Source organism: Heptranchias perlo, chromosome 13 (genome assembly GCF_035084215.1).
Source record: "Heptranchias perlo isolate sHepPer1 chromosome 13, sHepPer1.hap1, whole genome shotgun sequence".
Lineage (NCBI taxonomy): Eukaryota > Metazoa > Chordata > Chondrichthyes > Hexanchiformes > Hexanchidae > Heptranchias > Heptranchias perlo.
In genome coordinates this window covers 1,173,030-1,245,118 of record NC_090337.1, presented here as the reverse complement: position 1 = coordinate 1,245,118, position 72,089 = coordinate 1,173,030, and the positions used below count along the sequence as shown (strand labels likewise).

Below are 72,089 nucleotides of genomic sequence, written 5' to 3'. Positions count from 1 at the left end.
CAAGAGAGTCACTGAGAGCAGATACAGAGTGAGTCACTGCAGGGCAGATACCGAAAGAGAGAGTCACTGCAGGACTGATACTGAGAGAGTCACTGCAGGGCAAATAGGGAGAGAGTTACTGTAGGGCAGATACAGAGAGAGAGAGTCATTGCAGAGTAGATACAGAGAGAGAGTGTCACTGCAGGGCAGATACAGAGAGAGTTACTGCAGGGCAGATACAGAGAGAGAGAGTCACTGCAGAGCAGATACAGTGAGAGTCACTGAGAGCAGATAGAGTGAGTCACTGCAGGGCAGATAAAGAGAGAGAGAGTCACTGCAGGGCAGATACAGAGAGAGAGTCACTGAGAGCAGATACAGAGTGAGTCACTGCAGGGCAGATACAGAAAGAGAGAGTCGCTGCAGGACTGATACTGAGAGAGTCACTGCAGGGCAGATATGGAGAGAGTCACTGCAGGACAGATATGGAGAGAGTCACTGCAGGGCAGATATGGAGAGAGTCACTGCAGGGCAGATATGGAGAGAGTCACTGCAGGACAGATATGGAGAGAGTCACTGCAGGGCAGATATGGAGAGAGTCACTGCAGGGCAGATATGGAGAGAGTCACTGCAGGGCAGATATGGAGAGAGTCACTGCAGGGCAGATATGGAGAGAGTCTGCCATTCTTCCATCATCATTGAGTCAATATCCTGAGCTCTCTATCCAGCACCATAATGGGAGCAGCATCAGTACACAGACTGCAGAGGTTCAGGAGAAGGCCTTCCAGCACCATTGAGTGATGAGCAATCAATGCAGCCTTGCCAGCGACGCCCACATTCCGAGAACAAATAAAACAAAGTACAGTTAGAACTCAGAAAGCACATTTTCTGGTGCTGGCATTCAATGCTAGTCGGTGTGACAGGTAGTAATTGCTGAATCGTTACTTGTTATATAAAGGCTGTCTGTAATGCAGGGGAGTGGCAGAGTGGAACATTGGACAAGTGACATTAAAACCCGTCACTGACAGGGACTGACACTAATTTAGAGGAATGCTGCTCTGAACAGGAGCTAATGGGATTTATCCTAAATATATTTTTGCTCGAATTCTCAGGTATTCTGGCACTGCTCAAAACAAGTTCCTTATTGGATTGTCATCTCTTAGTCTTTGACCGAGAGCATTAATCTTCAAAATGATCATGTGATTTTGATCTTTATTAACGACCTGGACTTGGGGATAGAGGGTATAATTCAAAGTTTGCAGATGACACGAAACTTGGAAATGTAGTAAACAATGTGGAGGATAGTAACAGACTTCAGGAGGGCAGAGACAGACTGGTGAAATACAAAACCCTGGTTAGACCGCACCTGGAGTACTGTGAGCAGTTCTGGGCACCGCACCTTAGGAAGGATGTCAAGTCGTTAGAGAGGGTGCAGAGGAGATTTACTAGAATGGTACCAGGGATGAGGGTCTTCAGTTATGTGGAGAGACTGGAGAAGCTGGGATTGTTCTCCTTAGAGCAGAGAAGGTTAAGGGGAGATTTGATAGAGGTGTTCAAAATCATGAACAGTTTTGATAGAGTAAATAAGGAGAAACTGTTTCCAGTGGCAGAAGGGTCAGTAACCAGAGGACACAGATTTAAGGTGATCGGCAAAAGAGCGAGAGGTGACTTGAGGAAACATTTTTTTACGCAGCGAGTTGTTCTGATCTGGAATGTGCTGCCTGAAAGGGCGGTGGAAGCAGATTCAATAATAACTTTCAAAAGGGAATTGGATAAATACTTGAAGGGGAAAAATTACAGGGCTCTGGGGAAAGGGCAGGGGAATGGGGCTAATTGGATAGCTCCTTCAAAGAGCTGGCACAGGCACGATGGGCCAAATGGCCTCCTTATGTGCTGTAACATACCATGATTCTATGAATCATTTACTCAGAATCTCTGTTATTGACACTTTGCCTGCTAAAAAAACTTAAAATGTCTTCAGAAAGGCACCTGCAAAAGATACAAGAACCTCCACTATCACACAGCAACTTATTACATGCACTCCTCCTGAGAGTCCCGCACAACAGTAAGATCTTTGGAGAATATCGTGTGATTGACAGTGTGACTCCCAGTCCCTCATTGTAACTCCACGTCCCGCTCATGTACACTATACAGTGCGCGGGACTGTACATTGTGCGGGATTGTACAGTGAGTGGGACTGTACATGGAATGGGACTGTACATTGTGCGGGACTGTACAGTGAGCGGGACTGTACATGGAATGGGACTGTACATTGTGCGGGACTGTACAGTGAGCGGGACTGTACATGGAATGGGACTGTACATTGTGCGGGACTGTACATTGATTGCAACTGTACAGTGAGTGGGACTGTACATTGATTGGGACTGTACTATGAGCGAGACTGTACATTGTGCAGGACTGTATATTGTGCGGGACCGTACATTGATTGGGACTGTACATTGTGCGGAACCGTACATGGAGCGGGACTGTACATTGAACGGGACTGTACATTGTGTAGGACTGTACATTGACTGTATATTGAACGGGACTGTACATTGAACAGGACTGTACATTGTGTAGGACTGTACATTGACTGTATATTGAACGGGACTGTACATTGAACGGGACTGTACATTGTGTAGGACTGTACATTGACTGTATATTGACTGTATATTGAATGGGACTGTACATTGTGCAGGACTGTACATTGACTGTACATTGTGCAGGACTGTACATTGACTGTACATTGACTGTATATTGTGCAGGACGTACATTGACTGTATATTGACTTTACATTGTGCGGGACTGTACATTGACTGTACATTGACTGTATATTGTGCAAGACCGTACGTTGACTCTATATTAACTGTACATTGTGCAGGCCTGTACATTGACTGTACATTAATTGTACATTGACTGTATATTGAACGGGACTGTACATTGTGCAGGACTGTACATTGACTGTACATTGACTGTATATTGTGCAGGACCATACATTGACTGTACATTGACTGTATATTGTGCAAGACCGTACATTGACTGTACATTGACTGTATATTGTGCAGGACCGTACATTGACTGTACATTGACTGTACATTGACTGTATATTGTGCAAGACCATACATTGACTGTACATTGACTGTATATTGTGCAAGACCGTACATTGACTGTACATTGACTGTATATTGTGCAGGACCGTACATTGACTGTATATTGACTGTACATTGTGCGGGACTGTACGGTGAGGGGGGCCTTAACTTAACCCCTGGCCAATCAGGTTTTTTTTTGATGTTTCATCATTGAAGGATAGGAGTGGAGCAAGCATCAGGTTGCTTTCCCCTCTAATTCCTGGTCTGAGCTGCTCCAGATGACAGAGCTGAGCAAACTCTGCAGCATATCGCTGCAGGGCAGGGGGCGAGAACATTGGAAAGACAGGTTGTCTCTGGCTGATATCCAGAGCCCCCTGGTTTCAGGGAACATTCAGTAGTCTGGGAGAGGCCGAGATGTGAGGTGAGCAATAAACTAAAAGGGAAAAATTTCATTAAAACATTTTAGAAATAGATAACCATAAACCACAATGCTTTGCGAATAAAGGCTTCGATAACTTGGGAACAGACGGCAGGTTTTACAGAGACTGACAGCAGGCTGCGATTTGACTAATGCTCCAATGGACCCATGATTCATCACCACAGATATTTAATTGTTTGAAAGAAAACACGAAACAGATTGATGCACTGTTAACAAAATCATTAAAAAACGACACTGTCATGAATTAATAATCTGTAATAACATCTAACCCAGCAACCTCCACAACCCTTACAGCAGCTTAATTAAAAAAGCATAACATCACTGAGGGAAAATTCATAACTGGAACCCAATCGATTAAAAGTGCATTCCATCGAATGCAGAAACAAACAGAAACACCTTAAATAAAATCACAGCACAGAGAGTTCCCCGTATCAGTGCTATCACACCAGTAACTTTCATGTTCTGTCACAGTTTCACCCCAAAGTTCTTCACTCTCTGGTACTGGGCTCGAGAGACAATCACTTTGTGCCAATCGGAAGGTGGCAGACTCATTGCTGACAGGTTTACTAACCTTATTGGTTGGGACACAGCATATAGCAGAAATGCTTCAGTGTCTGTGAAACATTCCAGTTTTTGCTAGAATCTGTTCATTCAGTGATTCAGGGGAGTCTCCTGGATTATATAAAAATAAGGGAAATCAGGAATATCACTTCAAATTAAATCAGGAAAATAGGAGCAGAGAGGATAAATGGAAATTACTGCAATGTGAGAGATGGGAAAATGTCTTAATTCAGATGATGGTGCAATCTGAGAGAGTGTGGGAATTTACTCTTCCTCTGGACCCATCTTTTGTTTCTATACCTGTCCTATTCCCACCCTCCGTGCCTCGCACCATCATTCCTTTTGTCATTTAATCATTCCTGCCCTCCACCCTATCACAGTCCTTCCCTTTTGTCCTATTCCTGCCCCTCTTTCCCTGGCTCTGTATTTGTTTAAAAGCTTTTCATCTCCAACATCTTCCAGTTCTGATGAAAGGTCATTGACCTGAAACATTAACTCTGTTTCTCTCTCCACAGATGCTGCCTGACCTACTGAGTGTTTCCAGCATTTTCTGTTTTTAAGAGTCAACCATGTTGGTGTGGGGTCTGGAGTCACATATAGGCCCAGACCGGGTAAGGACGGCAGGCTTCCTTCCCTAAAGGACATTAGTGAACCAGTTGGGTTTTTATGACATTCTGATAGCTTCATGGTCACTTTTACTGAGACCAGCTTTTTATTTCCTGGTTTTTGTGTAAACTGAATTCAAATTCTCAAACTACCATGATGAGATTTGAACTCATCTGAATGACGAGTCTAGGCCCACTAGAATTACTAATCCAGCAACATAACCACTACACTACAGTTCACCAGTAATGGCTTGGTTGACTGGCAGAAAATAAAAGAATCAGAGCAGCTGTTTGGAAATTGTGCATTGACATGGTTGCTGAGGTATCTGACATCAGGCACCAGCTGAACGTTGAGTGAGTATCACCCTGTCCTGTTCTCAAATCGCAGCACGATGCAGCTCAGCACTCCTCCTGCACCTGGCCAAATCCTGGCACTTAGCTTAACTTCATTGCCCTCCCAATGCTGATACATCCGGCCCATTAAAAACTGGACAGCTTTTGCAAACGGTGCACCTGCCACCTGCTTTAGACATGGGTGGACAGCCAATGGTGCAAATATCTCCGGATGCTGCCTGAAAGAAGGCTGTTGCGACGTGACTGACTGATGCTGGAAATCATAGGATCATAGAAAGTTACAGCACAGAAGGAGGCCATTTGGCCCATCGTGTCCACGCCAGCTGAAGAAGTGCTATCCAGCTTAATCCCACTTTCCAGCACTTGGTCCGTAGCCCTGTAGGTTACAGCACTTCAGGTGCACATCCAAGTACTTTTTAAATGAGTTGAGGGTTTCTGCCTCTCCCACCCTCTCAGGCAGTGAGTTCCAGACCCCCACCACCCTCTGGGTGAAAACATTTCCCCTCAGCTCCCCTCTAATCCTTCTACCAATCACTTTAAATCTATGCCCCCTGGTCACTGACCCCTCTGCTAAGGGAAATAGGTCCTTCCTATCCACTCTATCTCGGCCCCTCATAATTTTATATACCTCAATTAAATCTCCCCTCAGCCTCCTTTGTTCCAAAGAAAACAACCCCAGCCTATACAATCTTTTCTCATATCTAAAATTCTCCAGCCCTGGCAACATTCTCGTAAATCTCCTCTGCACCCTCTCTAGTGCAATCACATCTTTCCTGTAATGTGGTGACCAGAACTGTACTCAGTACTCAAGCTGTGGCCTAACCAATGTTTTATACAGTTCCAGCATAACCTCCCTGCTCTTATTTTCTATGCCTCGGCTAATAAAGGAAAGTATCCCATATGCCTGTTTAACTACCTTCAGGGATCTGTGGACATGCACTCCAAGGTCCCTCACTTCCTCTGCACCTCTCAGTATCCTCCCATTTATTGTGTATTCCCTTGCCTTGTTTGCTCTCACCAAATGCATTACCTCACACTTCTCCGGATTGAATTCCATTTGCCACATTTCTGCCCACCTGACCAGTCCATTGATATCTTCCTGCAGTCTACAGCTCTCCTCCTCACTATCAACCACACGGACAATTTTTGTATCATCTGCAAACTTCTTGATCAAGCCCAAGTCATTAATATATACCACAAAAAGCAAGGGACCTTGTACTGAGCCCTGTGGAACCCCACTGAAAACAGCCTTCCAGTCACAAAAACACCCTTCAACCATTACCCTTTGCTTCCTGCCACTGAGCCAATTTTGGATCCAATTTGCTACTTTACCTTGGATTCCATGGGCTTTTACTTTTTTGACCAGTCTGCCATGTGGGACCTTGTCAAAAGCCTTGCTAAAATCCATGTTCACTACATCAAACGCACTACCCTCATCGACCCTCCTAGTTACCTGCTCAAAAAATTCAATCAGGTTAGTCAGACACAACGTTCTCTTAACAAATCCGTGCTGACTGTCCTTGATTAATCCGTGCCTTTCTAAATGACGATTTATGCTGTCCCTCAGAATTGATTCCAATAATTTGCCCACCACCGAGGTTAGACTAACTGGCCTGTAATTACTCGGTCTATCTCTTTCTCCCTTTTTAAACAATGGTACAACGTTAGCAGTCCTCCAATCCTCCGGCACCATGCCTGTATCCAGTGAGGATTGGAAAATTATGGTCAGAGCCTCCCTATTTCTCCCTTGCTTCTCTTAACAGCCTGGGATACATTTCATCTAGGCCTGGTGATTTATCTACTTTCAAAGATGCTAATCCCCTTAATATTCCTCTCTCACTATGTTTATCCCATCCAATATTTCACACTCCTCCTCCTTAACTACAATCTCTGCATCATCCCTCTCCTTTGTGAAGGCAGATGCAAAATATTCATTAAGAACCAGACCCACATCTTCCACCTCCACACATAGGTTATCTTTTTGGTCTCTAATAGGCCCTACTCTTTCCTTAGTTATCCTCTTGCTCTTTATGTATTTATAAAACATTTTTAGGTCTTCCTTAATTTTATTTGCCAGTATTTTTTCATGCCCTCTCTTTGTTTTCCTAATTGCCTTTTTTAATTTCACCCCCCGCACTTCCTATACCACGCTATGGGTGAAGGGGTCTCCAGGGCTGGGCAGGTCCCACAACTCCTCTGTCACCTTAGCAAGGTGCCTTCTAGTGCATTTTCTGTTGGACAGGTAGGGAGATGCCAGCTGGCGTCTGTATGTACAGGGCTGTGGGTACCTGCAAGTGGGTGCAAACTGCCTCTGAAAAGCCTGCTTACCCTGAATGTCTGCTTCTCACCCCGAGTATCTGCTCCTCACCCCGAATATCTGCTCCTCACCCTGAATATCTGCTCCTCACCCTGAGTATCTGCTCCTCACCCCGAGTATCTGCTCCTCACCCCGAGTATGTGCTTCTCATCTTGAATATCTGCTCCTCACCCTGAATATCTGCTCCTCACCCCGAGTGTCTGCTCCTCACCCCGAGTATCTGCTCCTCACCCTGAATATCTGCTCCTCACCCCGAGTATCTGCTCCTCACCCCGAGTATCTGCTCCTCACCCTGAATATCTGCTCCTCACCCCGAGTATCTGCTCCTCACCCTGAATATCTGCTCCTCACCCCGAATATCTGCTCCTCACCCTGAGTATGTGCTTCTCATCTTGACTATCTGCTCCTCACCCTGAATATCTGCTCCTCACCCCGAGTATCTGCTCCTCACCCTGAATATCTGCTCCTCACCCCGAATATCTGCTCCTCACCCCGAGTATGTGCTTCTCATCTTGAATATCTGCTCCTCACCCTGAATATCTGCTCCTCACCCTGAGTATCTGCTCCTCACCCCGAGTATGTGCTTCTCATCTTGAATATCTGCTCCTCACCCTGAACGTCTGCTCCTCACCCCGAGTACCTGCTTCTCACCCCGAGTATCTGCTCCTCACCCCGAGTATTTGCTCCTCATCCTGCAATCCTTTGTTTCCAACCAAAGGTGAAGGAGACTGCTGATGGAAACACCAATGTGCCCGTGTCAGCCGTAACTCCGTGGGCAGCACTCTCCCCTCTGAGTTACAGGTTGTGGGTTCAAGTCCCACTCCAGAGACTCAAACCAATAATCCAGGCCGACACTCCCAGTGCAGTACTGAGGGAGTGCTGCCCTGTCAGAGGTGCCGTTTTTCAGATGAGATGTTGAACTGAGGCCCTGTCTGCCCTCTCAGGTGGATGTAAAAGATCCCATGGCACTATTTCGAAGAAGAGCAGGGGAGTTCTCCCTGGTGTTCTGGCCGATATTTATCCCTTAATCTGGTCATTTATCTCATTGCTGTTTGTGGGATCTTGCTGTGTGTAAATTGGCTGCCGTGTTTCCTACATTACAACAGTGACTACACTTCAAAAGTACTTTATCAGCTATAAATTGTTTTGGGACATCCTGAGGTCAAGAAAGGCACGATATAAATCCATAAGAACATAAGAACATAAGAAATAGGAGCAGGAGTAGGCCAATCAGCCCCTCGAGCCTGCTCCGCCATTCAATAAGATCATGGCTGATCTGATCCCAACCTCAAATCTAAATTCATGTCCAATTTCCTGCCCGCTCCCCGTAACCCCTAATTCCCTTTACTTCTAGGAAACTGTCTATTTCTGTTTTAAATTTATTTAATGATGTAGCTTCCACAGCTTCCTGGGGCAGCAAATTCCACAGACCTACTACCCTCTGAGTGAAGAAGTTTCTCCTCATCTCAGTTTTGAAAGAGCAGCCCCTTATTCTAAGATTATGCCCCCTGGTTCTAGTTTCACCCATCCTTGGGAACATCCTTACCGCATCCACCCGATCAAGCCCCTTCACAATCTTATATGTTTCAATAAGATCGAAATCCAAGTCTTTCTTTCTTTCCTGTGCTTCATGGTTGAAGATCCAAATACATAACCTCCCACGGTGACAGCAGCAATTAGTGAGCAACAGATAAAGAAAGCCACAAAAGGCAAACTAAACAAGATTCTTCAGCAATGCTGGCCCCAAATAATGTCTCTGAATAAGATGGACGTCAATAGTACTTCTGCCTGTTTAATGTCACCTAGCAACCAACTAAAACTGTATCATACAGGCGTTGAACATTAGAAGCCAATTTCAGGTGTTAGGGGAGGGAATCGGATGTTGAACATCGCTGCCTAAACCCTCTTTATCTGAGTGGTGCGGGTTTGTGGGAGGCCACATAGCGAGTGGAGGAGGAATGGAACAGTGATTTCATTGGGCGAGGATTTGACCCTGGGCTTTCCTCCCCTCACTTTCCTTCTCTGTCTGTTCTGAATCCACCACAAGAAACAGGTGGGAAACTCAGGGCCTTGTCACTTGTGCTCTGTCCGGACGATTTTCCAAATGGGGCAGAACTTGGGCTGCTGAGAATGTGGGGAAATGAAGGGAATGGGTCCCATGATTTTCAGTCTAATGCACCAGTAAAAATGAGTCAAGTGAATACTGGCTACCTTTCTGGAGACAGAAGAGATTGAAGGTTATGTTGGGTAGGAGGGATTATTGGGCCGAATGGCCTTGTCCCCATTTCTGAAACCGTTGGAATTTTCCTTTAAAACCTGCACTGGGGGTTATTTGAAACTGATCATTGCTGTCATAACAGACAGAGGGATTTCTACAATGTGTTCCCCTGTCAATTTCACCACACAACCTCACCGCACAAAGCTGGAGCATTAGAACCAATCTAGAGCCTGGTTATCGATCAGCAAGACCTCCACCACCTGGAAGGACAAGAGCAGCAGGCACATGGGAACAACACCACCTGCACGTTCCCCTCCAAGTCACACACCATCCCGACTTGAAAATATATCGCCGTTCCTTCATCGTCGCTGGGTCACAATCCTGGAACTCCCTTCCTAACAGCACTGTGGGAGAACCGTCACCACACGGACTGCAGCGGTTCAAGAAGGAGGCTCACCACCACCTTCTCGAGGGTAATTAGTGATGGGCAATAAATGCCGGCCTCGCCAGCGACACCCACAACACAAGAACGAATTTTTTGAAAGTAGATGTGACGGAGTGCCTTTGTGATTGATAGTTACTGATCGATAACTGACTCTCAGACACTGTTTTGACCAATCCCTCTCTCACAACAGACTAATGACTTAAAGATGCAATATGAGGAAAACTTCTCACAAACATCTAAAATTCATGAGCTTCAAAGCGATCCCATCAAGCAGTTGCTGGGTCTCCATATTACAAGCAGGTACCCTCCTGCTGCAGCAGATTAGTAATAGCACACTGCAATTGACCAGTGTTTAATCCTCTGTTCACACTAAACGTGCTCCTCATTACTGCCAGGAATATATTCATTATGTGCCAATTATTATTGGTTCTGTAAATCACTGACAGCTCATTGAATTTAATCCAGTGTTAATAGAACATAACCCACTCTTTATTTTTTTAATTCATTCTCGCGATGTGGGCGTTGCTGGTGAGGCCGGCATTTATTGCCCATCCCTAATTGCCCTTGAGAAGGTGGTGGTGAGCCGCCTTCTTGAACCGCTGCAGTCCGTGTGGTGATTCAAAGAGATGGCCAACCACTGCCTTCTTCGCCCACATTTCGGGAACAAATCTCAATCTCCTCCTCCCCCATCCCTGTACCTTTCAGTCCCCTCTCTCCAGAAATATGTCAGGTAAACTCTGAACTAACTTATTCCCCAACTCTAGTACATTGTGAGAGAAAAAATATTATATCTTCACCAGAATGACCAATTGGCAGGAATCAATTTTGTTCTAATCTGAAACCCCAATCAGTTCACTCAAAGTTTTCTCTTGGAAACAAACTTTTCTTCCTGAACTTTTCATCTGAATTGAAATTCCTGAAAGCTGGAATCACCATTGTTTCCCCTCAAAAATAATAAGACCCTCATTATGTTTAGGTGACCAGAACAAAGAGGGTTTGTGCCGAGGGTACTGTGAACAGCAAGTCACTGGACCATCTTGAGGGAAAGGAGGAGTCGAGGAGAAGGGAGAGAAGGCAAGAGGAGAAGAGGGGGGAAGAGGGGAAGAGGAAAAAAAGGGGGAGGAAGTGAAGGGGAAGGGGAAAAGAGGAGGGGAAGAGGAAGGTGAGGGGGAAGGGGAGGGGAAAAGGGGTGGATTGCAAACATGTAGAGGGGGTTAAGGGAAGATCAGACTGAACTCCATGAGACTGATTACAGGCGACTGTTATCGAAGGTCTAAAAACAATCGTTTTAGTAAAATTTTGTGCCCCTTCTATGAAATCTATTTGAAACCGATGACACGGTGGAACTGGTGAAGATCATTATTCTGGGAAAATGCTGCAGAATCAAGGAAATGGACCGTCTGCTCTGCCGGATCCCAGGCACCAAGTGGGAGCGCAGATCGCAAAATTCCGCATTCCGAACGCTGGCGATGTTTCTGTCCCTCCGCTGATGGGAGATTGCGACCTGACTCTGTCCCGGTGAGTGTGAGGAGCAGACACAGGACTCGCTGTGAATGAACACACTGAAGGAGGCAACAAGAGTCCTTGTTCCGTCCTAAATACCGACACAAAGAGCAACAGGGCGGTTACAGCAGGTGAGAAACGGGCCAGGAGACAATTACAGCAGCAGGAAAATCACTGATTCCCCCCGCACCAATTTACCCCCAATATTATAAACTCTATCCTGACAGATTGCTTTGATATAACGGCGCAGATCGATGTTACAATTAATCAACAGGCAGAACAACCTCCTGTTTCATTGAAAAGGTGAGAGAGATTATAAATTTTCTCTCTTAATAACATAAGCTGCAGCCGACTTAAAACTAATTAAAGGACGCCCGACGTCCACATCACAGGAAAGTAATCAGGATCAGACTGTACCGGCGAGAATTCAATGCGAATAAATGTAGGTATTACTGTATTTTTGTTTGTGTAATTAACGCCTACAGGGAGTTCAGTGACAGCAATACTTCCACAAATCATTGCCAAAATACAGGAGAGTCTTTAAGAACAAGAAAAGGCCATTCAGCCCAACAAGTCCATTCTATCTTCATGGACAAAAAAAACCTATCTGCATTCTCACCCTATCCCTCAACCCCACCTACCCACCATATCCCTCAACCCCACCTACCCACCTTCTCACCCTATCCCTCAATCCCACCTACCCACCTTCTCCCCATATCCCTCAACCCCACCTACCCACCTTCTCCCCATAATCCCTCAACCCCACCTACCCACCCTCTCACCATATCCCTCAATCCCACCAACCCACCTTCTCACCATATCCCTCAATCCCACCTACCCACCCTCTCACCCTATCCCTCAATCCCACCTACCCACCCTCTCACCCTATCCCTCAATCCCACCAACCCCCCTCTCACCCTATCCCTCAACCCCAACTACCCACCTTCTCACCATATCCCTCAAACCCCTCTGTATCCAATGCTGTAACTGATCTATAGCCAATGCTGGTAATGATTTGTATACGACACCCATTCTGTGTAAATTGGGTATATAGAGAGTGGGAACATTCTGAGTATCATAGCATCATAGAATCTTACAGCACAGAAGGAGGCCATTTGGCCCATCATGCCTGTTTGAAAGGCTATCCAATTAGTCCCATTCCCATGCTCTTTCCTCGTAGCCCTGGAAATTTTTTCCCTTTAAGTATTTATCCAATTCCTTTTTGAAAGTTATTATTGAATCTGCTTCCACATCCCTTTCAGGCAGCGCATTCCAGATCACAAGAACTCGCTGCATAAAAAAATGTAACCTTCTCTGCTTTATGGAGAACAATCCCAGCTTATCCAGTCTCTCCACATAACTGAAGTCCCTCATCCCTGGAACCATTCTAGTGAATCTCCTCTGCACCCTCTCTAAGGCCCCGACATCCTTCCTAAAGTGCGGTGCCCAGAATTGGACACAATACTCCAGCTGGGGCCAACCCAGTGTTTTATGAAGGTTTGGCATAACTTCCTTGCTTTTGTACTCTATGCCTCTATTAATAAAGCCCAGGATTCCATATGCTTTTTTAACCACCTTCTCAACTTGTCCTGCTACCTTCAAAGATTTGTGTACGTACACCCCCAGGTCTCTCTGTTCCTCTGTTTAAAATTGTACCATTTAGTTTATTTTGCCTCTCCTCATTCTTCCTACCAAAATGCATCACTTCACACTTCTCTGCGTTAAATTTTATCTGCCATGTGTCTGCTCATTTCACCAGTCTGTCTCTGTCCTCCTGAAGTCTGTTACTATCCTCCACATTGTTTACTACATTTCCGAGTTTTGTGTCATCTGCAAACTTTGAAATTATGCCCTGTATACCCAAGTCCAGGTCATTAATATATATCAAAAAGAGCAGTGGTCCTAATACTGACCCCTGGGGAACACCACTGTAAACTTCCCTCCAGTCTGAAAAACAACCGTTCACCACTACTCTCTACTTTCTGTCCCTTAGCCAATTTTATATCCACACTGCCACTGTCCCTTTAATCCCATGGGCTTTAATTTTGCTAACAAGTCTATGATGTGGTACTTTATCAAATGCCTTTTGAAAGTCCATATACACATCAACCGCACTACCCTCATCAACCCTCTCCGTTACTTCATTAAAGAACTCAATCAAGTTCGTCAAACGCGATTTGCCTTCAACAAATCCGTGCTGACTTTTATTTATTGGCCCAGACTTTTCCAAGTGCCAATTAATTTTGTTCCAGATTATTGTCTCTAAAAATTTCCCCACCACTGACATTAGGCTGACTGGCCTGTAATTGCTGGGTTTATCCCTCTCAACCTTTCTTGAACAGGGGTGTAACATTTGCAATTCTCCAGTCCTCCGGAACCATCCCCATATCTAAGGAGGATTGGAAGATTGTGGCCAGAGCCTCTGCAATTTCCACCCTTCCCTCCCTCAGTGACCGAGGGTGCCTCCCATCTGGACCGGGTGACTTTTCTACTTTGAGTACCGCCAACCTTTTAAGTACCTCCTCTTTATCCAATATCGCTGCTCCCTCCTCCTTTACTGCTACAATGGCAGCATCCTCTTCTCTAGTGAAGACCGGTGTGAAATATTCATTTAGTGCCTCAACCACACCCTCTGCCTCAACAAGAAGATCTCCTTTTTTGTCCCTAATCAGCCCCACACTAACCTTAATGGCCCTTTTACTATTTCTATGTTTATAAAAGACTTTTGGGTTCCCTTTTATGTTACCCGCGAATCTATTCTCATACTCTCTCTTTGCCCCTCATAGTCCCTTCTTTAGATCTCCTCTGTACTTGAAGGCTTCCCATTGTTCAGTTACTGTTTTGCCGACAAATTTTTGATTCCAATCCAGCAGGGAAGTGTAAATAGGGTTTACAGAGAGTTGGGTACGTCCTGAGCAAATGGGGTACATGGGGTACATGGGGAGAGGATTACAATCTGTGTATATGGAGTATATAGAGAGTGGGTACATTCTGTGTAAATGGAGTATATAGAGAGTGGGTACTGTTGGCCAGAGGCTGCAAAAGGTAACCTGAGACATCAGCTACTGATACACAGGCAGGAACGACATTTGAACTAAAGTAACCTGAGTTCAGTCCTGGCCTGAGCTGCCTGGAACCGGTTTGAATTAACTAAGTTTTGTGAAAGACGAAGGAAATGTGATAAGACACAAGTCCTTATTTAGAAAAGGAGTAATGAGGTAATGCTACCTAAGTCCTTGGGACAGAGCCAATAAGGAGAAGACCCAGGCAAAAGCGAGCAGGCCGAAAGATTCAGAATAAGAATGAAGGATCTGGGGCGTGGAGCCAGAGCGAAGACTCCTGAGACCAACCATCGCAGAAGTGGAAGACCCTACGTCAGGGACGTAGAGACGACGTCGAGAGAAAGAGAGAACGGAACGCCTGGCCAGCGGCAGCTCTCCTTTTCGGGTATTAGCCTTTATATTCTGTGATCACTCAGGGAGTGTCAGAGAAACCTAATGGGTGTGCGTTTAGATCTTAGTTTGGGTATAAGACTGTATAACCTGGTGTAAACTGCATGTCTATATCTAACCAGACGTATAAGCTATATGTATATGATCGAATGGTGTGAATAAAGTGAATTGAGAGTTAAGAGAGAATGGACTCTTCTCCTCTGTGAACTAAGCCAATAACCATAACCGGTAACCCCAGTACATTCTGTGTAAATGGGGTATATAGAGAGTGGGTACATTCTGTGTAAATGAGGTGCATAGAGAGTGGGTACATTCTGGGTAAATAAGGTGTGTAGAGAGTGGGTACATTCTGTGTAAATAGGGTATTTAGAGAGTGGGAACATTCTGAGAAATTGCGGTATATAGAGAGTGGGTACATCCTGTGCAAATGGGGTATATAGAGAGTGGTACATTCTGTGTAAATAGGGTGTATAGAGAATGGGTATATTCTGTGTAAATAGGGTAAAAAGAGAGTGGATACATTATGTGCAAATAGGGTATATAGAGAGTGGGTACATTCTGAGCAATTGCGGTACATAGAGAGTAGGTACATTTTGTGTAAATTGGGAATGTAGAGAGTGGGTACAATTTTTGTAAATGGGGTATATAGAGAGTGGGTACATTCTGTGCAAAAGGGGTACATAGAGAGTGGGTACATTCTGTGTAAATGGGGTATATAGAGAGTAGGTACATTCTTTGTAAATGGGGTATATAGGGAATGGGTACATTCTTTGTAAATGGGGTATATAGGGAATGGGTACATTCTGTGTCGATGGAGTATCTAGAGAGTGGGTACATTCTGTGTAAATGGAGTATATAGAGTGAGTACATTCTGGGTAAATAAGGTGTGTAGAGAGTGGGTACATTCTGTGTAAATAGGGATTTAGAGAGTGGGTACATTCTGAGCAATTGCGGTATATAGAGAGTGGGTACATCCTGTGCAAATAGGGTATATAGAGAGTGGGTACATTTAGTGTAAATTGGGAATATAGAGAGCGGGTACATTCTCTGCAAATGGGGTATATGGAGAGTGGGTACATTCTGTGTATATGGGGAATATAGAGAGTGGGTACATTCTGTGAAATTGGGGTATATAGAGAGTGCTGTGTAATTGGGTTTTATAGGGAGTGGGTACATTCAGTATAAATGGGGTATATAGAGAGTGGGTACATTCTGTCCAAATGGGGTATATAGAGAGTGGGTACATTCTGTGTATATGGGGAATATAGAGAGTGGGTTCATTCTGTGTAAATCGGGTATAAAGAGAGTTGGTACATTCTGTGCAAATGGGGAATCTAGAAAGTGGGTACATTCTATGTAAATGGGTATACAGAGAGTGGGTACATTCTGTGTAATTGTGGTATATAGATACTGGGTACATTCAGTGTAAAAGGGGTAAATAGAGAGTGGGTACATTCTGTGTAAATAGGGTATATAGAGAGTGGGTACATTGTGTGTATATAAGGGGTATAAAGAGATGGGGTACATTCTGTGTATATGGGGAATATAGAGAGTGGTTTTTTTTCTGTGTAAATCGGGTATAAAGAGAGTTGGTACATTCTGTGTAATTGTGGTATATAGAGAGTGGGTACGTTGTGTGTATATGGGGTATATAGAGACTGGGTACATTCTGTGCAATTGGGGTATATAGACAGTGGGTACATTGTGTGTATATGGGGTATGTTAAGAGTGGGTACATTTAGTGTAAATTGGGAATATAGAGAGTGGGTACATTCTGTGTAAATGGGGTATATAGAGAGTGGGTATATTATGTGCAAATAGGGTATATAGAGAGTGGGTACATTTAGTGTAAATTGGGAATATAGAGAGTGGGTACATTCTGTGTAATTGGGGTATTTTGAGAGTGGTTACACTGTGTGTATATGGGGTATATAGAGAGTGGGTACATTCTGTGTAATTGGGGTATATAGAGAGTGGGTACATTGTGTGTAAATGGGGTAAATAGAGAGTGGGTACATTTAGTGTAAATTGGGAATATAGAGAGTGGGTACATTCTCTGCAAATGGGGTATATGGAGAGTGGGTACATTCTGTGTACTTGGGGTATATAGAGAGTGCGTACATGCTGTGTAATTGGGTTTTATAGGGAGTGGGTAAATTCAGTATAAATGGGGTATATAGAGAGTGCGTACATTGTGTGTATGTAAGGGGTATAAAGAGTGTGGGTACATTCTGTGTAAATGGGGTATATAGAGAGTGAGTACATTCTGTGTATATGGGGAATATAGAGAGTGGTCTCATTCTGTGTAAATCGGGTATAAAGAGAGTTGGTACATTCTGTGTAATTGTGGTATATAGAGAGTGGGTACATTGTGTGTATATGGGGTACATAGAGAGTGGGTTCATTCTGTGTAAATCGGGTATAAAGAGAGTTGGTACATTCTTTATAATTGTGGTATATAGACAGTGGGTACATTCTATGTAAATGGGGTACATAGAGAGTGGGTATGTTCTGTGTAATTGGGTATATAGAGAATGTACACAATCTGTTTACATGGGGTATATAGAGAGTGGGTACATTCTGTGTAATTGGGGTATGTGGAGACTGGGTGTATTGTGTGTAAATGGGTATATAGAGAGTGGGTACATTCTGTGTATTTGTGGGATGTAGAGAGTGGGTACATTCAGTGTAAATGGGGTATATCGAGTGTGGGAACATTCTGTGCAAATAGGGTTTATAGAGAGTGGGTGCATTCTGTGTATATTGCGGAGATAGAGAGTGGGTACATTCTGTGTAATTGTGGTGTTTAGAGAGTGGGTACATTCTGTGTAAATGGAGCATATAGAGTCTGGGTATATTCGGTGTAAATGGGTATATAGAGAGTGGGTACATTCTGTGAAAATGGGGTATGTAGGGTATGGGTACATTCTGTGTAAATGGGGTATATGGAGAGTGGGTACATGCTGTGTAATTGGGGTTTATAGGGAGTGGGTACATTCTCTGTATATGGGGTATATAGAGAGTGTGTACATTCTGTTTAAATGGGGTATATTGAGATTGGGTACATTCTGTGTAATTGAGGTATATAGAGAGTGGGTACATTCAGTGTAAATGGGGATATAGAGAGTGGGTACATACTGTGTAATTGGGATTTATAGAGAGTGTGCACATTCTGTGTAAATGGGGTATGTAGGATATGGGTACATTCTGTGTAAATGAGGTATATGGAGCATCGGTACATTCTGTGTATATGGGGTATATAGAGAGTGGGTACATTCTGTGCATATGCGGTATATAGAGAGTGGGTACATTCTGTGTAAATGGGGTACATAGAAAGTGGGAACATTCTGTGTGACTGGGGTATATGGAGCGTTGGTACATTATGTGTAAATGGGGTATATGGAGCATTGGTACATTCTGTGTAAATGGGATATATCGAAAGTGGGTGCATTCTTTGTAAATTGGGGAGATAGAGAATGGGTATTTTCTGTGCTATTGGGGTATATAGAGTGGGTACATTGTGTGTAAATGGGGTATATAGAGATTGGGTGCAATTTTTATAAATGGGGTATTTAGAAAGTGGGTACATTCTGAGCAAATAGGGTATATATATAGTGGGTACGTTCTGTGCAAATAGGTTATACAGAGAGTGTGTATATTCTGTGAAATTTGGGTATATAGAGAGTGGGCACATTTTGAGTAAATGTTGCATTTTGAGAGTGTGTACATTCTGTGTAAATGGGATATATTGAAAGTAGGAACATTCAGTGTAAATGGAGTATATAGAGAGTGTGCACATTCTGTGTAAATATGGTATATATAGAGTGGGTGCATTCTTTGTAAATTGGGGAGATAGAGAGTGGGTATTTTCTGTGTTATTGGGGTATATACAGAGTGGGTACATTCTGTGTAAATGGGGTATTTAGAAAGTGGGCGCATTTTTTATAAATGGGGTATTTAGAGAGTGCGTACATTCTGAGAAAATGCGGTATGTAGTGAGTGGGTACATTGTGTTTAAATGGGGTATATATAGAGTGGGTATGTTCTGTGCAAATAGGGTATAAAGAGAGTGGGTATGTTCTGTGTAATTGGTGTATGTAGAGAGTGGGCACTTTCTGTGTTAATGGGGTATATAGAGAGTGGGTATATTCTGTGTAATTTGGGTATATAGAGAGTGGGATCATTCGGTGTAAATGGGGTATATGGAGAGTGGGATCATGCTGTGTAATTGGGTGCTGGGTCAGGTTTTCTTTCAATATTTGACAATCACTTGTAGAATTCCTTCACTCAATCCCATGTGGCAAAGATGAGTTAAAACGTCATATGTTCTGAATCTTTTGTTCTTTGCCTTGTTCTGGTGTCTGTCTGGTACAAGCTGTATATTCATCACTCCCCTGAAACAAGTGTCACACACAATTAGCCTGACAGTTACCGTGCTTCGCACTTAAATATTGTCATTGGACTCAATGTGTGACAGCCCTGAGCTGAAGATATTTCAAAACACATCATTTTACATGTACGAAGGCGGAATGATTACAATATAAACCAGCTTTCAGAACATTAATTGCTGCATTTTCAATGTTTTTGATAAAGAATCAGACAACGTGAGACTCATTTGTAAAAGCCCCACTCATCTTGGAACCGAATTCTCCAAATCAGCAATGTGCTCTTATTTGTTTGGTTACTTTAACACAGACCAAGAAGCAAAGGTGGAACCTTTTATTTGGATCTGTTCCTGGGATTTAGGCATTGACAGCAAAGCTTCCTTTGTTGCTCATCCCTTTGTCCGATGGAACAATTCAAAGAAACAGGGAGTTCTCCCGGTGTCCTGGGGCCAACATTCCTCCCTCAACCAACATCACTGTAACAGATTATCCAGTCATTTATCTCATTGCTGTTTGCGGGACCTTGCTGTGCACAAATTGGCTGGTATGTAGCATGGGACTGGGACTAATTAGATAGCTCTTTCAAAGAGCTAGCACAGGCACGATGGGCTGAATGGCCTCCTCCTGTGCTGTAAGATCCTATGATGTTTGCCACGAAGCAACAGCTACACCAGATAGTAAGTGGTTGGCTGGGAAATGCGATGGATTGTGCTGACAATGTGAGAACTGTTGGAGATATGCAAGTTCTTTCTTTACCCCGAGATATCCTGAAGAGAGACAGTGGCCTTTCTTAAGTGTGGATAACTAGGTTACTTCTGACAGTATTAAGAGGCAACCACATAGGGACTGGAGTCACATATAGGCCCAGACCAGGTAAGGACGGCAGGTTTCCTTCCCTAAAGGACATTAGTGAACCAGTTGGGTTTTTACGACAATCCGACAGCTTCATGGTCACTTTTATTGAGACCGGCTTTTTATTTCCAGCTCTTTTAAAAATGGATTTGAATTAATGTTTAATATAGATTATAACCAGTAATGACCCATGGAACTGATCCCTCTGTCACCACCAGTGACCTTTTCCCATGTCAGTGCAGCTCCTCTCACAACCATCCTTTCTTTTCTCTAGTTTAGCCAGTTTGTTTGTAACTCAGAATCTTACTCCCTGTTCCACACCACCCTGTCTTGTGGATTAATTACTTGCATGGCTCCGTATCAAAACCCTTGTTGAAATATAAATTTCATTAGGGTCTGGAATTATGAATCAACCTGTTGAAAAATTTAGGGTCACTTTCCTGGTGCTAGCCACAGATTACCAGATTTATTGAACTAATTTTCACAACTTGCCTTAGTTGGGATTCTGAATTCGACAGCACCTCCCAAACCCGCGACCTCTACCACCTAGAAGGACAAGGGCAGCAGGCGCATGGGAACAACACCACCTGCACGTTCCCCTCCAAGTCACACACCATCCCGACTTGGAAATATATCGCCATTCCTTCATCGTCGCTGGGTCAAAATCCTGGAACTCCCTTCCTAACAGCACTGTGGGAGAACCTTCACCACACGGACTGCAGCGGTTCAAGAAGGCGGCTCACCACCACCTTCTCGAGGGCAATTAGGGATGGGCAATAAATGCCGGCCTTGCCAGCGACGCCCACATCCCGTGAACGAATAAAAAAAAAATTAAAAAAATGAATGACCTCTGGGTTGCTAGTCCAATGCCACAACCACTAAGGTGCCATTCCCTTCTTGTGCAAGAGGACTGATCCAAATTTTAATTAAAAAACAATTTACCTGCCTTTGAGGACCAGGCTGAATACCCTGAGCTGGACCCCCTCTGGTGCCAATCTGGAGCCAGGTACACAACATCCTTCTTTGACCTCCAATAATATTCCGTGTCTCCTCTGGGCCAAGGAGTGGAAACCTGGGAATGGGAACCCGGGGAATAGGAACCCAGGGAATGGGAACCCGGGGAATGGGAACCCGGGGAATGGGAAACCTGGGAATGGGAAACTGGGGAATGGGAAACTGGGGAGTGGGAAACCGGGGAATAGGAACCCAGGTGTAGGGAGTCCCTGTTCACACAGCTCTACCCCGTTACATCATTGGACTTGGTGGACCTTACAAGGCCAACTGGGAGCTCCCAACGCCTGAGGGGCCTGTAAACTTTACCCGAATCATGAGCCTAGACCTTTCCTGCCAGCTTCACATGAGCAACTTTCTTCGTCTTTTGAAAAAATACAAGTATATCTTATCTATGGAATCCTGCTTATCCACAAGTTTAGTCACTCTCTTAAAGAAAAGTAGGAGTCTTGTGAGACACAACCTATTACTGCTATAAACCCACACTGACTGCTCTCTCTGAGCCATGTACTCTTTCAATATTAATTTCTGGCATTTAGTTGAGTGCCCCCAAGCAATTCAAACCCGCCATGGATGTTAGGCTAACTGACTTGGAATAACCAACTTGTAATAATCAACCTGCAATTACTGACCTGTAATAACCAACCTGTAATAATCAACCAATAATAATCAACCTGCAATTACTGACCTGTAATAATCAACCTGTAATAATCAACCTGCAATTACTGACCTGTAACAATCAACCGGTAATAATCAATCTGTAATAACCAACCTGTAATATTCAACCTGCAACTACTGACTTGTGATAATCAACCGGTAATAATCAGCCTGCAATTATTGACCTGTAATAATCAACCGGTAATAATCAATCTGTAATAACCAGCCTGTAATAATCAACCTGCAATTACTGACCTGTAATAACCAACCCTTAATAATCAACCTGCAAGTACTGACCTGTAACAATCAACCTGTAATAATCAAACTGCAATTACTGACCTGTAATAACCAACCTGTAATAATCAAACTGCAATTACTGACCTGTAATAACCAACCTGTAATAATCAAACTGCAATTACTGACCTGTAATAATCAACCTGTAATAACCAGCCTGTAATATTCAAATTGCAATTACTTTACCTGTAATAACCAACCCGTAATAATCAAACTGTAATAATCAACCTGTAATAATCAACCTGCAATTACTGACCTGTAATAATCAACCTGCAACTACTGACCTGTAATAATGAACCTGTAATAGTCAACCTGCAATTACTGACCTGTAATAATCAACCTGTAATAATTGACCGTATAATAACCAATATGTAATAGCCAACCTATAATAATCAACCTGGAATAACCAATCTATAATAATCGACCTGCAATAGCTCACCTGTAATAATCGGCCTGTAATAACCAGCCTGCACAAATCAAACTGGAATAACCAACCTGTAGCAAGCAATCTGGAATACCTGACCAATGTCTTACCCCTCAGAATCATAGAATCAGACAACATGGAAGGAGGCCATTCAGCCCATCATGCCTTTGAAAGAGCTTTCCAATTAGTCCCACTCCCCTGCTCTTTCCCCATAGCCCTGCAATTTTTGCTTTTCAAGTATTGATCCAATTCCCTTTTGAAAGTTATTATTGAATCTGCTGCTTTTTTGAGCTGGAACTTGGTCTGTTAACAACCAAACCATGTATAATAATAATTACAGTTCAAAATACAAGCCTACAATAATAAATGGGTACGGTAGCATAGTGGTTATGTTACTAGACTAATAATCGAGAGACCGAGACTAATAATCCGACGATATGAGTACAAATCCCACCATGGCAGCTGGAGAATTTAAATTCAGTTAATTAAATAAAATCTGGAGTTAAAAAGCTAGTATCAATTAAAAGTAACCATGAAACTACCAGATTGCCGAAAAAAACCATCTGGTCACTAATGCCTTTAGGGAAGGAAACCTGCCGTCCTGACCCGGTCTGGGCTGAAATGTGACTCCAGACCCACAGCAATGTGGTTCATTATTAACTAGCAAGCCACTCAGTTGTACAATTCTGCTCCAAAAAGACATATTGGGCCGTGTAGCACCCATTGTTTCGGTGCTACACGGCCTCTCTGACATCCACGATGGCGTCTTGGATACATATGCACGTTTCCAGCGTGACATGCGCTGGACTCCATCCTGGTACAGGCGCAGAGAACAAACGCTGGAATCATGTAAAGGAAGAAAATGGCTTTGATCAGTGCACAACGCTGATTTAAAGCAATAGACACCATTTTGGAACTTAATGCTCAACTCAACACAGAGTCGAAACCCCAACCATCTGAACGTGTCTTAGAGTGCCCTAAGGACCACCCACCAGCGCTATTTAAAGGGACCATGCAGGATTTACAGGTTAGTGGCTGGATTATTGATTCTGGCTGCCAAGACATTTGTACCTGTTTTTGGAGGTCTCTTAGACTTCAATACTAGGACACGGGGACATGGCCAAACATTTAGAGCCAGAACGTGCAGGAGTGAAGTTAGGAAATGCTTCTACATGTAAAGGGTGGGAGATGTTTGGAACGCTCCTCTGCAGACGGCAGTTAATGCTAGCTCACTTGTGAATGTTAAATCTGAGATCAGGACCCCTGGCAGCAGCTCTGAAGTGCTAGATTGTATTAATGCAGAGATTAGACAAGCGTGTAAGAAAGGCATAGTGATCTTAATGGGAGACTTTAACCTTCACATAGATTGGGGAAAGCAGACTAGCAACTGTCAGAAAGGTAGTGAATTTCTTGAGTGTGTCCGGGATAGTTTTCGACAGCAGTATGTCCTAGAGGCAACAAGGGGGCAAGCCATACTAGATTTAATAATGAGTAATGAACCAGATTTAGTTAACATCTTAACTGTGCGTGAACATCTATCCAATAGTGATCATAACATGATCGAGTTCAATGTAGTGTTTGAAAGGGAAAAAAGTGAGTCAGCTGCTAAGATTCTAGACTTGGGTAAGGCCGACTTCAATGGGATGAGACAGAGACTGTCCACAGTAAACTGGGCAAATCTGTTAATGGGTAAAACGACTGATGATCAGTGGGAAATGTTTAAAGAAACATTTAACGAGATACAGAATCGGTTTATACCCCTGAGGGGCAAGAACTCTATTTGCCAAAAAAAAACAGCTATGGACAACTAAAGAGGTAAGGGACAGTATAAGACAGAAGGAAAGGGCATACAAAAAAGCAAAAAATAGCACAGATCCTGGCAAACGGGAAAGATACAAAGATCAACAAAGGGTCACAAAACAGATAGTAAGAGCTACAAAAAGAGAGTATGAAAAGAAACTTGCAAGGGATATCAAAACCAATACGAAGAACTTTTATAGTTATATTGGGAAAAAGAAGGTGGTCAGGAGCAGTGTTGGCCCCTTAAAAACTGAAAGTGGGGATATTGTCATTGACAATGGGGAAATGGCGGACATGTTGAACAATTACTTTTCGTCAGTATTTACAGTAGAAAAAGAGGATAGCATGCCGGAAATCCCAAGAAAACTAATATTGAATCGGGGACAGGGACTCGATAAAATTAATATAAGTAAAGCAACAGTAATGAAGAAAATAACAGCACTAAAGAGTGACAAATCCCCAGGACCAGATGGTTTCCATCCCAGGGTTTTAAAGGAAGTAGGTGAGCACATTGCAGATGCCCTAACTATAATCTTTCAAAGTTCTCTAGATTCAGGAACTGTCCCTCTAGATTGGAAAATTGCACATGTCACTCCACTTTTTAAGAAAGGAGAGAGAGGGAGACCGGGGAATTATAGACCAGTTAGCCTAACATCTGTTGTGGGGAAAATGCTGGAGTCTATAATTAAGGATAGGGTGACTGAACACCTCTAGAATTTTCAGTTAATCAGAGAGAGCCAGCATGGATTTGTGAAAGGTAGGTCGTGCCTGACAAACCTGATTGAATTTTTTGCAGAGCTGACTAAAGGAGTGGACAGGGGAATGTCAATGGATGTTATTTATATGGACTTCCAGAAGGCATTTGATAAGGTCCCACATAAGAGACTGTTAGCTAAGATAGAAGCCCATGGAATCGAGGGAAAAGTACGGACTTGGTTAGGAATTGGCTGAGTGAAAGGCGACAGAGAGTAGGGATAATGGGTAAGTATTCACATTGGCAGGATGTGACGAGTGGAGTCCCGCAGGGATCTGTCTTGGGGCCTCAATTATTCACAATATTTATTAACGACTTAGATGAAGGCATAGAAAGTCTCATATCTAAGTTTGCCGATGACACAAAGATTGGTGGCATTGTAAGCAGTGTCGATGAAAACATAAAATTACAAAGGGATATTGATAGATTAGGTGAATGGGCAAAACTGTGGCAAATGGAATTCAATGTAGACAAATGTGAGGTCATCCACTTTGGATCAAAAAAGTATAGAACAGGGTACTTTCTAAATGTAAAAAGTTAAAAACAGTGGGTGTCCAAAGGGACTTAGGGGTTCAGGTACATAGATCATTGAAGTGTCATGAACAGGTGCAGAAAATAATCAATAAGGCAAATGGAATGCTGGCCTTTATATCCAGAGGACTAGAGTACAAGGGGGCAGAAGTTATGCTGCAGCTATACAAAACCCTGGTTAGACCGCACCTGGAGTACTGTGAGCAGTTCTGGGCACTGCACCTTCGGAAGGACATATTGGCCTTGGAGGGAATGCAGCGTAAGTTTACTAGAATGATACCCGGACTTCAAGGGTTAAGTTACGAGGCGAGATTACACAAATTGGGGTTGTATTCTCCAGAGTTTAGAAGGTTAAGAGGTGATCTGATCGAAGTTTATAAGATATTAAGGGGAACGGATAGGGTGGATAGAGAGAAACTATTTCCGCTGATTGGGGATTCTAGGAGTAGGGGGCACAGTCTAAAAATTAGAGCCAGACCTTTCAGGAGCGAGATTAGAAAACATTTCTACACACAAAGGGTGGTAGAAGTTTGGAACTCTCTTCCGCTCAATTGCTAAATTTAAATCTGAGATAGATAGCTTTTTGGCAACCAAAGGTATTAAGGGATATGGGCCAAAGGCAGGTATATGGAGTTAGATCACAGATCAGCCATGATCTTATCAAATGGCGGAGCAGGCACGAGGGGCTGAATGGCCTACTCCTGTTCCTATGTTCCTATGTTCCTATGATAGATTTCTGTGAACCAAGGCTATTAATGGATATGGGGCTAAGGCAGGTATATGGAGTTAGGTCACAGATCCACCATGATCTCATTGAATGCTGGAACAGGCTCGAGGGGCTAAATGTCACTGCCACTTGCTGCCTCCTGATATGCGCCACCTTCTCCTGCAAGAAAGCGGGACGTGTGTCTGGGTGATGTGCCTGTCATGGTTGAATAGCTGCCAGTGTGTGTGGCCTGTGAGTTGTGGGTGGGCGGCTTGCAACAGTGGTAATGTGTAAGGGTGAGGGGAAGCGTCTGGTTGGAAGGGTTGAGTACTGATGGAAGGAGTTTGTTGGTATGTGGGTGATGGGGGTGGTGCGTGGAGCAATTCATATGAGATGCCACTTGACAGTTCACCTCAATCACCCTGACCACTCATGTCAAAGCACGGCAAATCACTTCCTGCACTGCGTCCATGTTGATGCTGTGCGCCTGGTCCTTCCCGCTGCCTCCCACTGCCTTTTGGGTGCATGTCTGGAGGGCCTCTTGCCCCCCCCCCCCCCGAGTAACCCTGTGGATCTAGGATGTCCCTCCTTCTGTCCACCTCTTGCACCAAGGCCTCTAGTGCATCAGCAGAGAACCTTGGTGCATGCACTCTCACAGACCTGGTACCAACTCAGATCGGCAGATTGGTGAGGTCTGGTGTGCAGATTGAATTTTTTTTTTATTTGTTCATGGGATGTGGGTGTCGCTGGCGAGGCCGGCATTTATTGCCCATCCCTAATTGCCCTTGAGAAGGTGGTGGTGAGCCGCCTTCTTGAACCGCTGCAGTCCGTGTGGTGACGGTTCTCCCACAGTGCTGTTAGGAAGGGAGTTCCAGGATTTTGACCCAGCGACGATGAAGGAACGGGGATATATTTCCAAGTCGGGATGGTGTGTGACTTGGAGGGGAACGTGCAGGTGGTGTTGTTCCCATGTACCTGCTGCCCTTGTCCTTCTCGGTGGTAGAGGTCGCGGGTTTGGGAACTGCTGTCGAAGAAGCCTTGGCGAGTTGCTGCAGTGCATCCTGTGGATGGTACACACTGCAGCCACTGTGCGCCGGTGGTGAAGGGAATGAATGTTTAGGGTGGTGGATGGGGTGCCAATCAAGCGGGCTGATTTGTCCTGGATGGTGTCGAGCTTCTTGAGTGTTGTTGGAGCTGCACTCATCCAGGCAAGTGGAGAGAATTCCATCACACTCCTGACTTGTGCCTTGTAGATGGTGGAAAGGCTTTGGGGAGTCAGGAGGTGAGTCACTCACCGCAGAATACCCAGCCTCTGACCTGCTCTTGTAGCCACAGTATTTATTTGATTGGTCCAGTTAAGTTTCTGGTCAATGGTGACCCCCAGGATGTTGAATGTGGGAGATTCGGCGATGGTAATGCCGTTGAATGTCAAGGGGAGGTGGTTAGACTTTCTCTTGTTGGAGATAGTCATTGCCTGGCACTTGTCTGGCGCAAATGTTACTTGCCACTTATGAGCCCAATCTTGGATGTTGTCCAGGTCTTGATGCATGCGGGCACGGACTGCTTCATTATCTGAGGGGTTGCGAATTGAACTGAACACTGTGCAATCATCAGCAAACATCCCCATTTCTGACCTTATGATGGAGGGAAGGTCATTGATGAAGCAGCTGAAGATGGTTGGGCCGAGGACACTGCCCTGAGGAACTCCTGCAGCAATGTCCTGGGGCTGAGATGATTGGCCTCCAACAACCACTCCCATCTTCCTTTGTGCTCGGTATGACTCCAGCCACTCAAGAGTTTTCCCCCTGATTCCCATTGAGTTCAATTTTACTAGGGCTCCTTGGTGCCACACTCGGTCAAATGCTGCCTTGATGTCAAGGGCAGTCACTCTCACCTCACCTCTGGAATTCAGCTCTTTTGTCCATGTTTGGGCTAAGGCTGTAATAAGGTCTGGAGCCGAGTGGTCCTGGCGGAACCCAAACTCAGCATCGGTGAGCAGGTTATTGGTGAGCAAGTGCCGCTTGATAGCACTGTCGACGACACCTTCCATCACTTTGCTGATGATTGAGAATAGACTGATGGGGCGGTAATTGGCCGGATTGGATTTGTCCTGCTTTTTGTGGACAGGACATACCTGGGCAATTTTCCACATTGTCGGGTAGATGCCAGTGTTGTCGCTGTACTGGAACAGTTTGGCTGGAGGCGTGGCTAGTTCTGGAGCACATGTTTTCAGCACTACAGCTGGGATGTTGTCGGGGCCCATAGCCTTTGCTGTATCCAGTGCACTCAGCCGTTTCTTGATATCACGTGGAGTGAATCGAATTGGCTGAAGACTGGCTTCTGTGATGGTGGGAATATCGGGAGGAGGCCGAGATGGATCATCCACTCAGCACTTCTGGCTGAAGATGGTTGCAAACGCTTCAGCCTTGTCTTTTGCACTCACGTGCTGGACTCCACCAACATTGAGGATGGGGATGTTTGCAGAGCCTCCTCCTCCCGTTAGTTGTTTAATTGTCCACCACATTCACAACTGGATGTGACAGGTCTGCAGAGTTTTGATCTGATCTGTTGGTTGTGGAATCGCTTAGCTCTGTCTATAGCATGTTGCTTCCGCTGTTTACCATACATGTAGTCCTGAGTTGTAGCTTCATCAGGTTGGCACCTCATTTTGAGGTGCACCTGGTGCTGCTCCTGGCATGCTCTTCTACACTCCTCATTGAACCAGGGTTGATCCCCTGGTAGAGTGAGGAATATGCCAGGCCATGAGGTTACAGATTGTGCTGGAATACAATTCTGCTGCTGCTGATGGCCCACAGCGCCTCATGGATGCCCAGTTTTGAGCTGCTCGATCTGTTCTGAATCTATCCCATTTAGCATGGTGATAGTGCCACACAACATGTTGGATGGTGTCCTCAGTGTGAAGGCGGTACTTCATCTCCACGAGGACTGTGCGGTGGTCACTCCTACCAATACTGTCATGGACAGATGCATCTGCGACAGGTAGATTGGTAAGGACGAGGTCCAGTCGGTTTTTCCCTCGTGTTGGTTCGCTCACCACCTGCCACAGGCCCAGTCTGGCAGCTATGTCCTTCAGGACCCGGTCAGTAGTGGTGCTACCGAGCCACTCTTGGTGATGGACATTGAAGTCCCCCACCCTGAATACATTCTGTGCCCTTGCTACCCTCAGTGCTTCCTCCAAGTGATGCTCAACATGGAGGAGGACTGATTCATCAGCTGAGGGAGGGCGATAGGTGGTAATCAGCAGGAGGTTTCCTTGCCCATGTTTGACCTGATGCCATGAGATTTCATGGGGTCCAGAGTCAATGTTGAGAATTTAGTAGTGCGCAACCTTTATTCAATGTTTTAACATAACTCATCAGTGTATAAACACAGGGATGGGACCTGCATCTGTGTTTTACGTGTGCGATGTCTGATCTCCGTTCAGACTCCATGCAGACAGCAGACTGTTATTTTCAGCAAATAATAGGCACCAGCTACCTTTAAGAGATTTCGAAGAAACATCCTCCCTTTAAGAGGTTGAGTTCCTTGTGGAAAGTGCGAATTCCAATGAATCCATGTGCAAGGCCTGGAATGGATTGCAGGTGATTCCTTGGGCTGGCTGAAACTCGCATCCTGCTTGTGCAGGGGTCATTTGGCACGGGGTAATAGCACATCACGCTACCTCTGCCCAAAAATGGCCCCATCCAATTTTTCCCCCAATAAGTGGGAGCGGTTCAAGATGGCGGCTCACCACCACATTCTCAAGGGCAATTAGGGATGGACAATAAATGCCGGCCTTGCCAGCAATGCCCACATCCCATGAATGGATAATTAAAAAATTCAGGTTAATGAAATATTGTATAATAATAATTACAGCTCAAAGTGTCAGTGTGTAATAATAATTACAGCTCAAAGTGTCAGTGTGTAATAATAATTACAGCTCAAAGTGTCAGTGTGTAATAATAATTACAGCTCAAAGTGTCAGTGTATAATAATAATTACAGTTCACATTAACAATGCACAATAATAATTAAAGTTCAAAGTAACAATATATAATAATAATAACTGTTCAAAGCAGCAGTGTCCAATAATAATTTTAGTTCAAAGTAACAGTGTGTAATAATTACAATTCAAAGTAGCACTGTATAATAATAATTGCAGTTCAAAGTATCAGGGCGCTAAATTGGGCCGTGTAACGCCCGTTATTTTGGCCCTACACGGCTTCTCCGAAATCCAAGATGGCGTCTTGGATGCGCACACGCATTTCCAGTGTGACGTGCGCCCGACGCCATCTTGGTGCAGGGGACACTGGATGCAGTAGGCAGTAGGTGCAGGGGGCACTGGATGCAGTGGATACTGGCTGCAGGGGTTACTTGGTGCAGGGGGCACTGGGTGCAGGGGGCACTGGATGCAGTGGGTACTGGCTGCAGGGGTTACTTGGTGCAGGGGGCACTGGGTGCAGGGGGCACTGGATGCCAAGGCATTTGGTGCGGGGGCACTTTGAATAGTGGGCACTTGATGCAGTGGGCAGTGGATGCATTGGGTTCTTGGTGCAGCGGGCACGTGCAGGGGTACTGGATGCAGTAGGCACTGGATGCAGGGGCACTTGGTGCAGGGGGCACTGGGTGAAGGGGCATTGGATGCAGGGGGCACTGGATGCTGTGGGCATTGGGTGCAGGGGGCACTTGGTGCAGGGGCATTGGGTGCAGTGGGCACTAGATGCAGTGGCACTCGGTGCAGGGGACACTTTGTGAAGTGGGCACTTGGTGCAGGGGCACTTGGTGGTGCAGGTGGCACTGGGTGCAGGGGGCATTGGGTGCAGTGGGCACTGGATGCAGTGGCATTCGGTTCAGGGTACACTTTGTGCTGTGGGCACTGGGTGCAGGGGTACTTGCTGCAGGGGGCACTGGGTGCAGGGGCATTGGGTGCAGGGGGCACTTTGTGCAGTGGGCACTTGGTGCAGGGGCACTTGATGCTGCAGGTGGCACTGGGTGCATGGGCACTTGATGCAGGGGCACTGGATGCTGTAGGCACTGGGTGCAGGGGGCACTGGATGCTGTGGGCATTGGGTGCAGGGGGCACTTGGTGCAGGGGCATTTGGTGCAGTGGGCACTAGATGCAGTGGCACTCGGTGCAGGGGACACTTTGTGAAGTGGGCACCTGCTGCAGGGGGCACTGGGTGCAGGGGCACTTGGTGTAGGGGTACTGGGTGCAGGGGGCATTGGGTGCAGGGGCACTTGGTGTAGGGGTACTGGGTGCAGTGGCAATCGGTTCAGGGTGCACTTTGTGCTGTGGGCACTGGGCTCGGGGACACTGGGTGCAGGAGGCACTGGATTCAGTAGGCACAGGGTGCAGGGTCACTGGGTCCAGGGAGCATTGGATGCAGTGGGCAGTAGGTGCATGGGCACTTGGTGCAAGGAGCACTGGGTGCAGTGGGTACTGGATGCAGTGGTAACTAGGTGCAGAGGACACTTGGTGCCGGGAAACTGGGTGCAGGGGGCACTGGATGCAGTGGACACTGGGTGCAGGGGCACTTGATTCAGGGGCACTGGGTGCAGGGGGAACCGGGTTCACAGGCACTGGGTGCAGGGGGCACTTTTATGCAGGGAGACTGGATGCTGTGGGCACTTGGTTCAAAGGACACTGGGTGCAGGGGCACTGGGCACAATGTGCACTGGGTGCATGGTGGCACTGGATGCAGGGGGCACTGGATGCTGTGGGCACTTGGTGCAGAGGGCACTGGATGCAGGGGCACTGGGCACAATGTGCACTGGGTGCAGGGGGCACTGGATGCAGGAGGTGCTGGGTGCAGTGGGCACTGGGTTCAGGGGCCACTGGGTGCAGTGGGCACTGGGTGCAGGGGGCACGGGCAGTGACACCATCAGGAGGGAAATAAGTTGTGACTACACGCCTGAGTCATTGATCTTCATTGGGAAACAAACTCATTGCAGGGGGGGGGATTTTTAACTACCCAGAACAGGTGGGAGGGGATAAATTCTTAAAAATCTGAAACCCAAATACAGCCCGCCGCGAAGGCGCCCACTCCTGGATTAACCGGGGCAGGTAGGGGGCGGGTGAGTGACCCACTCGCGATACTTGGGTCAGTAATTTGAATATGTTAATAAGGCTGCGTACCTCAGATTTTACCAGAGTTTTAGATATAACGAGCGCGGGCCGTGTTTCCCAGGGCTTGGAAAACCCGGGAGCTGAAGGGAGCCGAGAACTGCCAGATCCAGCAGGTAAATGCTTTTTATAGCACTGCATGTGGGCCAGGAGAAGCTGGAGTGTTTCCCTCCTCACAATCTGCGATGCCTCCCTCCGCGACCTCTCCCCCGCGACCTCTCCCCGTGATCTCTCCCCGCGATCTTTCCCCCCGCGATCTTTCCCTTGGATGTCTCCCCCGCAATCCCTCTCACTGCGATCTCTCCCCCATGATCTCTCCCCGCGATCTCTCCCTGCGTGCTCTCCTCCATGATCTCTCCCTGTGATCTCTCCCCGCGATCTCTCCCCCATGATCTCTCCCTGCGATCTCTCCCCACGTTCTCTCCCCAGCAATCCCTCCCCCGAAATCTCTCTCTCCCCCGTGATCTCTCCCCGCAATCCCTCTCCCAGCGATCTCTCCCCGCGATCGCTCCCCCATGATCTCTCCCTTGCGATCCCTCTCCCCGTGACCTCTCCCACCGCGATCTCTCCCCCCACAATCTCTCTCTCTCCCCCGTGATATCTCTCTCCCACATGATTTCTCTCTCCCCCTGTGACCTCTCTCCCCCCGCGATCTCTCTCCACCCACAATCTGTTTCCCCCTGTGATCTCTCTCTCCCCTGATCTCTCTCCCTCCACGATCTCTTCCCCCCATGGCGAACTCTCCCTCCCTCTCTCCCTCCTCTCTGGTCCAGCTGCAGGACTTTGTACTCGACATTCTCTCAATCTGGCTGGAGCCAGCTGGGAAAAAATTCAAACGAGGTCCTGTTGTTAAATTTGACCGATCCTGCGGGTCTCCCAGCCGCTATCAGCCCCCCACCCTGCTCCCTCCCTGTCACCCTGTAAATATCGGGGCCACTTCCCCTGAGACCCAATACACTGATCTTGCCCCAGTCTCTGCACAAACCCCGGCTAGCACAGCCCATAACTTTTAAACAGATCGTTGAAACCAATGGCAACCAATGAGCTGCAGTAATGTTCCAGGCTGTAACTATCGCTCAGGGGCGCATTGGAAGAATTTTATTGAAGTTTCTTCACAGATAATAATCTGCGGTTATTGGAGAGAGTTTGCCAGTGAACAATTAAACCTCCCGGTGTAGAATCGGAGCAAAGTGCACAAATATCAACAGGCAATTCTTTCCGATTAAATGCAACACAAACTGATGTTTGACAAAGACCCAGTTTGAAATTACTGAGTCACTGAGATTTCTAAAATTATGAGCTTGGTGTGAAATCAGACCAGAAAAACAAGATTCGACTTTTCAGATTTTGGTACGGGGGACGGGGGAGGGGGAAAGAAATGCAGTTGTTACAGGGGATTCGATAGTCAGGGGGACAGACGGGCGTTTCTGTGACTGTCGACCTGAGTCCCACAGGGTGTGTTGTCTCCCTGGTGGCAGGGTAAAGGACATCACAGAGAGGGTACAGAACATTCTGCGGGGGGAGGGGGAACAGCCAGAAGTCATGGTCTATGTAGGAACCAATGACAAAGGAAAGGAAAGGGATGAGGTCATGCGGTCAGAGTTTCAGGAGCGAGGGAGGAGGTTAAAAAGCAGGACCTGAAAAGTAGTAATCTCTGGATTACTCCCAGTGCCACGAGTATAGGAATAGTCGGATAAGACAGGTTAATGTGTGGCTGGAGCAATGGTGCAGGAGGGAGGGCTTCAGATTCCTGGGGCATTGGGACCAGTTCTGGGGCAGGAGGGATCTGTTCAAGATGGACGGGTTGCACCTCAACAGAGCTGGGACCAATGTCCTCGCGGGGAGGTTCAGTAGTGCTGTGGGGGAGGGTTTAAACTAATTGGGCTCTGGGATGGGCACCAGGATGAAACATTAGGGAGGAGAAACAAGGTGCAGAGAGGACTGGAGTGAGGTGGGGGCAAGTAGCAGTAGAGTAAAGAATAGTTCAGAAATAGGAGGGATCAGACAGGGGACAAATCCGAGGGAATCTAAGATAAGTTTGGAGGGCATGTGTGTAAATGCACGTAGTATGGTAAATAAGGTTAGTGAGCTGCAGGATCAGGTCGCCACACGGGAATATGATATCGCGGCAATAACAGAGACCTGGCTCAAAGAAGGGGAGGATTGGGTATTTAATATTCCTGACTACAGGGTATTCAGGAAAGATAGGGAAGGAAAGAAAGGAGGGGGATGGGGTGGCAGTATTGATCAAAGAAACTATTATAGCACTGGAAAGGGGTGATGAGGATTAAGGCCAGAGTCTATTGGTTAGAATTAAGGAACAATAGAGGAGTGATTACACTACTGGGTGTATACTATATGCCACTCACCTCCTGACTCCCCAAAGCCTTTCCACCATCTACAAGGCACAAGTCAGGAGTGTGATGGAATACTCTCCACTTGCCTGGATGAGTGCAGCTCCAACAACACTCAAGAAGCTCGACACCATCCAGGACAAAGCAGCCGCTTTGGTTAGTGGCGAACATAAAAGGGAACCCAGAAGTCTTTCTAAACATAGAAATAGTAAAAGGGTCGTCAAAGGAAGGGTGGGGCTGATTAGGGACAAAAAAGGAGATCTTCTTGTGGAGGCAGAGGGTGGGGTTGAGACACTAAATGAACACTTCACATCGGTCGTCACTAGAGAAGAGGATGCTGCCATTGTAGCAGTAAAGGAGGAGGGAGTAGCGATATTGGATAGGATAAAAATAGATAAAGAGGAGGTGCTTACAATATTGGCAGTTCTCAAAGTAGGAAAGTCACCCGGTCCAGATGGGAGGCACCCTCGGTCACTGAGGGAGGGAAGGGTGGAAATTGCAGAAGCTCTGGCCACAATCTACCAATCCTCCTTAGATATGGGGATGGTTCCAGAAGACTTGTTCAAAATGTAAAGAGGGATAAACCTGGCAATTACAGGCCAGTCAGCCTAACGTCAGTCGTGGGGAAACTTTTAGAGACAATAATCCGGGACAAAATTAATTGGCACTTGGAAAAGTCTGGGCCAATAAATGAAAGTTAGCACGGATTTGTTAAATGAAAATCGTGTTTGACTAACTTAGAGTCATAGAGTCATAGAGTTATACAGCACGGATAGAGGCCCTTCGGCCCATCGTGTCCGCGCCGGCCATCAGCCCTGTCTACTCTAATCCCATATTCCAGCATTTGGTCCGTAGCCTTGTATGCTATGGCATTTCAAGTGCTCATCCAAATGCTTCTTGAATGTTGTGAGGGTTCCTGCCTCCACAACCCTTTCAGGCAGTGAGTTCCAGACTCCAACCACCCTCTGGGTGAAAAAGTTCTTTCTCAAATCCCCTCTAAACCTCCCGCCTTTTACCTTGAATCTATGTCCCCTTGTTATAGAACCCTCAACGAAGGGAAAAAGCTCCTTAGTATCCATCTTTGATGAAGTAACAGAGAGGGTTGATGAGGGTACTGCGGTTGATGTTGTGTATATGGACTTTCAAAAGGCATGGGATAAAGTGCCACATAATAGACTTGTTAGCAAAATTAAAGCCCATGGGATTAAAGGGACAGTGGCAGCATGGATACAAAATTGGCTACGGGACAGAAAGCAGAGAGTAGTGGTGAACGGTTGTTTTTCAGACTGCAGAGAAGTATACAGTGGTGTTCCCCAGGGGGTCAGTATTAGGACTTTTTGATATATATTAATGATCTGGACTTGGGTACAGAGGGTATAATTTCAAAGTTTGCAGATGACACGAAACTTAGAAATGTAGTAAACAATGTGGAGGATAGTAACAGACTTCAGTAGGTCAGAGACAGACTGGTGAAATGGGCAGACACATGGCAGATGAAATTTAACACAGAAAAGTGTGAAGTGATTCATTTTGGTAGGAAGAATGAGGAGAGGCAATATAAACTAAATGGTACAATTTTAAAGGGGGTGCAAGAACAGAGAGACCTGGGGGTGAATGTACACAAATCTTTGAAGGATGTTAAAAAAGCATATGGGATCCTGGGCTTTATAAATATAGGCATCGAGTATAAAAGCAAGGAAGTTATGCTATACTTTTATAAAACACTGGTTAGGCCTCAGCTGGAGTATTGTGTTCAATTCTGGGCACTTTAGGAAGGATGTCAAGGCCTTAGAGAGGGTGCAGAGGAGATTTACTAGAATGGTACCAGGGATGAGGGACTTCAGTTATGTGGAGAGACTGGAAAAGCTGGGATTGTTCTCCTTAGAGCAGAGAAGGTTAAGGGGAGATTTAATAGAGGTGTTCAAAATCATGAGGGGTTTTGACAGAGTAAATAAGGAGAAAGGGGGTTTGAGTATAAGAGTAATGAGGTCTTGCTGCAATTGTACAGCGCTCTGGTGAGACCACACCTGGAGCACTGTGTACAGTTTTGGTCTCCATACCTAAGGAAGGATATACTTGCCTTATAGGGGGTGCAAGGAAGGTTCACCAGATTTCTGTGCTGTATGATTCTATGATTGGTGGGATATGGGATTTTCAAGCAGAAACAATGGGGGAAGCAAAATTTTAAATAGTTTTTAAAAGGGAAATGGATAAATATTTGAAACAGAAAAATTTAGGAGTTTGGAGAAAGGGCGGGGGAATGGGACTGAGGGGAGAGCTCTTTCAGAGAGGGTCAGAGGCACAATGGGCCAGTGGTGAAAGGCAAAGGGATTGAGATGATTTGGGAACTTTTAAAATTTACTTCTGGATATAAGTAATGTGAGTGATAGACTGACAGTCCCATCAGGACTCACCCAGTATTAGATTTCTGAAGGTCAGTCACTGAGACTCTGGGCATGTCAGCAGAGCAGAGCTGTAAGTGGTGTGGATCTGACTATAACTAGTATAACGAGTATAACTACAGACCAACTCTCTATCACACTGTACGGTTACCAGACTGTGACCAGGGCAACAGAGTTGCAACAGGTTAGGATGGAACCTGTTTGGGAAAAGTTACTGAGATTGAGACTGGAATTGAAGCAGGAGCCACACTGGTCCAGCCTGTGTATTTATAGATCCGAACCGCAATCAGTGATGAAACGTTACTGCCACATTTCACACCGTGTGGAGCTGGGCAGTTTCAGCAGATAATCCACAGTTTGTCATTCTGAGTCGGAGGGATCGCTGCGCGGCAGCACTTGGTGTGTTTTAGGATGAAGCCAGACTAACATCCAGTGACGCTCCTCGCCCATCACAGACTAACATCCAGTGACTCTCCTCACCCATCACAGACTAACATCCAGTGACTCTCCTCACCCATCACAGACTAACATCCAGTGACTCTCCTCACCCATCACAGACTAACATCCAGTGACGCTCCTCACCCATCACAGACTAACATCCAGTGACTCTCCTCACCCATCACAGACTAACATCCAGTGACGCTCCTCACCCATCACAGACTAACATCCAGTGACGCTCCTCACCCATCACAGACTAACATCCAGTGACGCTCCTCACCCATCACAGACTAACATCCAGTGACTCTCCTCACCCATCACAGACTAACATCCAGTGACTCTCCTCACCCATCACAGACTAACATCCAGTGACTCTCCTCACCCATCACAGACTAACATCCAGTGATGCTCCTCACCCATCACAGACTAACATCCAGTGACTCTCCTCACCCATCACAGACTAACATCCAGTGACGCTCCTCACCCATCACAGACTAACATCCAGTGACTCTCCTCACCCATCACAGACTAACATCCAGTGACTCTCCTCACCCATCACAGACTAACATCCAGTGACTCTCCTCACCCATCACAGACTAACATCCAGTGACTCTCCTCACCCATCACAGACTAACATCCAGTGATGCTCCTCACCCATCACAGACTAACATCCAGTGACTCTCCTCACCCATCACAGACTAACATCCAGTGACGCTCCTCACCCATCACAGACTAACATCCAGTGACTCTCCTCACCCATCACAGACTAACATCCAGTGACTCTCCTCACCCATCACAGACTAACATCCAGTGACTCTCCTCACCCATCACAGACTAACATCCAGTGACTCTCCTCACCCATCACAGACTAACATCCAGTGATGCTCCTCACCCATCACAGACTAACATCCAGTGACGCTCCTCACCCATCACAGACTAACATCCAGTGACGCTCCTCGCCCATCACAGACTAACATCCAGTGACGCTCCTCGCCCATCACAGACTAACATCCAGTGACGCTCCTCGCCCATCACAGACTAACATCCAGTGACGCTCCTCGCCCATCACAGACTAACATCCAGTGACGCTCCTCGCCCATCACAGACTAACATCCAGTGACGCTCCTCGCCCATCACTGACTAACATCCAGTGACGCTCCTCACCCATCACTGACGCTCCTCGCCCATCACAGACTAACATCCAGTGACGCTCCTCGCCCATCACAGACTAACATCCAGTGACGCTCCTCGCCCATCACTGACTAACATCCAGTGACGCTCCTCACCCATCACTGACTCACGTCCAGTGACGCTCCTCACCCATCACAGACTAACATCCAGTGACGCTCCTCACCCATCACAGAACTACATCAGACGCTCTCACATCCAGTGACGCTCCTCACCCATCACTGACTCACGTCCAGTGACGCTCCTCACCCATCACAGACTAACATCCAGTGACGCTCCTCGCCCATCACTGACTCACGTCCAGTGACGCTCCTCGCCCATCACAGACTAACATCCAGTGACGCTCCTCGCCCATCACAGACTAACATCCAGTGACGCTCCTCACCCATCACAGACTAACATCCAGTGACGCTCCTCGCCCATCACAGACTAACATCCAGTGAACGCTCCTCGCCCACCACAGACTAACATCCAGTGACGCTCCTCACCCATCACAGACTAACATCCAGTGACGCTCCTCACCCATCACAGACTAACATCCAGTGACGCTCCTCACCCATCACAGACTAACATCCAGTGACGCTCCTCGCCCATCACAGACTAACATCCAGTGAACGCTCCTCGCCCACCACAGACTAACATCCAGTGACGCTCCTCGCCCATCACAGACTAACATCCAGTGACGCTCCTCGCCCATCACAGACTAACATCCAGTGACGCTCCTCGCCCATCACTGACTAACATCCAGTGACGCTCCTCACCCATCACTGACTCACGTCCAGTGACGCTCCTCACCCATCACAGACTAACATCCAGTGACGCTCCTCGCCCATCACTGACTCACGTCCAGTGACGCTCCTCACCCATCACAGACTAACATCCAGTGACGCTCCTCACCCATCACAGACTAACATCCAGTGACGCTCCTCACCCATCACAGACTAACATCCAGTGACGCTCCTCGCCCATCACAGACTAACATCCAGTGAACGCTCCTCGCCCACCACAGACTAACATCCAGTGACGCTCCTCGCCCATCACAGACTAACATCCAGTGACGCTCCTCGCCCATCACAGACTAACATCCAGTGATCGCTCCTCGCCCATCACAGACTAACATCCAGTGACGCTCCTCACCCATCACAGACTAACATCCAGTGACGCTCCTCACCCATCACAGACTAACATCCAGTGACGCTCCTCGCCCATCACAGACTAACATCCAGTGATCGCTCCTCACCCGTCACAGACTAACATCCAGTGACGCTCCTCGCCCATCACAGACTAACATCCAGTGACGCTCCTCGCCCACCACAGACTAATATCCAGTGACGCTCCTCACCCATCACAGACTAACATCCAGTGATGCTCCTCACCCATCACAGTTTACTTACAACAATGCCTGAATTTTTCGTGCACCCACCAGTGCACCTGTTAGCAATCATGTGCTCAAGTGTTTCATCACAAGTATCTTCCATTTCAGCCGGTACCTGTGAGATAAGTTCAGTCTGTCAATAATCAGTAAGGGAAGATGAGAGACCGTGCGACAAAGAGAGAGAGAACCTCGCTGAAAAGAAAGGAGATGGAAAGATGGAGTGAGAGATATAAAGACAGAGATAAATAGAGGGGCAGATATGGAGACAGAAACAGATGAAGAGAGAGAGAGCGAGAGAGAGATTCTGAGAGAGAGAGAGAGACAGAGGGGAAATGTAGAAGCAACATATCCCGCACTTGGGCCCAGTGCAGGAAGCCCTTCAACGACCTAACTAGGTCAGCAAAAGTGAGTACATTTACTGATTCTCTGACATTCCTGAGTGCACTGGATACAGCAAAGGCAATATCCCGACAACATCCCAGCTGTAGTGCTGAAGACTTGTGCTCCAGAACTAGCCGCACCTCTAGCCAAACTGTTCCAGTACAGCTACAACACTGGCATCTACCCGACAAGGTATGTCCTGTCCACAAAAAGCAGGACAAATCCAATCCGGCCAATTACCGCCCCATCAGTCTACTCTCGATCATCAGCAAAGTGATGGAAGGTGTCGTCGACAGTGCTATCAAGCGGCAGTTACTCACCAATAACCTGCTCACCGATGCTCAGTTTGGGTTCCGCCAGGACCACTCGGCTCCAGACCTCATTACAGCCTTGGTCCAAACATGGACAAAAGAACTGAATTCCAGAGGTGAGATGAGAGTGACTGCCCTTGACATCAAGGCAGCATTTGACCGAGTGTGGCACCAAGGAGCCCGAGTAAAATTGAAGTCAATGGGAATCAGGGGGAAAGCTCTCCAGTGGCTGGAGTCATACCTAGCGCAAAGGAAGATGGTAGTGGTTGTTGGAGGCCAATCATCTCTGCCCCAGGGCATTGCTGCAGGAGTTCCTCAGGGCAGTGTCCTAGGCCCAACCATCTTCAGCTGCTTCATCAATGACCTTCCCTCCATCATAAGGTCAGAAATGGGGATGTTCACTGATGATTGCACAGTGTTCAGTTCCGTTCGCAACCCCTCAGACAATGAAGCAGTCCGTGCCCGCATGCAGCAAGACCTGGACAACATCCAGGCTTGGGCTGATAAGTGGCAAGTAACATTTGCGCCAGACAAGTGCCAGGCAATGACCATCTCCAACACGAGAGAGTCTAACCACCTACCCATGACATTCAACGGCATTACCATCGTCAAATCCCCCAACATCAACTTCCTGGGGGTCACCATTGACCAGAAACTTAACTGCACCAGCCACATAAATACTGTGGCTACAAGATCAGGTCAGAGGCTGGGTATTCTGTGGTGAGTGACTCACCTCCTGACTCCCCAAAGCCTTTCCACCATCTACAAGGCACAAGTCAGGAGTGTGATGGAATACTCTCCACTTGTCTGGATGAGTGCAGCTCCAACAATGCTTGAGAAGCTCAACACCATCCAGGACAAAGCAGCCCACTTGGTTGGCACCCCATCCACCACCCTAAACATTCACTCCCTTCACCACCGGCGCACCGTGGCTGCAGTGTGTACCATCCACAGGATGCACTGCAGCAACTCGCCAAGGCTTCTTCGACAGCACCTCCCAAACCCGCGACCTCTACCACCTAGAAAGACAAGAGCAGCAGGCGCATGGGAACAACACCACCTGCACGTTCCCCTCCAAGTCACACACCATCCCGACTTGGAAATATATCGCCGTTCCTTCATCGTCGCTGGGTCAAAATCCTGGAACTCCCTTCCTAACAGCACTGTGGGAGAACCTTCACCACACGGACTGCAGCGGTTCAAGAAGGCGGCTCACCACCACCTTCTCAAGGGCAATTAGGGATGGGCAATAAATGCCGGCCTCACCAGCGACGCCCACATCCCATGAACGAATAAAAAAAAATTCTGTGTCGCACATCACACCCCCTCACCACCCCCCTCCCCACATCACATCACTCCTCACACCCCACTTAAGGTTCATCCTCAACTCACCTGCACTTCCTCACCACCCCATTTGTGACCCCACCACTCCCATTCACCCCAATCCTGATCGAACGTGATGTCTCTGTCTGATACTCACCCTCTGATGTATCTCTTTCACGGTCAGCCTCACCCAAAGTAATGCATTCATTGGCTGACCACTTCACCCTCACTCACTCACACGTCTGTACTTTCTCCCCTTCTAGAAGAGAGCGCAAAATGCACAGGAGAGGATGGGGGCTGGAGGGGGTGGGGGGGGCCACAACAAATAGTGGTCCTCACAGAGGTGGAGGAGGAGACCCTGGAGATCAGACGCACCCTCGAGGGCCTGTCCGTCGGGGACGGCGAGACTGGCACCCCACAAACGTCTGGTGTCACAACTTTAACATTCATCACACACAACATGAATTGATGTGAACAATGATTGGCGTGTTGAACACCTCAGTGTGCTCATCACAACATGACACATCTGTGATGATGCTTAATATTGCCTTCTGTTCTCTTACAGGCCCTCCAGTGACCGCTGTGACGGCAGAGGGCGATTCCTCAGAGGGGGCACCATCACATCTGAGCGAGCCATCCACCAGTGCCGATACTCGCGCCTCGGTGGTCCTTGTAGTCAGTTAGTTGGGTTGGCACCTGGTGAGTCACCACACACAAGCGAGCACAAGCAGACACTGGTGGCAGAGGCAGCTGTGCAGAGTCCGCTTCGGTGGGCGCACTCCTCTCCAGGCTCTGCTCAGCTGGACGCAGATGCTGAACCCTGGGGGCCATCCTTTAAAAGCAGAATGATTGAGGGACAGCAGCACATTTGCGAGGTGCTGGAACAGGTGCCACACGCACTCTCCACAATAGCACAGAGGATGGAGGAGTCCAACTCCTGCATTAGTGGAATGGTGACACAGGTAAGGGAGGGCATCTCTGAGATAGTGTCACAGGTGTGTGCGGGAATGTCTGAGATAGTGTCACAGGTGTGTGCGGGAATGTCTGAGATAGTGTCGCAGGTGTGTGCGGGAATGTCTGAGATAGTGTCACAGGTGTGTGCGGGAATGTCTGAGATAGTGTCACAGGTGTGTGCGGGAATGTCTGAGATAGTGTCACAGGTGTGTGCGGGAATGTCTGAGATAGTGTCACAGGTGTGTGCGGGAATGTCTGAGATAGTGTCACAGGTGTGTGCGGGAATGTCTGAGATAGTGTGACAGGTGTGTGCGGGAATGTCTGAGATAGTGTCACAGGTGTGTGCGGGAATGTTTGAGATAGTGTCACAGGTGTGTGCGGGAATGTCTGAGATAGTGTCACAGGTGTGTGCGGGAATGTCTGAGATAGTGTCGCAGGTGTGTGCGGGAATGTCTGAGATAGTGTCACAGGTGTGTGCGGGAATGTCTGCGATGGAGGAAAGGCTAGCCTCCACTGAGCTTCAAGCACGCCTCCCAAATGAGTCCGTTCAGGCCCTGACAACGGCCGTTTGGACACAGGGTGAGCAACATTCTGCCGCCTTAAGCGGGCTGACAGAAACTTTACAATTGGGCTTCCAACGCATCACACATGTCCTCCAAACTGTCGTCCAGCAGGGTGGTAGGAGTGATGTGGGCCTGACCCAGGAGAGGGATGATGGCAAAAGAGGACATGGAAGTGGGGACCCCACTCAAACTGCTCCCACGTCTCACCCGTTGCCCCCCTCTCAACCAGTACCCCCAATGCTGCCTCCTCTCCAGGTGGCCGAGTCTGCCCCGCACAGGGGCAGGTGGAGCAGTCTTTGGAGGGGCCCTCACGGGCACCGAAACCCAGAGGGCGTCGGCCCAAAGCATCTAATGGGTCAGGGCATGAACAAGAGCAACCTGCCACTACCTCTGCTGCAGCCACAGGGGAAGCACCACGTGGGAGTAGTAGGAAGAGAAAGGCGAAGGTTTTGTGAGCACGAAAGGGGATGCACAAGGTGTTTGTCCGACTGTCGTGTTTTTCATTTCTATTTGGTTTTTGTTATATTCACATTAAATGTTATTATTCTCACCACTACAGCCACGTCTTGCCCATTCTTGACTGTTTTTTGTGATCGTGCCCTTTCATGTGCTTCATCATGAAGGGCGAGACTTGATGCCACCCAGTGGGTGCGTTTACAGAGGGTGCATGTGTAGTCATAGGACTGTTTTGTGCAAGGGCTGGGGGGCCCTGGTGGAGACGCTGATCTTTCCAGGTGGTCTGAGGATGGGAGTATCCTCACTTTGCAGATGTCAAATATTAGTGACTTCCTGGCCTCACGAGCAGCCAGGTGAGCCACTGCTCTGCAGATGGATTCCTCCTCCTCCTCGTCCTGCTCCTCCTCCTCGTCCTCCTCTTCTCCTCATCCTCCTCCTTCTCCTCATCCTCCTCCTCATCCTCCTCCTTCTCCTCATCCTCCTCCAGCTCCTCCTTCTCCTCATCCTCCTCCTGCTCCTCCTCCTCGTCCTCCTCCTCCTCCTCTTGCTCCTTCTCCTCGTCCTCCTCATCCTCCTCCTTCTCCTCATCCTGCTCCTCCGCCTCCTCCTGCTCCTTGCTCCAGCAAAAGCCATTGGTACAATGACCCTTTAAACCCAGACACTCCATCTGACAGCCTGTCATGCGGGTGCGGAGACTGCCCATTCCGCAACTTTCGGCCGGCAAACCGGAAACAATATTAAGGGCCAATTAAGTCGTGATCGCGTGGGGAACAGGAAGATTTTATTTTTCGGGTTACCCGCTGCCCATTGGCCCCCTACCGTCATCCTGCCACCATTTTAAAATCGTGCCCACTTTATGTGCAAATACTCAGGGCTGTTTGATATACACAGAGTCTTCTAGAATCAGTGGCACCAGATCAACTGATCTAAACAGAAATAATTTTGTTGTTGTTCTTGGGACATGGTCAGCACTTCCAGGATCACATTTCTTGTCCATCCCTGGTTGCCCTGAGAAGGTAGCCTGCCACCTTCTTCATGAAGTACTGGAAGTGGTTTCTGATACAACTGGATTGCTCGGTCTCTTCAGAGCAAAGTTAAGAATCAGCCACATTAATGTGGCCCTGCTTCAGGCTCATGTACTTCCATTGGGAAGGGACAGCCTGGCCCTGCCTCCTTTCAGGTCCTGGGGCAATCACCACAGGGGGAGGTCGAGCCGTTTATGTTGCCGATGGGAGAGACAGCAACATCGTCCTTAACCCGTGCTCTCTGCCTCCGTGTTACTGTTCACACTGACCAACGGGAGAGCAGACGACATCACAGCAACGACCAGTGTGGGAGGAGGTTAAATGGGAGGGTGGAGTCCATGATAGGGGAGAGTGTACAGGGGCTGTGGGGGGAGATTAAATGGGAGGGTGGAGTCCATGATAGGGGAGAGTGTACAGGGGCTGTGGGGGGAGATTAAATGGGAGGGTGGAGTCCATGATAGGGAGAGTGTACAGGGGCTATGGGAGGAGATTAAATGGGAGGGTGGAGTCCATGATAGGGGAGAGTGTACAGGGGCTATGGGAGGAGATTAAATGGGAGGGTGGAGTCCATGATAGGGGAGAGTGTACAGGGGCTATGGGAGGAGATTCCAAGTCACACACCATCCCGACTTGGAAATATATCGCCGTTCCTTCATCGTCGCTGGGTCAAAATCCTGGAACTCCCTTCCTAACAGCACTGTGGGAGAACCGTCACCACACGGACTGCAGCGGTTCAAGAAGGCGGCTCACCACCACCTTCTCAAGGGCAATTAGGGATGGGCAATAAATGCCGGCCTCGCCAGCGACGCCCACATCCCATGAATGAAAAAAAAAGAAATATTTGGGTAGAGTTCATCATGGGGAGAGTGTGCAGGGGCTGTGGGGGGAGATTAAATGGGTGGAGAGAGTCTATGAAAGGGGAGAGTTTACAGGGGCTGTGGGGGGGGGGGTTTGAAAGTTGGAATGAATTGCCTCTTTACTTTCTGCTCTCTCCGCTTTAACCTGACAGGGTGGTGAATGTGCCCGAGCTCTCGGGCTCTTCCTGTGCACTTTTATTGCTGTGAAGAACATTCTGTTTAATTTAATAGTTTTTTAAGTTCCTATTTGTCCCCAGTTATTTAAGGAGACCCACTGTACCATTTTCTTCTGTCAAATGAAACATTATTCACCCATTAGTGACTCACAATCACTCCAGAAACATCCAGCGCAGCTTTTACCAGTGCCCTTGTAAAGGTGAGAATAAATAATTGTGTCATCACATTAAAGAAACAGGCATTGATAGGCCTTCGGGTGTTGGTGACGAGAGTCTCAGCCCTGCATCCAATCCTTGTTTTATTAGTTATTTTCATTTATCCCAAGACATTGGTTTCGGAGACTCCTGGTCACTGTGGAAGAGCTGGGCCGAGAAATTGATCGTACCTGAAAACACGGGGGGTGCGGAGTGGGGTGGGGGGTGAGGGAGGAGCACGGGGAGTGGGTGGGGGGCACGTGGGTGAGTGGGGGTGCAAGGGGTGCGGGGTGGAGGGTCGGGGGCAGAAGAACATGGGGTGGAGAATGTGGGGCGGGGAGTGAGGGGACGGGGAGTGAGGGGACGGGGAGTGAGGGGACGGGGAGTGAGGGGCGGGGAGTGAGGGGCGGGGAGTGAGGGGCGGGGAGTGAGCGTTGGGGAGTGAGGGGTGGGGAGTGAGGGACGGGGAGTGAGCGGTGGGGAGTGAGGGACGGGGAGTGAGGGGCGGGGAGTGAGGGGCGGGGAGTGAGGGGCGGGGAGTGAGGGGCGGGGAGTGAGCGGCGGGGAGTGAGGGGCGGGGAGTGAGGGACGGGGAGTGGGGTGGGGAGTGAGGTGGGGAGTGAGGTGGGGAGTGGGGGGGTGTATGTACGACCTGTGTCGGGCAGTATCCGATATCCATCTATTAATTGTCAACCACGTGGTGTCGCATTGGCCACACGTAGGCCCAGACCGGGTAAGGACAGCGGGTTTCCTTCCATTGAACCATAGAAAAGACACAGCACAGAAGGGGGCCATTCGGCCCATCATAGAATCATAGAATCATAGAAGTTTACAACATGGAAACAGGCCCTTCGGCCCAACATGTCCATGTCGCCCAGTTTATACCACTAAGCTGGTCCCAATTGCCTGCACTTGGCCCATATCCCTCTATACCCATCTTACCCATGTAACTGTCCAAATGCTTTTTAAAAGACAAAATTGTACCCGCCTCTACTACTGCCTCTGGCAGCTCGTTCCAGACACTCACCACCCTTTGAGTGAAAAAATTGCCCCTCTGGACCCTTTTGTATCTCTCCCCTCTCACCTTAAATCTATGTCCCCTCGTTATAGACTCCCCTACCTTTGGGAAAAGATTTTGACTATCTACCTTATCTATGCCCCTCATTATTTTATAGACTTCTATAAGATCACCCCTAAACCTCCTACTCTCCAGGGAAAAAAGTCTCAGTCTATCCAACCTCTCCCTATAAGTCAAACCATCAAGTCCCAGTCGCATCCTAGTAAATCTTTTCTGCACTCTTTCTAGTTTAATATCCTTTCTATAATAGGGTGACCAGAACTGTACACAGTATTCCGCACTGGCTCGAAGAACAACCAGGTGCCCATTCTAATCCCACCTTCCAGCACCCGGTCCGTAGCCCTGCAGCTTACAGCAACTTTAGGTGCAGGTCCAGGTACTTTTTTAAAAGAGTTGAGGGTCCCTGCCTCTACCCATCAATTCGGGCAGCGAATTCCATACACCCACCATCCTCTGGGTAAAAAAGTTTTTCCTCATGTCCCCTCTAATCCTTCCACCAATCAGCTTAAATCTATGTCCTCTAGTTCTTGAACTCTCCGCTAGGGGAAACAGGTACTTCCTGTCTACTCTCTCTCGGCCCCTCATAATTTTGTACACCTCAATCAAGTCTCCCCTCAGCCTCCTCTGCTCCAAGGAAAACAACCCCAGCCTATCCAATCTCTCCTCGTAGCTGCAATTTGAAGCCCTGGCAACATTCTTGTAAATCTTCTCTGCACTCTCTCCAGAGCAATTACATCCTTCCTGTAATGTGGTGACCAGAACTGCGCACAATACTCCAGCTGTGGCCTTACCAGCGTTTTATACAGTTCCATCATTACATCCCTGCTTTTGTACTCTATACCTCGGCTAATAACGGAGAGCATTCCGTATGCCTTCTTCACAACCTTATCTACCTGTACTGCCACCTTCAGGGACCTGTGCACATGCACTCCAAGGTCTCTCACTTCCTCGACCCCTCTCAATATATTCCGTTTACTGCGTATTCCCTTTTACTGTTTGCCCTCCCTAAGTGCATTACCTCACACTTCTCCAGGTTGAACTCCATTTGCCACTTTTCCGCCCACTCCACCAACCCATTGATATCTTCTTGGAGTCTACAGCTATCCTCTTCACTATCAACTACACGGACAATTTTTGTGTCATCTGCAAATTTGCCAATCATGCCCCCCTACATTCAAGTCCAAATCATTAATATATACCACAAACAGCAAGGGACCCAACACTGAGCCCTGTGGCACACCATTGGAAACAGATTTCCATTCGCAAAGACATCCATCGACTTTTACCCTTTGTTTCCTGTTACTGAGACAATTTTGGATCCAATTCGCCACATTTCCCTGTATCCCATGGGCTTTTACCTTTCTGACCAATCTACCATGTGGGACCTTGTCAAATGCCTTACTAAAATCCATGTAGACAACATCCACTGCATTACCCTCATCAATCCTCCTTGTCACTTCCTCAAAGAATTCATTGTAAGGCATGACCTTCCCTGAACAAATCCATGCTGACTATCTCTGATTAAACCATGCCTTTCCAAGTGACAGTTTATCCTATCTCTCAGTATTGATTCTAATAGTTTGCCCACCACCGAGGTAAGACTGACCGGCCTATAATTGTTCGGCCTTTCCCTCGTACTCTTTTTAAACAATGGTACTATGTTTGCAGTCTTCCAGTCCTCCGGTACCTCCCCTGTATCTAGTGAGGATTGGAAAATGATCCTCAGAGCATCCGCTATTTCCTCCCTGGCTTCCTTCAATAGCCCAGGAAACAATCCATCCGGCCCTGGTGACTTATCAACTTTCAACGATTCCAGTCCCTCCAGTACTTCCTCTCTCGTTATGTTTACCTTATCCAATATTTCACACCTCTCCTCTTTAACTACTACGTCCGGATCATCTCTTTCCTTTGTGAATACGGAGACAAAATATTCATTTAAAACCCTACCCACATCCTCTGCTTGTGTACACAAGTTACCCTTATCATCCCTGATAGGTCCCACCTTTTCCTTAGATATCCTCTTGTTCTTAATGTACTGATAAAACATCTTTGGGTTTTCTTTAATCTTACTGGATAATATTTTTTATGCCCTCTCTTTGCTTTCCTTATTTCCTTTTTTACGTCATCCCTGTACTTTCTATACTCCTCGAGGCTTTCTGCAGTATTTAGTTTTCTGTGACAGTCATAAGCTTTCCTTTTCTGCTTTATCTTGCCCCGTATACTTCGAGACAACCAGGGGGCTCTAAATTTGGCAGTGCCACCCTTTTTCTTTGAAGGGACGTGTCTGCATTGTACCCGTAGAATTTCACTTTTCAGTGCCTCCCACTGGCTTGCCACTGGTTTCTCCTCAAGTCGTTGTGTCCAGTCCACTTCTGCCAAATCACCTCTTAGTTCAGTAAAATTTGCCTTCCCCCAATTTAAAACATTTACTCCTGATTTCACTCTGTCCTTTTCCATAATAATGCTAAAACTAACTGAATTGTGGTCACTAGCCCCAATATGGTCACCCACTGTCACTTCACCCACCTGCCCATCTTCATTTCCCAGGACTAAATCTAGAATTGCATCCCCTCTTCTTGGGCTTGTCACGTACTGGCTAAAAAAGTTCTCCTGGACACCGATCAAGAATTTTGCGCCCTCTGTGCCCCTCACACTGTTTGAATCCCAGTTGATGTTCGGGTAGTTGAAGTCCCCGACTATTATTGCCCTCTTATTTTTGCACTCAGAAATTTGCCTACATATTTGTTCTTCGATCTCCCTTTCACTATTCGGGGGTCTATAGTTCACTCCTAGTAGTGTGTCTGCCCCTTTTTTATTTCTTAGCTCAACCCATATGGCCTCGATTGATGATCCATTTAGCAGATCATCCCTTCCCACAACTGGAATTGATTCTTTAACCAATCATGCTAACCCCCCTCCTTTTTTATCACCCACTCTATCCTGCCTGAAAACTCTATATCCAGGGATATTAAGCTGCCAATTATCCCCCTCTTTAAGCCAGGTTTCCGTTATAGCAATGATATCATGCTGCCATGTGTCCATCTGTGCCCTTAGCTCATCTGCTTTGTTTGTAATACTCCTTGCATTGAAGTATATCCCCTTTAACCCCATCAAATTCCTGTGCTGAACACTATTTAACCTTTGCTTCTTTTGCCTTTCTGAGTCGCTAACTATGTCACTAACTGCTTTTCTACTTCCCGTTTCCTGGTCTGAATTTGTCCTTTCTGTACCTGCCCTTTGGTTCCCATCCCCCTGCCGTACTAGATTAAACCCTCCCCAACAGAACTAGCAAATGCCCCCGCGAGGATATTGGTCCCGGTTCTGCTTGGGTGCAACCCGTCCAGCTTGTACAGGTCCCGCCTTTCCCAGAATCGGTCCCAATGCCTCAGGAATTTAAACCCCTCCCTCCCACGCCATCTCTCAAGCCACACATTCATCTGGTCTATTCTCCTATTTCTGCTCTCGCTAGCACGTGGCACTGGGAGTAATCCTGAGATTACTACCCTCGAGGTCCTGCTTTTTAACCATCTCACTGAACGTGCTATCCACGATAGTCTCAGCATCGCGGATGCTCCACAGTGAATCCACCCGCAGATTTCCTAAAGGACATTCGTGAATCAGTTGGGTTTTTACAACAATCTGACAGCTTCATGGTCACTTTCTGGTACCAGCCCATAAATTACCAAATTAATGGTAAGATTTGAACTCACAACCTTTGTGTTGTTAATCCAGCACCAGAAGCCCATACCACAGTGCAGTGCCCCCGGAGAGCAGGGTCTGCGGAGAGATATTTCGGGAGTTTATCCTATTAAATGCACAGAGAAGTTCTCCTCCCTCGGCCCGAACCGTGACCTCCGGATTCTCGAAAGGCTCTCTCCTCATCGACACTGGTGACATCATGTGCAGACCTGGGGGTCAAGGATCACACGTTCGCTGACAACAACAACCTCCCTCCCTCCACCACCTCCCTCCCTCCACCACCTCCCTCCCTCCACCACCTCCCTCCCTCCAACACCTCCCTCCCTCCAACACCTCCCTCCCTCCACCACCTCCCTCCCTCCACCACCTCCCTCCCTCCACCACCTCCCTCCCTCCAACACCTCCCTCCCTCCAACAACTCCCTCCCTCCACCACCTCCCTCCCTCCACCACCTCACTCCCTCGACCACCTCTCTCCCTCTCCACCACCTCTCTCCCTCCACTACGTTTCTCCCTCTCCCACCACGACCTTTCACACTCTCCACCACCTCTCCATCTCCATCGCCTGTCTCTCCCTCCACCACCTCTCCCTCCACCACCTCTCTCCCTCTCCTCACCTCTCTCCTCCTCCATCAACTCTCTCCCTCTCCACCACCTCTCAATCCACCACCTCTCTCCCTCCACCACCTCTCTCCCCCTCCATCACCTCTCTCCCTCCACCACCTCTCTCTCCCTCCACCACCTCTCTCCCCCTCCATCACCATTCTCTCCCTCCACAACCACTCTCCCTCCACCAACTCTCTCCCCCTCCACCACGTCTCTCCCTCCACCACCTCTCCCCCTCCATCACTTCTCTCCCCCTCCATCACCTCTCTCCCCCTCCATCACCTCTCCCCCTCCACCATCTCTCTCTCCCTCCACCACCTCTCTCCCTCCACCACCGCTCTCCCCCTCCATCACCTCTCTCCCTCCACCACCTCTCTCCCCCTCCACCACCTCTCCCCCTCCACCACCTCTCTCCCTCCACCACCTCTCTCCCCCTCCATCATCTCTCTCCCTCCACCACCACTCTCTCCCTCCCCACCTCTCTCCCTCCACCACCTCTCTCTCCCTCCCCCACCTCTCTCCCCCTCCAACACCTCTCTCTCCCTCCCCCACCTCTCTCCCCCTCCAACACCTCTCTCTCCCTCCACCACCTCTCTCTCCATCCATCACCTCTCTCCCTCCCCCACCTCTCTCCCTCCACCACCTCTCTCTCCCTCCACCACCTCTCTCCCCCTCCACCACCTCTCTCTCCCTCCACCACCTCTCTCCCCCTCCATCACCTCTCTCCCTCCATCACCTCTCCCCCTCCACCACCTCTCTCCCTCCACCACCTCTCTCTCCCTCCATCACCTCTCCCCCTCCATCACCTCTCTCCCCCTCCACCACCTCTCTCTCCCTCCACCACCTCTCTCCCCCTCCATCACCTCTCTCCCTCCACCACCTCTCTCTCCCTCCATCACCTCTCCCCCTCCACCATCTCTCTCCCTCCACCACCTCTCTCTCCCTCCATCACCTCTCTCCCTCCACCACCTCTCTCCCCCTCCACCACCTCTCTCCCCTCCACCACCTCTCTCCCTCCACCACCTCTCTCCCCCTCCACCACCTCTCTCTCCCTCCACCACCTCTCTCTCCCTCCACCACCTCTCTCCCTCCACCACCTCGCTCCCCTCCACCACCTCTCTCCCTCCCCCACCTCTCTCCCTCCATCACCTCTCTCCCTCCACCACCTCTCTCCCCCTCCACCACCTCTCTCCCTCCACCACCTCTCTCCCCCTCCACCACCTCTCTCCCTCCACCACCTCTCTCCCCCTCCACCACCTCTCTCTCCCTCCACCACCTCTCTCCCTCCACCACCTCTCTCCCCCTCCGCCACCACTCTCTCCCTCCCCCACCTCTCTCCCTCCATCACCTCTCTCCCTCCACCACCTCTCTCCCCCTCCACCACCTCTCTCCCCCTCCATCACCCCTCTCCCTCCACCACCTCTCTCCCTCCACCACCTCTCTCTCCCTCCACCACCACTCTCTCCTCCCCCACCTCTCTCCCTCCACCACCTCTCTCCCTCCACCACCTCTCCCCTCCACCACCTCTCTCCCCTCCACCACCTCTCTCCCCTCCACCACCTCTCTCTCCCTCCACCACCTCTCTCCCCTCCACCACCTCTCTCCCTCCACCACCACTCTCTCCCTCCACCACCTCTCTCCCCCTCCACCACCTCTCTCCCTCCCCCACCTCTCTCCCTCCACCACCTCTCTCCCTCCACCACCTCTCTCCCTCCACCACCTCTCTCCCCCTCCACCACCTCTCTCCCTCCACCACCTCTCTCCCTCCCCCACCTCTCTCCCTCCCCCACCTCTCTCCCTCCACCACCTCTCTCCCTCCACCACCTCTCTCCCTCCACCACCTCTCTCCCCCTCCACCACCTCTCTCCCTCCACCACCTCTCACTCCCTCCACCACCTCTCTCCCTCCACCACCGCTCTCCCCCTCCATCACCTCTCTCCCTCCACCACCTCTCTCCCCCTCCACCACCTCTCTCTCCCTCCACCACCTCTCTCCCTCCACCACCTCTCTCTCCCTCCACCACCTCTCTCCCCCTCCACCACCTCTCTCTCCCTCCACCACCTCTCTCTCCCTCCACCACCTCTCTCCCTCCACCACCTCTCTCCCTCCATCACCTCTCTCTCCCTCCACCACCTCTCTCCCTCCACCACCTCTCTCCCTCCATCACCTCTCTCTCCTCTCCACCACCTCTCTCCCTCCACCACCTCTCTCCCTCCACCACCTCTCTCCCTCCACCACCTCTCTCCCCCTCCACCACCTCTCTCCCTCCACCACCTCTCCCTCCACACCTCTCTCCCTCCACCACCTCTCTCCCTCCACCACCTCTCTCCCCCTCCACCACCTCTCTCTCCCTCCACCACCTCTCTCCCTCTCCACCTCTCTCCCTCCACCACCTCTCTCTCCCTCCACCACCTCTCTCCCTCCGCCACCTCTCTCTCCCTCCCCCACCTCTCTCCCTCCACCACCTCTCTCTCCCTCCACCACCTCTCTCCCTCCGCCACCTCTCTCTCCCTCCACCACCTCTCTCTCCTCCACCACCTCTCTCTCCCTCCACCACCTCTCTCTCCCTCCACCACCTCTCTCTCCCTCCACCACCTCTCTCTCCCTCCACCACCTCTCTCCCCTCCACCACCTCTCTCCCCCTCCACCACCTCTCTCCCTCCATCACCTCTCTCCCTCCACCACCTCTCTCCCTCCACCACCTCTCTCCCTCCACCACCTCTCTCTCCCTCCACCACCTCTCTCCCTCCGCCACCTCTCTCTCCCTCCCCACCTCTCTCCCTCCCCCACCTCTCTCCGCCTCCACCACCACTCTCCCTCCATCACCTCTCCTCCTCCACCATCTCTCTCTCCCTCCAACCACCTCTTTCCCTCCGCCAACCTCTCTCCCCCTCCACCACCTCTCTCACCCTCCATCACCTCCTCTCCTCACCACCTCTCTCCCCCTCCACCACCTCTCTCTCCCTCCACCACCTCTCTCCCTCCACCACCTCTCTCTCCCTCCACCACCTCTCTCCCCCTCCACCACCTCTCTCCCTCCACCACCTCTCTCTCCCTCCACCACCTCTCTCTCCCTCCACCACCTCTCTCCCACTCCACCACCTCTCTCCCTCCACCACCTCTCTCCCCCTCCACCACCTCTCTCCCTCCACCACCTCTCTCTCCCTCCACCACCTCTCTCCCTCCACCACCTCTCTCCCCCTCCACCACCTCTCTCCCTCCACCACCTCTCTCCCTCTCCACCTCTCTCCCTCCACCACCTCTCTCTCCCTCCACCACCTCTCTCCCCCTCCACCACCTCTCTCTCCCTCCACCACCTCTCTCCCTCCACCACCTCTCTCCCTCTCCACCTCTCTCCCTCCACCACCTCTCACTCCCTCCACCACCTCTCTCCCTCCACCACCTCTCCCTCTCCACCTCTCTCCCTCCACCACCTCTCTCCCCCTCCACCACCTCTCTCCCTCCACCACCTCTCTCCCTCCACCACCTCTCTCTCCCTCCACCACCTCTCTCCCCCTCCACCACCTCTCTCCCTCCACCACCTCTCTCCCTCCATCACCTCTCTCCCCCTCCACCACCTCTCCCACTCCACCACCTCTCTCCCCTCCACCACCTCTCTCTCCCTCCACCACCTCTCTCTCCCTCCACCACCTCTCTCCCTCTCCACCTCTCTCCCTCCATCACCTCTCTCCCCCTCCACCACCTCTCTCCCTCCACCACCTCTCTCCCCTCCACCACCTCTCTCCCCCTCCACCACCTCTCTCTCCCTCCACCACCTCTCTCTCCCTCCACCACCTCTCTCCCTCTCACCTCTCTCCCTCCATCACCTCTCTCTCCCTCCACCACCTCTCTCCCTCTCCACCTCTCTCCCTCCATCACCTCTCTCCCCCTCCACCACCTCTCTCCCTCCACCACCTCTCTCTCCCTCCACCACCTCTCTCCCTCCAACACCTCTCTCTCCCTCCACCACCTCTCTCCCTCTCCACCACCTCTCCCCCTCCACCACCACACTCCCTCCATCACCTCTCTCCCCCTCCACCACCTCTCTCCCTCCACCACCTCTCTCTCCCTCCACCACCTCTCTCCCTCTCCACCTCTCTCCCTCCAACACCTCTCTCTCCCTCCACCACCTCTCTCCCTCCACCACCTCTCTCCCCCTCCACCACCTCTCACCCCCTCCATCACCTCTCTCCCTCCATCACCTCTCCCCCTCCACCACCTCTCCCCCTCCATTACCTCTCTCCCTCCACCACCCCTCTCCCCCTCCACCACCTCTCTCCCTCCAACACCTCTCTCTCCCTCCACCACCTCTCTCCCTCCATCACCTCTCTCCCCCTCCACCACCTCTCTCCCTCCACCACCTCTCTCTCCCTCCACCACCTCTCCCCCTCCATCACCTCTCTCTCCCTCTCCACCTCTCTCCCTCCATCACCTCTCTCTCCCTCCACCAACTCTCTCCCTCCACCACCTCTCTCCCTCTCCACCTCTCTCCCCTCCACCACCTCTCTCCCCCTCCACCACCTCTCTCCCCCTCCACCACCTCTCTCTCCCTCCACAACCTCTCTCTCCTCCACAACCTCTCTCTCCCTCCACCACCTCTCTCCCCCTCCATCACCTCTCTCCCTCACCACCACCTCTCTCCCTCCACCACACCTCTCTCCCCCTCCATCACCTCTCTCCCTCACCACCACCTCTCTCCCTCCACCACATCTCTCCCTCTCCACCTCTCTCCCTCCACCACCTCTCTCCCTCCACCACCTCTCTCCCCCTCCACCACCTCTCTCCCTCCATCACCTCTCTCCCCCTCCACCACCTCTCTCCCTCCACCACCTCTCTCTCCCTCCACCACCTCTCTCCCCCTCCATCACCTCTCACTCCCTCCACCCCCTCTCTCCCCCTCCATCACCTCTCTACTCCTCCATCACCTCTCTCCCCCTCCATCACCTCGCTCCCCCTCCATCACCTCTCTCCCCCTCCATCACCTCTCTCCCCTCCATCACCTCGCTCCCCCTCCATCACCTCTCTCTCCCTCCATCACCTCTCACTCCCTCCACCCCCTCTCTCCCCCTCCATCACCTCTCTACTCCTCCATCACCTCTCTCCCCCTCCATCACCTCGCTCCCCCTCCATCACCTCTCTCTCCCTCCACCACCTCTCTCCCCCTCCACCAGCTCTCTCCCCCTCCACCACCTCTCTCTCCCTCCACCACCTCTCTCTCCCTCCACCACCTCTCTCCCCCTCCACCAGCTCTCTCCCCCTCCACCACCTCTCTCCCTCCACCACCTCTCTCTCCCTCCCCCACCTCTCTCCCTCCACCACCTCTCTACCTCCACCACCTCTCTCCCTCCACCACCTCTCTCCCTCTCCACCTCTCTCCCTCCACCACCTCTCTCCCCCTCCATCACCTCTCTCCCTCCACCACCACCTCTCTCCCACCCCCACCTCTCTCCCTCCACCACCTCTCTACCTCCACCACCTCTCTCCCTCCACCACCTCTCTCCCTCTCCACCTCTCTCCCTCCACCACCTCTCTCCCCCTCCATCACCTCTCTCCCTCCACCACCTCTCTCTCCCTCCACCACCTCTCTCCCTCTCCACCACCTCTCTCCCTCCATCACCATTCTCTCCCTCCACCACCACTCTCCCTCCACCAACTCTCTCCCTCCACCACCTCTCTCCCTCTCCACCTCTCTCCCTCCATCACCTCTCTCACTCCTTCCACCATCTCTCTCCCTCTCCACCACCTCTCCCCCTCCACCACCTCTCTCCCCCTCCATCACCTCTCTCCCCCTCCACTACCTCTCTCCCTCCATCACCTCTCTCCCCCTCCCTCACCTCTCTCCCACTCCACCACCTCTCTCCCCCTACACCACCTCTCTCCCTCCCTCACCTCTCTCCCCCTCCATCACCTCTCTCCCCCTCCACCACCTCTCTCCCTCCACCACCTCTCTCCCCCTCCACCACCTCTCTCCCCCTCCATCACCTCTCTCCCCCTCCCTCACCTCTCTCCCAATCCACCACCTCTCTCTCCCTCCACCACCTCTCTCCCTCCATCTCCTCTCTCTCCCTCCCCTACCTCTCTCCCTCCACCACCTCTCTCTCCCTCCATCACCTCTCCCTCTCCACCACCTCTCCCTCCCTCCCCCACCTGTCTCCCTCCACCACCTTTTGTCCAAACATGGACAAAAGAGCTGAATTCCAGAGGTGAGGTGAGAGTGACTGCCCTTGACATCAAGGCAGCATTTGACTGAGTGTGGCACCAAGGAGCCCTAATAAAATTGAAGTCAATGGGAATCAGGGGGAAAACTCTCCAGTGGCTGGAGTCATACCGAGCACAAAGGAAGATGGTAGTGGTTGTTGGAGGCCAATCATCTCAGCCCCAGGGCATTGCTGCAGGAGTTCCTCAGGGCAGTGTCCTAGGCCCAACCATCTTCAGCTGCTTCACCAATGACCTTCCCTCCATCATAAGGTCAGAAATGGGGATGTTCGCTGATGACTGCACAGTGTTCATTCGCAACCCCTCAGATAATGAAGCAGTCCGAGCCCGCATGCAGCAAGACCTGGACAACATCCAGGCTTGGGCTGATAAGTGGCAAGTAACATTCGCACCAGACAAGTGCCAGGCAATGACCATCTCCAACAAGAGAGAGTCTAACCACCTCCCCTTCACATTCAATGGCATGACCATCGTCGAATCCCCCACCATCAACATCCTGGGGGTCACCATTGACCAGAAACTTAACGGGACCAGCCATATAAATACTGTGGCTACGAGAGCAGGTCAGAGGCTGGGTATTCTGTGGCGAGTGACTCACCTCCTGACTCCCCAAAGCCTTTCCATCATCTACAAGGCACAAGTCAGGAGTGTGATGGAATACTCTCCACTTGCCTGGATGAGTGCAGCTCCAACAACACTCAAGAAGCTCGACACCATCCAGGACAAAGCAGCCCGCTTGATTTGCACCCCATCCACCACCCTAAACATTCACTCCCTTCACCACCGGCGCACTGTGGCTGCAGTGTGTACCATCCACAGGATGCACTGCAGCAACTCGCCAAGGCTTCTTCGACAGCACCTCCCAAATCCGCGACCTCTACCACCTAGAAGGACAAGGGCAGCAGGCACATGGGAACAACACCACCTGCACGTTCCCCTCCAGGTCACACACCATCCTGATTTGGAAATATATCGCCGTTCCTTCATCGTTGCTGGGTCAAAATCCTGGAACTCCCTTCCTAACAGCACTGTGGGAGAACCTTCACCACACGGACTGCAGCGGTTCAAGAAGGCGGCTCACCACCACCTTCTCAAGGGCAATTCGGGATGGGCAATAAACGCCGGCCTCGCCAGCGACGCCCACATCCCATGAACGAATTAAAATAAAACCTCTCTCTCCCTCCAACACCTCTGTGTTATCACCCTGCTTCTCCAATATCCAGTCTTGGATGAGCTGCAATTTCCTCTAGTTAAACGTTGGGAAGACTGATGCCATTGTCTTTGATCCCTGACTCTGCACTCTGCACTCTGCCCTCTGCCCTCTGTGCATTCTGCCCTCTGCCCTCTGCGCTCTGTACTCTGTGCTCTGCACTCTGCACTCTGCCCTCTGCCCTCTGTGCACTCTGCCCTCTGCCCTCTGCGCTCTGTACTCTGCACTCTGCCCTCTGCCCTCTGTGCACTCTGCCCTCTGCCCTCTGTGCACTCTGCCCTCTGCCCTCTGCGCTCTGTACTCTGCCCTCTGCACTCTGCACTCTGCACTCTGCCCTCTGCACTCTGCCCTCTGCACTCTGCACTCTGCACTCTGCACTCTGCCCTCTGCACTCTGCCCTCTGCACTCTGCACTCTGCCCTCTGCACTCTGCACTCTGCCCTCTGCCCTCTGCACTCTGCCCTCTGCGCTCTGCACTCTGCACTCTGCCCTCTGCCCTCTGCCCTCTGCACTCTGCCCTCTGCGCTCTGCCCTCTGCACTCTGCACTCTGCCCTCTGCACTCTGTACTCTTGCTGCCAACTCCATCCCTCTCCCTGACCACTGTCTGTGGCTGTAACAGACTGTTTGCAAGCTTGGCGTCCTAATTGATCCTGAGCGGAGCTTCCGGCCACATATTTGCTCCACCTGCTCTCTCTGCCCCCCCTGGCTCCACATTCAGCTCAGTATTGGTGAGTGTCTGCAGAGGGCCTTTTAAGGACTGCGGATTTGGCCACTTGTCGACCTGGTTATCCTGAATGTAGCTGAATTTCAGGAAGGGACCCTCGAACAGGTGTTAGGCCCTCATTAGCATATGCAAAGGGCCTAACACCTGTTTCAGGCCCTGGTCGCCGATACTGGAGCCTTTACCAACATGGCAGGTGGCGCACGTCTGGCGCGGAATGTGCGCACACATGCCATCCGCCATATTGGTGCTTACGTGCCTGTTTCGCACCCTGTAAAACTGGCCCAGCGTTGACTGATTTCTAAGCCTGTGTGAGGACGCAATTGGGCTTGCACATGATGCTTTCCATGGTTGAATAGGCCACTGACACTGTTTAGGTTCACAGTTTAAGGCTGGTCATGTGGGTCAGGCACTGGCAGAGTGGGAGGGCTGGCTGCCTGTGGAACTGAAGCACAATCCAAGTCAGAAGGGTTGATGCCACTAAGCACTCACCACAGCCACTTCATGTTAACTTCTATGTGATTCATATTTGCTCCAGTACATTATTATTACAATATGTATTCACCTAACCTTCATTTACATGAAACCTAGCAGGACTGCATCAGCACATGACATCAGTGACACCGGTAACCAAGGCAACAGCCCCTGCGAAGTCTTTGATGGGCGTGAGTCACGCAAAATGATTGTGAGCTGGGACCTGACTCTCCATAATCCGATATCCCAGTCTCCTACCCGAGATTCTTCTGTTTACAGGTTTAACTGTCCACCTCCAAAAATGCAATAGGTTTTCTTGCATTAGCTTAAAATGGCTCAATCTTAATGGGAGACTGCGCTCGGGAAAAACGATCGACATGCCTTTTTTTTGCCAGCACATTGATTCGATGATGTTAGTTGCACACCTCTGGGGCCTGGTCATCACAGAAGTGTCACACTGGTCATCAGCTCCTTTCCACCACCAATCAAACAGACCGTGCAGCGAAAGCAGTCTGTCAGTAATGGCCATCGCACGTCTACAGAGTGAACACCGGTAATGGCCATCGCACGTCTACAGAGTGATCACCAGTAATGGCCATCGCACGTCTACAGAGTGATCACCAGTGATGGCCATCGCACGTCTACAGAGTGATCACCAGTAATGGCTATCGCACGTCTACAAAGTGATCACCAGTAATGGCTATCGCACGTCTACAGAGTGATCACCAGTAATGGCCATCGCACGTCTACAGAGTGATCACCAGTAATGGCCATCGCACGTCTACAGAGTGATCACCAGTGATGGCTATCGCACGTCTACAGAGTGATCACCAGTGATGGCCATCGCACGTCTACAGAGTGATCACCAGTGATGGCCAATAATAGTCCAGACCTCAGCCCACACCTCTAATCACCCAGAGAGCCAATGCCGTGCCTGTGGGCAAAGAGAAAGAGCTGCCTTTATATTGCAAGTCGTCACATCTTCAACACATCCTAAGAGCGTAAGAACATAAGAAATAGGAGCAGGAGTAGGCCATTCAGCCCCTCGAGCCTGCTCCACCATTCAATCAGATCATGGCTGATCTTCGACCTCAACTCCACTTTCCCGCCCGATCCCCATATCCCTTGATTCCCCTCGAGTCCAAAAATCTATCGACCTCTGTTTTGAATGTACTCAATAACTGATCATCCACAGCCCTCTGGGATAGAGAATTCCAAAGATTCACAACCCTCTGAGTGAAGAAATTCCTCCTCATCTCAGTCTTAAATGTCCGACCCCTTATCCTGAGACTATGCCCCCTGGTTCTACACTCTCCGTCCAGGGCAAAGAATCTCTCAGCATCTACACTGTCAAGCCCCCTCAATCTTCTAAACTCCAGAGAGTATAGGCCCATTCTACTCAATCTCTCCTCATAGGACAACCCTCTCATAGAATTATAGAATCATAGAAAGGTTACATCACAGGAGGCCATTCGGCCCATCAAGTGCGTGCCGGCTCTATGCAAGACCAATCCAGCTAGTCCCACTCCCCCGCCCTATCCCCGTAGCCCTGCAAATTTTTTCCCTTCAAGTAACTTATCCAGTTCCCTTTTGAAGGCCATGATTGAATCTGCCTCCACCACCCCCTCGGGCAGTGCATTCCAGATCATAACCACTCGCTGTGTAAAAAAGTTTTTCCTCATGTCAACTTTGGTTCTTTTGCCAATCACCTTAAATCTATGCCCTCTGGTTCTCGATCCTTCCACCAATGGGAACAGTTTCTCTCTATCTACTCTGTCTCGACCCTTCATGATTTTGAATACCTCGATCAAATCTCCTCGCAACCATCTCTGATCCAAGGAGAACAACCCCAGCTTCTCCAGTCTATCCACATAACTAAAGTCCCTCATCCCTGGAATCATTCTAGTAAATCTCTTCTGCACCCTCTCTAAGGCCTTCACATCTTTCCTAAAGTGCAGTGCCCAGAACTGGACACAATACTCCAGTTGTGGCCAAACCAGTGTTTTATAAAGGTTCATCATGACTTCCATACTTTTGTACTCTATGCCTCTATTTATAAAGCCCAGGGTCCCGTATGCTTTTTTAAACCATATTCTCAGTGCCCTGCCACTTTCAAAGATTTGTGTACATATACCCCCAGATCTCTCTGTTCCTGTACCCCTTTTAGAGTTGTGCCCTCTAGTTTATATTGCCTCTCCTCATTGTTCCTACAAAAATTAATCACTTCGCACTTTTCTGCATTAAATTTCATCTGCCACCTTTCCGCCCATTCCACCAGCCTGTCTGTATCCTCTTGAAGTCTATCACTATCCTCCTCACTGTTCATTACACTTCTCAGTTTTGTGTCATCTGCAAATTTTGAAATTGTGCCCTGTACACCCAAGTCCAAGTCATTAATGTATATTCAGAAAAGCAGTGGTCCCAGCACCGACCCCTGGGGAACACCACTGTACACCTCCCTCCAGTCCGAAAAACAACCGTTCACCACTACTCTCTGATTCCTGTCCCTTAGCCAATTTCGTATCCATGCTGCCACTGCCCCCTTTTATTCCATGGGCTTCACCTTTATGAGAAGCCTATTATGTGGCACTTTATCAAATGCCTTTTGGAAGTCCACATACGCCACATCCACCGTGTTGTCCTCATTGACCTTCTCATCCCAGGAATCAATCTAGTGAACCTTTGTTGCACCGCCTCTAAGTATATCCTCCCTTAGATAAGGAGACCAAACCTGTAAACAGTACTCCAGGTGAGGTCTCACCAAAGCCCTGTACAACTGTAGTAAGACTTCCTTACTCTTGTAGACCCAGCCCTCAGCAATAAAGGCCAACATTACAGTTGCCTTTCTAATTGCTTGCTGTACCTGTATGTTAACTTTCTGTGTTTGTGTACGAGGACACCCAGATCCCTCTGAACACCAACATTTAATAGTTTCTCACCATTTAAAAAATATTCTGTTTTTCTATTTTTCCTACCAAAGTGAATAACCTCACATTTCCCCACATTACACTCCATCTGCCACCTTCTTGCCCATTCGCTTAACCTGTCTAGAACCTTTTGCAGACTCTTTGGGGGTGATTTTAACCCCCAAAAACAGGTGGGTTGGGGGCAAATGGGAGTTGAAAATAGTTGTATTTTGGGCTTTATTTCCGGGTGTAACTTGGGAACGTAAAAGTCCAGGCATCCCACTGGGAATGCAAAGTCCGAAGATTTTGCAGTTGTGACCCAAGAGAACAATTATTTTCAACTCCCATCCGTCCCCAACCCACCTGTTCTTGGGGGTTACAATCAATCCCTTTCAGTCCTCCTCACAGCTCACTTTCAAACCGAGCTTTGCACATCAACATCACATCAACATCACATCCTCCTCACAACCTCCTCACAATCTCCTCACATCCTCCTCACATCCTCCTCACATCCTCCTCACAATCTCCTCACAACCTCCTCACAATCTCCTCACAACCTGCTCACATCCTCCTCACATCCTCGTCACATCCTCCTCACAAACTCCTCACAATCTCCTCACATCCTCCTCACATCCTCCTCACAATCTCCTCACATCCTCCTCACATCCTCCTCACAATCTCCTCACAACCTCCTCACATCCTCCTCACAACCTCCTCACATCCTCCTCACATCCTCCTCACAACCTCCTCACATCCTCCTCACAACCTCCTCACATCCTCCTCACAACCTCCTCACATCCTCCTCACATCCTCCTCACAACCTCCTCACATCCTCCTCACATCCTCCACACAACCTCCTCACATCCTCCTCACAACCTCCTCACATCCTCCTCACAATCTCCTCACAACCTCCTCACATCCTCCTCACAACCTCCTCACATCCTCCTCACATCCTCCTCACAACCTCCTCACATCCTCCACACAACCTCCTCACATCCTCCTCACAACCTCCTCACATCCTCCTCACATCCTCGTCACATCCTCCTCACATCTTCCTCACAACCTCCTCACAACCTCCTCACATCCTCCTCACATCCTCCTCAAAACCTCCTCACAACCTCCTCACATCCTCCTCACATCCTCCTCACAACCTCCTCACATCCTCCTCACAATCTCCTCACAATCTCCTCACAACCTCCTCACATCCTCCTCACATCCTCCTCACATCCTCCTCACAACCTCCTCACATCCTCCTCACATCCTCCTCACAATCTCCTCACATCCTCCTCACAACCTCCTCACATCCTCCTAACAACCTCCTCACAATCTCCTCACATCCTCCTCACATCCTCCTCACAACCTCCTCACAATCTCCTCACATCCTCCTCACATCCTCCTCACATCCTCCTCACAACCTCCTCACATCCTCCTCACATCCTCCTCACAACCTCCTCACATCCTCCTCACATCCTCCTCACAACCTCCTCACATCCTCCTCACAACCTCCTCACAACCTCCTCACATCCTGCTCACATCCTCCTCACATCCTCCTCACAACCTCCTCACATCCTCCTAACAACCTCCTCACAATCTCCTCACATCCTCCTCACATCCTCCTCACATCCTCCTCACATCCTCCTCACAATCTCCTCACATCCTCCTCACATCCTCCTCACAATCTCCTCACAATCTCCTCACATCCTCCTCACATCCTCCTCACAATCTCCTCACATCCTCCTCACATCCTCCTCACAACCTCCTCACATCCTCCTCACAACCTCCTCACAATCTCCTCACATCCTCCTCACAACCTCCTCACAACCTCCTCACAATCTCCTCACAACCTCCTCACATCCTCCTCACAACCTCCTCACAATCTCCTCACATCCTCCTCACATCCTCCTCACAATCTCCTCACAACCTCCTCACAACCTCCTCACAATCTCCTCACATCCTCCTCACAACCTCCTCACAATCTCCTCACAATCTCCTCACATCCTCCTCAAATCCTCGTCACAATCTCCTCACAATCTCCTCACATCCTCCTCACATCCTCCTCACAATCTCCTCACATCCTCCTCACAATCTCCTCACAATCTCCTCACATCCTCCTCACAACCTCCTCACAATCTCCTCACAATCTCCTCACATCCTCCTCACATCCTCGTCACAATCTCCTCACAATCTCCTCACATCCTCCTCACATCCTCCTCACAATCTCCTCACAATCTCCTCACAATCTCCTCACAACCTCCTCACAACCTCCTCACATCCTCCTCACAACCTCCTCACAACCTCCTCACATCCTCCTCACATCCTCCTCACAATCTCCTCACAACCTCCTCACAATCTCCTCACAACCTCCTCACAATCTCCTCACATCCTCCTCACATCCTCCTCACATCCTCCTCACAACCTCCTCACATCCTCCTCACATCCTCCTCACAATCTCCTCACATCCTCCTCACAACCTCCTCACATCCTCCTCACAACCTCCTCACAATCTCCTCACATCCTCCTCACATCCTCCTCACATCCTCCTCACAACCTCCTCACAATCTCCTCACATCCTCCTCACATCCTCCTCACATCCTCCTCACAATCTCCTCACATCCTCCTCACATCCTCCTCACAACCTCCTCACAATCTCCTCACATCCTCCTCACATCCTCCTCACATCCTCCTCACAACCTCCTCACAATCTCCTCACATCCTCCTCACATCCTCCTCACAACCTCCTCACAACCTCCTCACATCCTCCTCACATCCTCGTCACATCCTCCTCACAACCTCCTCACAATCTCCTCACATCCTCCTCACAACCTCCTCACATCCTCCTCACATCCTCCTCACAACCTCCTCACAACCTCCTCACAATCTCCTCACATCCTCCTCACATCCTCCTCACATCCTCCTCACAACCTCCTCACAACCTCCTCACATCCTCCTCACAATCTCCTCACAACCTCCTCACAATCTCCTCACAACCTCCTCACATCCTCCTCACATCGTCGTCACATCCTCCTCACAACCTCCTCACAATCTCCTCACATCCTCCTCACATCCTCCTCACAAACTCCTCACATCCTCCTCACAACCTCCTCACATCCTCCTCACAACCTCCTCACATCCTCCTCACATCCTCCTCACATCCTCCTCACAACCTCCTCACATCCTCCTCACAACCTCCTCACATCCTCCTCACATCCTCCTCACAATCTCCTCACATCCTCCTCACATCCTCCTCACAACCTCCTCACAATCTCCTCACATCCTCCTCACATCCTCCTCACATCCTCCTCACAATCTCCTCACAACCTCCTCACAATCTCCTCACAACCTGCTCACATCCTCCTCACATCCTCGTCACATCCTCCTCACAAACTCCTCACAATCTCCTCACATCCTCCTCACAATCTCCTCACATCCTCCTCACATCCTCCTCACAACCTCCTCACAACCTCCTCACAACCTCCTCACATCCTCCTCACAATCTCCTCACAACCTCCTCACAATCTCCTCACAACCTCCTCACATCCTCCTCACATCGTCGTCACATCCTCCTCACAACCTCCTCACAATCTCCTCACATCCTCCTCACATCCTCCTCACAAACTCCTCACATCCTCCTCACAACCTCCTCACATCCTCCTCACAACCTCCTCACATCCTCCTCACATCCTCCTCACATCCTCCTCACAACCTCCTCACATCCTCCTCACAACCTCCTCACATCCTCCTCACATCCTCCTCACAATCTCCTCACATCCTCCTCACATCCTCCTCACAACCTCCTCACAATCTCCTCACATCCTCCTCACATCCTCCTCACATCCTCCTCACAATCTCCTCACAACCTCCTCACAATCTCCTCACAACCTGCTCACATCCTCCTCACATCCTCGTCACATCCTCCTCACAAACTCCTCACAATCTCCTCACATCCTCCTCACATCCTCCTCACAAACTCCTCACAACCTCCTCACATCCTCCTCACATCCTCCTCACAACCTCCTCACATCCTCCTCACAACCTCCTCACATCCTCCTCACATCCTCCTCACAACCTCCTCACATCCTCCTCACATCCTCCACACAACCTCCTCACATCCTCCTCACAACCTCCTCACATCCTCGTCACATCCTCCTCACATCTTCCTCACAACCTCCTCACATCCTCCTCACAACCTCCTCACATCCTCCTCACATCCTCCTCACAATCTCCTCACAACCTCCTCACATCCTCCTCACAATCTCCTCACAATCTCCTCACAACCTCCTCACATCCTCCTCACATCCTCCTCACAACCTCCTCACATCCTCCTCACATCCTCCTCACAATCTCCTCACATCCTCCTCACAACCTCCTCACATCCTCCTAACAACCTCCTCACAATCTCCTCACATCCTCCTCACATCCTCCTCACATCCTCCTCACAACCTCCTCACAATCTCCTCACATCCTCCTCACATCCTCCTCACATCCTCCTCACAACCTCCTCACATCCTCCTCACATCCTCCTCACAACCTCCTCACATCCTCCTCACATCCTCCTCACAACCTCCTCACCTCCTCCTCACATCCTCCTCACAACCTCCTCACAACCTCCTCACAATCTCCTCACATCCTGCTCACATCCTCCTCACGTCCTCCTCACAACCTCCTCACAATCTCCTCACATCCTCCTCACATCCTCCTCACATCCTCCTCACAACCTCCTCACAATCTCCTCACATCCTCCTCACATCCTCCTCACATCCTCCTCACAACCTCCTCACATCCTCCTCACATCCTCCTCACAACCTCCTCACAACCTCCTCACAATCTCCTCACATCCTCCTCACATCCTCCTCACATCCTCCTCACATCCTGCTCACATCCTCCTCACATCCTCCTCACATCCTCCTCACGTCCTCCTCACAACCTCCTCACATCCTCCTCACGTCCTCCTCACAACCTCCTCACATCCTCCTCACAACCTCCTCACAATCTCCTCACATCCTCCTCACATCCTCCTCACAACCTCCTCACAATCTCCTCACATCCTCCTCACATCCTCCTCACATCCTCCTCACAACCTCCTCACATCCTCCTCACATCCTCCTCACAACCTCCTCACAACCTCCTCATAATCTCCTCACATCCTCCTCACATCCTCCTCACATCCTGCTCACATCCTCCTCACAACCTCCTCACATCCTCCTCACATCCTCCTCACAACCTCCTCACAACCTCCTCACAATCTCCTCACAACCTCCTCACAACCTCCTCACATCCTCCTCACATCCTCGTCACATCCTCCTCACAACCTCCTCACAATCTCCTCACATCCTCCTCACATCCTCCTCACAAACTCCTCACAACCTCCTCACATCCTCCTCACATCCTCCTCACAACCTCCTCACATCCTCCTCACAACCTCCTCACATCCTCCTCACAACCTCCTCACAACCTCCTCACATCCTCCTCACTTCCTCCTCACATCCTCCTCACAATCTCCTCACAACCTCCTCACAACCTCCTCACATCCTCCTCACATCCTCCTCACAACCTCCTCACATCCTCCTCACTTCCTCCTCACATCCTCCTCACAATCTCCTCACAACCTCCTCACAACCTCCTCACAACCTCCTCACAATCTCCTCACATCCTCCTCACATCCTCCTCACATCCTCCTCACAATCTCCTCACATCCTCCTCAAAACCTCCTCACATCCTCCTCACATCCTCCTCACAATCTCCTCACATCCTCCTCACATCCTCCTAACAACCTCCTCACAATCTCCTCACAACCTCCTCACATCCTCCTCACATCCTCCTCACAATCTCCTCACAATCTCCTCACATCCTCCTCACATCCTCCTCACAACCTCCTCACATCCTCCTCACATCCTCCTCACATCCACCTCACATCCTCCTCACAACCTCCTCACAATCTCCTCACATCCTCCTCACATCCTCCTCACAACCTCCTCACAATCTCCTCACATCCTCCTCACATCCTCCTCACAACCTCCTCACAACCTCCTCACAATCTCCTCACAATCTCCTCACATCCTCCTCACATCCTCCTCACAACCTCCTCACATCCTCCTCACATCCTCCTCACATCCTCCTCACATCCTCCTCACAACCTCCTCACAATCTCCTCACATCCTCGTCACATCCTCCTCACATCCTCCTCACAACCTCCTCACATCCTCGTCACATCCTCCTCACATCCTCCTCACAACCTCCTCACATCCTCCTCACACCCTCCTCACATCCTCGTCCCATCCTCCTCACATCCTCCTCACATCCTCGTCACATCCTCCTCACATCCTCATCATTCCTCGTCACAACCTCCTCACATCAATGTCACAACGCCCTTGACATCAAGGCAGCATTTGACCGAGTGTGGCACCAAGGAGCCCTCGTAAAATTGAAGTCAATGGGAATCAGGGGGAAAACTCTCCAGTGGCTGGAGTCATATCGAGCACAAAGGAAGATGGTAGTGGTTGTTGGAGGCCAATCATCTCAGTCCCAGGACATTGCTGCAGGAGTTCCTCAAGGTAGTGACCGAGGCCCAACCATCTTCAGCTGCTTCATCAATGACCTTCCCTCCATCATAAGGTCAGAAATGGGGATGTTCGCTGATGATTGCACAGTGTTCAGTTCCATTCGCAACCCCTCAGATAATGAAGCAGTCCGTGCCCACATGCAGCAAGACCTGGACAACATCCAGGCTTGGGCTGATAAGTGGCAAGTAACATTCGCGCCAGACAAGTGCCAGGCAATGACCATCTCCAATAAGAGAGAGTCTAACCACCTCCCCTTCACATTCAACGGCATTACCATCGCCGAATCCCCCACCATCAACATCCTGGGGGTCACCATTGACCAGAAACTTAATTGGACCAGCCATATAAATACTGTGGCTACAAGAGCAGGTCAGAGGCTGGGTATTCTGCGGCGAGTGACTCACCTCCTGACTCCCCAAAGCCTTTCCACCATCTACAAGGCACAAGTCAGGAGTGTGATGGAATACTCTCCACTTGCCTGGATGAGTGCAGAGAGATCGAGGAGTACAGGTTCATAGCTCCTTGAAAGTGGAGTCACAGGTGGATAGGGTGGTGAAGAAGGCATTCGGCATGCTTGGTTTCATTGGTCAGAACATTGAATACAGGAGTTGGGATGTCTTGTTGAAGTTGTACAAGACATTAGTTAGGCCACACTTGGAATACTGTGTACAGTTCTGGTCACCCTATTATAGAAAGGATATTATTAAACTAGAAAGAGTGCAGAAAAGATTTACTAGGATGCTACCGGGACTTGATGGTTTGACTTATAGGGAGAGGTTAGACAGACTGGGACTTTTTTCCCTGGAGAGTAGGAGGTTAAGGGCTGATCTTATAGAAGTCTATAAAATAATGAGGGGCATAGATAAGTTAGATCGTCAAAATCTTTTCCCAAAGGTAGGGGAGTCTATAACGAGGGGGCATAGATTTAAGGTGAGAGGGGAGAGATACAAAAGGGTCCAGAGGGACAATTTTTTCACTCAAAGGGTGGTGAGTGTCTGGAACGAGCTGCCAGAGGCAGTAGTGGAGGCGGGTACAATTTTGTCTTTTAAAAAGCATTTGGACAATTACATGGGTAAGATGGGTATAGAGGGATATGGGCCAAGTGCAGGCAATTGGGACTAGCTTAGTGGTATAAACTGGGCGACATGGACATGTTGGGCCGAAGGGCCTGTTTCCATGTTGTAACTTCTATGATTCTATGAGTGCAGCTCCAACAACACTCAAGAAGCTCCACACCATCCAGGACAAAGCAGCCCGCTTGATTGGCATCCCATCCAGCACCCTAAACATTCACTCCCTTCACCACCGGCGCACCGTGGCTGCAGTGTGTACCATCCACAGGATGCACTGCAGCAACTCGCCAAGGCTTCTTCGACAGCGCCTCCCAAACCCGCGACCTCTACCACCTAGAAGGACAAGAGCAGCAGGCACATGGGAACAACACCACCTGCACGTTCCCCTCCAAGTCACACACCATCCCGACTTGGAAATATATCGCCGTTCCTTCATCGTCGCTGGGTCAAAATCCTGGAACTCCCTACCTAACAGCACCCAACACCACCACCTTCTCAAGGGCAATTAGGGATGGGCAATAAATGCCGGCCTTGCCAGCATGCAGAAAACAAACAAAATAAAAGTATGCGGCTATTCAGAGACCAGCTGCGAGAGAGCGCTGCGTTCTCTGAAGGGTTAATAGTGGGTACCTGTTGATTATAGAGTCCCATCCATTAAAGTTGAATATTGTGGTCGTCAACGAGACGCATTGTGGCCAATTATCCCCTGGAAAGCCTTCACTTTGCTTTTTCCCAGTTTACACAGATGTTCAGTGTGAGTAATGCCTGCTCACTTAAGTCCAGCTCTTGCTGACGCTGCGATGACTTGTTTGTTCTGCTTTTAACAGCATATTTGAAAATCTATTTATCTGTTTACTAAACGGTCGGCAGGCCAAGCATTTTATCAACTACTTTTGGCAAGTGATTATGTAAATGGTCGGGGTCAGAGGACACTTGGGAAACAGCTGTAAATGTCTGACTGTGCTGCCTGATGCAGAAATAATTACCTGTGATTATCTCCCGCTCAGTGAGAGGGAGCATTAGGCTTCGGTTTGCACAATGTTTATCTGCTCC

General features: G+C 49.4%; 1 protein-coding gene across 1 annotated transcript; it reads right to left on the bottom strand.

The window, feature by feature from the left end:
• Nucleotides 1–30,543: 30,543 nt before the first annotated feature.
• Nucleotides 30,544–31,470, bottom strand: LOC137331713 (uncharacterized). Its single transcript, XM_067995702.1, has one exon. It carries the CDS (start codon nt 31,468–31,470, stop codon nt 30,544–30,546), a length of 927 nt encoding a protein of 308 aa, XP_067851803.1.
• Nucleotides 31,471–72,089: the final 40,619 nt, after the last annotated feature.

Coding starts and splice junctions, on each gene's coding strand:
- LOC137331713 (XM_067995702.1), bottom strand. CDS start 31,470: ATGCCCCTGCACCAAGTGCCCCCTGCACCCAATGCCCACAGCATCCAG.